At 44.6% G+C, this 72089-nt stretch overlaps 3 protein-coding genes across 4 annotated transcripts in view; 1 reads left to right on the top strand and 2 right to left on the bottom strand.

Annotated features, from left to right (window-relative positions):
• asb3 (ankyrin repeat and SOCS box containing 3) overlaps positions 1 to 10919 on the bottom strand; it is a 17925-nt gene extending 7006 nt beyond the window's left edge. Inside the window, exons 1-3 of the mRNA XM_048268724.1 lie at positions 10306 to 10919; positions 8768 to 8932; positions 8582 to 8694 (exon numbers count right to left, since the gene is read on the bottom strand). Coding sequence (XP_048124681.1) covers positions 8582 to 8694; positions 8768 to 8932; positions 10306 to 10501 — 474 coding nt within the window. The 5' untranslated portion in view covers positions 10502 to 10919. The remainder of the gene's footprint in view (positions 1 to 8581; positions 8695 to 8767; positions 8933 to 10305) is intronic.
• A 167-nt stretch (positions 10920 to 11086) lies between these two features.
• chac2 (ChaC, cation transport regulator homolog 2 (E. coli)) lies at positions 11087 to 12725 on the top strand. The gene is made up of 3 exons (XM_048268305.1): positions 11087 to 11417; positions 11499 to 11534; positions 11651 to 12725. The coding sequence occupies exons 1-3, from the start codon at positions 11283 to 11285 to the stop codon at positions 12023 to 12025; spliced, it is 546 nt and encodes a 181-aa protein (XP_048124262.1). The 5' UTR covers positions 11087 to 11282; the 3' UTR covers positions 12026 to 12725.
• A 2797-nt stretch (positions 12726 to 15522) lies between these two features.
• Positions 15523 to 48828, bottom strand: psme4b (proteasome activator subunit 4b). 2 transcript variants are annotated; one of them, XM_048267822.1, is made up of 47 exons: positions 48335 to 48828; positions 46342 to 46482; positions 46112 to 46228; positions 45528 to 45581; positions 43472 to 43516; positions 42686 to 42835; positions 42215 to 42278; positions 41983 to 42057; positions 41771 to 41893; positions 40672 to 40764; positions 39323 to 39588; positions 37650 to 37836; positions 36438 to 36527; positions 36248 to 36312; positions 34545 to 34695; positions 34285 to 34383; positions 33621 to 33690; positions 33443 to 33510; positions 32822 to 33037; positions 32413 to 32570; positions 32163 to 32258; positions 31868 to 31923; positions 31680 to 31736; positions 31255 to 31310; positions 31051 to 31149; positions 30818 to 30880; positions 30626 to 30721; positions 30305 to 30436; positions 29881 to 30090; positions 29257 to 29393; positions 29055 to 29108; positions 26946 to 27075; positions 26664 to 26745; positions 26275 to 26428; positions 26118 to 26184; positions 25827 to 25952; positions 25081 to 25233; positions 24502 to 24606; positions 23854 to 23945; positions 23605 to 23736; positions 23298 to 23506; positions 22982 to 23067; positions 22726 to 22854; positions 21171 to 21326; positions 18932 to 19094; positions 18268 to 18401; positions 15523 to 16064 (listed from the first exon to the last, which is right to left on the bottom strand). In XM_048267822.1, exons 1-47 carry the CDS (start codon positions 48529 to 48531, stop codon positions 15930 to 15932), a joined length of 5538 nt encoding a protein of 1845 aa, XP_048123779.1. In that variant the 5' UTR covers positions 48532 to 48828; the 3' UTR covers positions 15523 to 15929. The 2 variants fall into 2 exon arrangements, with proteins under 2 accessions (XP_048123779.1, XP_048123780.1); XM_048267823.1 differs by lacking the exon at positions 45528 to 45581.
• Positions 48829 to 72089: the final 23261 nt, after the last annotated feature.

A 72089-nucleotide genomic window follows, 5' to 3' on the forward strand; every position in this document is an offset into this window, starting at 1 on the left:
GAACATGATGTAAGACTGAAGAATGTTCAATGGAAGCAACAAGAAAGGTGAATTTGAAACTGAATAAAGAGAAATTCCAGCTTGGGGTAAGAGAACTGACATTCGTGGGAGATATCCTTAGCAGTGAGGGCATCAGGCCAGATCCCAGAAAAGTGTCTGCCATTGAAAATATACCAAGGCCACAATACAAGAAGGACATACAGAGATTTAATGGGATGATCAACTACATGGGGAAGTTTATACCCAACCTCTCTGAACGGATGGCACCACTGAGACAACTAACAGAAAAGAAAACAGAATGGGAGTGGAATCATGAACATGAAAAAGCATGGACGGACCTAAAGACAGAGCTTACAAGGGAACCAGTGCTGAAGTTTTATGACCCAACAAAACCCATCAAGATTTCATCTGATGCATCACAGAGTGGGCTTGGAGCTGTACTTTTACAGAAGTATGATGACTGGCAACCGATCGCATACGCATCACGCTCAATGACAGACGCGGAGACACGTTATGCTCAGATCGAAAAAGAACTGTTAAGCATAACATATGCCTGTGAACGATTTCACCAGTTTGTGTCAGGACAGGAAATTAGTGTTGAAACCGACCACAAGCCATTGATTGCATTGTTTCAAAAGCCACTAAATGACTGCCCACTGAGAATTCAGAGAATGATGATCCGACTGCAACGCTACTCCTTGACCGTGATGTATACGCCAGGTAAGCTGATATACACAGCGGACACGTTGTCAAGAGCAATTGATCCGAAGGAGCAGGCGGACACCAAAATAAATGAAGACGTGGATGCTTATGTGGACATGATCACAAGTGCGCTGCCGGTGGCGGATGTGAAGATGGAGCTCATAAAAACAGAGACAAGCAAAGATGAAACTTTGAAAAGACTGAGTAAAATCATTATAGATGGATGGCCGAACACTAAACAAGGTTGTCACCTGAAATCACAGAGTACTGGAACTGCAGGGCAGAGCTGTCGGTAGTGAATATCACATACAGTGAATATTAATATTACATACAGTAGACTAGGCTAAATCAGAGCCTAGCCTACCTTTGTTTTTATCAACCTGGGGCCAGAGATGATGGCCTTTGGCGAACAGTTTAGGCCTACTCAAAATGAGTAAAACCAAATTTGGCGAAATCTCACCAAAGCTGCTATGTGAGCCACCAGTTATAGCTTGACGAGCCGCATGTGGGGCGCGAGCCCGCAATGAGTAACACGGATCTAGCCTAACGTTAATAAAGTTAATCGATTAGCTATGTCGACGCATGCCAGGCCAAAAAAATTAATGATTTAAACATGTAACTTTCTCAATATCAATAGTTTGATACAAGTTTAATGAGTTAAATATAGTTCACAGTTGACAGAAAAGTTCCATCAACAGCATTATTCACAGAAAGGTTCCATAAACATTTAAGTGAGATCAGTGCCATTCAGACATCTGAGGGGTATTCCAAGTAGGCCTATGTGGTTTAGTGACAAACTTGGGTAAACTGACTCAGAATAAGTTGTAAACCTCCCAGTAGAAAAGCTGTATGATACAGGAAACATGGTTGTGTGTATTTTAATATTCATAGTGGGCTTAACAGTAATAGAATATTCTGATATATGATATATGGCATTTACGTTCAGTTGTGAAGACCAATACCCTATTTTCAATGACAAAACAGCTTTGGCGTGTGTAACAGCTTAGAATGGCTTACAATGCATCCAGCAACATATTTGGGGACATGAGCACTACTATGGCTCCAGGCATCCTAAAGTGCTGGGAGGAGAATGCACTGAAGTTCTTGAATTGTCAAGGACCAGTTGGGGCAGTTTCATGTCTCTGTTGCTGAGATAGTTTCGATCGTCAAAAGTTCAGAATTGCCAAGAATCTTGTAGGGGCTGTTTGGGGCATATCTCTGTTCCTGAGATAGTTTCGATCGTCAAAAGGTCAGAATTGCTAAGAATCTTGTAGGGGCTGTTTTTAAAGAGTAGAGATTGTCTGTGCTGTGGGGGTGAGACAATTTACTCATGTTTTGCATGATATTGCCGCACCCAAAGTTGTTATAAATCCATAGTAGCACATATATTATCATCTAATGTTGTGATAGACCTTTGTATGAACGTGTGTTCTATAGATATAACCTATTGAACTTCCATTTGCTATTTATGGCCTGTAGGCCTCATTGACCTGAGCTAATGCAAGTCAGAAAGGGGAATATTCTATTGGGGAAAGGTTCCAGTGGGGGCTGGCATAGAGGCAAAGAGGGGGAGTGAGGGTGTTTTAATGTACAGAAGCACACATACAGTCCATCTAATCAATAAGTATGTGTCTGGATTAAATTTTATACACTGACCATTTTCTCACCCATTCATTTCTAATGGCCGGTCATATTTGAGACCGGGAATACACATGGGTGTTAAATAAAACACTCAAATTGTCATGAAAATTATCAAAAATTCTTTTGTGTGTTCAGATGCCCTGTATTAAGTCATGGTGCCTCATGGTAGTCAGAATAAGGTAACAATATTTTTGAGAGAAAAGAATTGTCAATCGGTCACATTTGACCGCAAACACAACAGTTTCATTCCAGTTTCTTCCAGTAGCAGCAACTGGAATCCATGCATTTCCACTGAATTATTTTTGGAATCTGATCCCTTATTATACCTGTTCATTCTTACTCGTTGCTCGACTTATCGTGACTAAATTCAAGATGGCTGCAAACGCTAAACTTCATGAAGATACGGTCTGTATAAATCGTCTTGTAAGTAAACTACCAGTGCTTTTTCAAAGTTCTCAATGTCTCGTTTTAAATGTCAGGGCCCTCGGAAGTCTACCAATGAAGTGTGGAGATACATTGAGCCTCGTAAATGGGTGTAAAACAGTGATTTATTTGCATGGCTAGCCCGATGCGAAGAAGCACCACTATTGAAAAAGCTGTTGGTAGCATCGGCTAACTAGCGTCAGATTTTGGAGTGCAGGGGACAAGCCGAGATGGGCTATGAGACATACGTTCACACTCGGTATCATGTTTCAATACACTTTAGGTCAATATCACACCGGAATTCTCCTTTAAGTGCTGCTGGGAAAATGCCTGAGCTGAGAATGGTTCACAATTTGCATAAGGTCAAATGCCAAACAGCTGAAAACACTTTTAAAGAAGTTTGTAGGCAGAGCGTCAAGACAGCAGGTACTGTAGATGAACTAAGTTGCAGCACAGGTTTTTCAAGGGTTTGGCCATCGTAGCAGTAACCTCAGTACCAAGTAGTCTCACTGACAGAGGCATTCTGCAAAATTGGCGTAATGGAGAGTCTTCACCACTCAATAGAAAGCTATGAGTGAGTCTTGAATGTCCTATACGGCATCTGGTATAGACTATTTAATCGTGTCTGGGTTGAAAAGAAAAAAATAGTCTCTTCCTTACAGTAGGATGGATTTCATGTAGCTTATTGTTGGTGCATTGGTCCCATTCAGATTGCCACTTATCTGTGATGTAAGAGTTCAATATAGGTTTAAGGTCTGAGGCAGGGATTTGACATTCTGTGAGTTCTTCGTTAAGGGCTTGCTTAGCAGCACTGTCCGCTTTCTCATTTCCTCTCAGACCAACATGGCCTGGGACCCAGCAAAAAGTAAACTTTAAAGTCCACATCAGACGTGCGACCATGAAGTTCATAGTAATGGGAGAGTTAATAGTCAAGTTAGGATATATTCATGGTCAAACTGTGTAGGCAATGGTAGAACTATAACAAATTTAAGTTGAGCTGTAAATTTAATTGTTTTACTGTGAAATTTTACAGTTCATTTTTTTCCTGGGTTTAGTTGGAATGTGATCATTGCAGCCTCAGTAGACACTAGAGAAGCAGAAAGACACCAACATAACATGAGGGATAGATGTATTTCTTCACAAAAAAATATCAAATAATAATGGATTGAAAAGAGGTACTAAAAAACCAGACATGATCGAATAGAGACCAGAAAATGGATATCCACAGTCCCTTTCTATCAACACTAGTGATTGTTATAGATAAGGATTAGGCTTTAAAACAGATTGTCAACATTTATGTTGTTTGGTCTTTTTTTGGCTGCATACATGAAGGCCAAGGTGGGCAATGTGTTTTCCCTTGTTTGAGGTAGTACTGACATTTCTTCAAGGATGGCAGGTCTGAAAATATCTTCTCCATCATTAAGTTATTCAATTAGGCTAAACATGGCCTTAACTCAAAACAGCTGCTAGGCCTACTGTTAGGACTATGTCATTTTAAAATGTAAAAGTGTCAAATGCAGCCATATTTAAATTCTGCTTACTGCACGTTTATTATAATATAATATGATAATATTCAATATTCATTATTGCAGGTCTACCCATGTCCATGTAATGGAAATAGTTAAAATGTAAAAAAAAATCAAATCTTCTGCGGGAGGCGGGGGCTTTCGGAAATATGTCACCTTTTTCAGCCCTTCTGAGTTTGCAGGTATGTCAGTGGAGAGCAATTCACCTCAACACAGTTATGAGGTGTTTTTGGCGGATGGTTTTCAAAATGGAGAGCTGCATACTTCAGTTACATTCACACCAAGAACGATAACTATAACCGTAACGTTAATGATAAAAGTGTTCACACTGAACAACGATAGCCAAAGTCTCTCCTTGTGTTAATGAATGTGACGCCTAAAATTCGATGGGTTCTTCTGATTGGCTATTAGCTTTTTATTGTTCTCAAAATCGCTCTGAAAGTGATCCCCAATGTTATCGTTCTTCATGTCGTTATCGTTATAGTTTATGTGTGAACGTCGTCATTCATATTAATGAGAACGATATTTGTTTATAGTTATCGTTATCATTCTTGGTGTGAATAGGCCTTTAATTGTAGAGAGAATGCATACAGCCAAAATTTGAAAGTTTGTGAACCCCTTGGAATTATTTGGTTTTCTGCATAAATTGGTCACAAAATGTGATCTGATCTTCATTTAGTGTCACAGAAATAAATTGTGAGAATTATTTCAGATTTTCATGGTCAGTTTTTTGCATGTATAAAGGCTATTATCATAGCACACACACGCTTTGAAGTACGATAAATGAATTGAAGATATATTGCTTTTGCAATAAATGAGCAACTTTGTTTAATTTAATGTAGGGCTGAAAGCGTGGCAACATTGGCACCACCGTCTCTTCTACCCCAGAGGGTTTCCCCCTAAAGACCGTTAGGGATGTGGAAGTCATGGAAGGAAAACTGGCAAATCCAAACTTCATGTCCAAACTGGTATGTATGTTAAGTCTAGGGTGGTGCAACTCAATTTTATTGGGCAGTGAACTTGATCTGAAACTTCCTCAGTGTGCTCACATCCATGCTTCTGGCAGTTCTGTTGATGTTCATATTGGGTGGTTTACTCCAGTGAGCAATATAGATAACTTTGATTGTATTGTCTTTGTTCCCTTTCAGGTTGCAGCTGTGACTGACATAGGGGGGACAACTGTTGACGAGGCCACAAGAAGGATGATGACCTTCCTCCTAGACCATGGCCTATCCAGGCAGTACAACTTTGTGGGCCAAAACGGGAAGAGAGAGTTCAAGGCCTTACAACTGTATGAAGTAATATATGGTAGGTGTGCATGTGGATAATGTTTTAAGTTATACTGATAGATTTTCTCATCTGTTGTTCCTCGTTGGTGGAACACACTGCCAGTTCCTACAAGGGCAGGGACATTCTTTTCCACTTTCAAAAAACTCCTGAAGACCCAGCTCTTTAGAGAACATCTACTCTCATAGCAACACTTACAACAAGTCTTACTGATCCTAGCACTCACCAGCCGTTTTAAACTGACAAGTAACTGTTAAAAACAGCACTCACCGACGCACTTATTCTTACTGTACTCTAATGTTTTTTTTAAACTGTCCTAAAATTGTGAGAATTGTTCTAAAACTTACTGTTTACCATGTTGTTAGTCGCTTTGGTTAAAAAGCGTCAGCCAAATGTAATGTAATGTAATGTAATGTAATGATAGGGCTGGGAAGATAACCGCATTACTGCAACACCGCGGTCACGTGACGCCTGCAAAAGAAAAAATGTGAAACGTTTGGGGGATTCGACTTCATGTAGCCTTCTGCAGAGGTCTTAAGCTGACTGCATAACGTGATCATTTCTGAACTTCTGATACGTTTACAACCTGACGCAGCCATTAAAATGTGCGGTAGCCTACTGTTGTAACAGTTGTAAACGCCATGAATGTAACAGTTCTAAAATCGCGATAGCCTTGTTGATAAACTGCTTTCATGTCTGAAGTATTTAGTCTAGTGATCTTTGAAGTTCCTGCGGCTGTCTAAAGCTTAACTGGCTGTTTTTATTTATTTATTTTTATTATTTTTATTTTTAGTCTAGTATCAGTACATAGTGTGTCCCAGCCCTATGTACTGATACTAAAAAGATGTCACAATATCCTAATGTTATAAACAGGTCCATTTTTGTTGTCCTGGCTGGGCAGTGTGTTTGCACGTAAACGTGATCTTCAGAGGCTAGCCGGGAGGAGCTACAACAGAGGGCAGCTCATCCCGGACAGACAGGCTACAGTCTGCCTGACGTGACTCGCGGGAGATATTTTTACATAAATAAAAAAGAATTTTGTTTGCAATAAACACAGCAGAACTTTCATTCTTACTCATTAAAATGAGCATGATGACTGACGAAATAAATGTATAAATAAACGTATCGGTATCCGTTTTTAACGTGTAAGATACGGCTACATCGATATGTGAAGCCCCGTATCGGAATAAAACTGAAATGAACCGGTCGTTATATCGATTTACTTGTTACGAATCGGTTCACAATCTTTTCTGCTCGCTCAGACTCTCATTTACGTTGCAAGCATCATCCCACTTCCTGTTTTGAAACTACACGTGGCACGGATTTGTGGGTAATGCAGTTCGTTTTGGGCTACATTCATTGCCCAAAGTTGTCAAAGGACTTCATTACCCATACATCTACTGCAACTTAAGCACGTGACTCGGTCGTTTTTTTGACAGTTTTTACTCTTTTGTTTTTCAAAATCCAGCGCGAAATTAAACACTTACCAGAGGGTTAAAGCGGAGCTATCAAGGATCTTTGCACTTACTATAGCATTCCTAAACGGCAACGATAGTCTGTAGAGTAGCCTTACGTTTGATGAAGGGATTTCCTTAATGTTTGGCCCTTGCTGCTAAAACGATGCACACATTATTATTATTTTGTTCATATTCACTCAGACTTGGAACAAAATAGGCCCAGTTCATTGATATGTAGGCCTATTTTATTCTTGTAGGCTATATGAGAAAAGGCCAAGATTGTCTTAAGCACAGTTTTATTTTATTTCGGTATTGTCTTACCTCAACAATAGGCTACAGCTCCTTGAAAACAATCAGATATAACTCTATAAAAAAATTGTATTTGGCTGCTGTGTTTGACTGCAATGTAGACTATTCTTTTTTTTTCATTTCAATACAGCATACAAACCTCAGTTTAGATAATCATATTCACAAATTAGTTTTTGCCTAATTGACATGACCATGATAATTGATAATATAAAATTAATGTGCACCTTAAGCAAATGATAAAAAATCTTTCAGAATGCTTTTCATTCTTCAATCGCATCGAATCGTAATGAATCGTTTTTTATGAACATGTATCTTTTCTTGTATCGAATCGTGCCCAAGTATCTAGATGTGAATCATATCGTCTTTTACATGAGAGATTCACACCCCTAGAAAGGTGTATAACAGAAATGTCTTAAGTCACCAAAATCCTAAATAAACATTCCTAACTTTATGATGACCCATAACATATGATGCCAGTCATCTCGATAGAGCTCTGCTAACTCAATGTATCGCAATGGATGTACTGCTCAATCGGAAGTTCGGAGACAATGTGGGCAAAGCTAGCGCCCCCCATGTTTGCGTGCGGAATAAGGTGAATATGAGAGAGGGTTAAAGCGGAGCTAGTAATCAAGGATCTTTGGCTATATCTACTGACAAGTGATGTTTTACGATTCTCGCGAGATGTCTTCGGGTCAACTAAGTTGCACAGCTGGTTCTCTCGTTAGCGACTCGCTACGGCTATGCTGTATGGCTATGCTAGATGAACCCCTATTACAAGTTTGTTTACCAAATTGGCTTTGTAAAGGTTATATCAAGGTGAAAAACCTTGCATAATGGACCTTTAAGAGTTTTTGTGCTAAGTGTAACAGAAAGGAAAAAAAGAGAAACAAATCTTTGCTATTCCTTTAGTAAAATAACCCAGTGTTAAAACGATCTCAAGAGAAAAGGAGTGGTTTTCTGTGAATAATGAATATAACACAGTTGAGTTGACAGTGATCATTTCTCAAAGTTATTCTAGACACTTTTAAAGTAATGAGCCTCAGGAAAGACACTTCTCTTTTACGGCAAGAAATGATTTGAAAAGAAGTGATGTGGGCCCCAGTTTGTCTTGTCTTGTTAGACTATGGTTGACTGTTATTTCCAAATGTAAAGATCAGGGAGCTGTGGAGTGTGTATGTACGTATCTAGACGTGTATGACAGCTGCTGACACAGCTATCTGGCTGATGAAAGCTCACCCTGTATGCAGCCTGGTGTAAGCAGGACCAGCCGGACACGGAGCGCTGGCCGTTCACCTCAGCTCCATGTCGGATCAGCACCTTCACTACCTCCTGGTGACCCCCGTCCACCGCTAGAGAAATAGAAAAACACCCTTCAAAACCAAAGCAACTCATAGCATGGACGTTAAAGGTATATGGACTTACCAGCAAAGAGAGGACAGGACATGTCATGGGTTTTCAGGTTGATATCAGCAGAGACTTTAAGGAGCAGTTTGACTGAGCGAACATGACCATTTTTGGCAGCAAAATAAATGGGGGTTTCGGAGTTGTGTGTCAGCGAGTTGACATAGTCACTGGAGTCCATAGTTTCTGTTGGTGAGAAGACAAATTCAGTATGGGTCTTCTGACACAATTACATGAGTACAACAGTACATAAGAGGTGAACACAAAAGCCACATGTAAGCTATCTGCACCCTGTAGTTGGCCCCATCCCTAGAGGACATTCAGCTCAATACACTGACGAGCCAAAACAACATTCACGGAGAATGATGAAGCAGATAACCTTGATTATATTGTAATAGTGGCACTTGTCTGAGATATATTAGACAGGAACCGCCCCTTCTCATAGTCAACATGCCATATGCATGACAAACTGGTACTGATAGATGTTAAGGTTCTGAGGGATGTTGACAAGGTCCTAATTGTTATGACCACACAAGAGGATCAGAGCATCTCCAAAGCTGTAAGGCTAGCGGGGTGATCCTGGACAGCAGTGGTGAGAATCTACCAACAGTGGTCCAGGGACACAAATGAGCAGATGAGCACCCACAGCTCGTTGGTGTGCGAGAGGAGTGAATGGTATCCTGCTTGCTCCAGAGGACTGTCACAACACACAGCACTATCGTCACAACAAACACACAACAAACGTCACAACAAACACACTATCGTCACAACGCAGACACAGGCCTATTCGCATTGCTTCAAGCAATGGATGAGAAGCAAATGCCATTAAAGCAATAGGATATAGCCACCTGGTCTGCTCAGTCCCGTTTTCTTTTACATTATGTGGACAGACAGGTAAGTGTGCACTGTGTGCCGTTTACTAGAGGAGGTGATGGAACCAGGGTGCACTGTGGGAAACCCCAGGTCCAGAATTCATGTGGATGTCATGTGCCACCAAACTAAAAATCTCAACTGACCAGACAGGCACACCCCTGAATGCCAACAGTGTTCCCCAACCTGCATTGGTGTCTTTCACTAGAGTAGCCCATTCTATTCGATAGTGGAAGAGTTTGAGGCACAGCCCAGCCTCCAAATTGGCTAGATGGCCAGATCTGACAGAACCTGCAGGGTGCACTGAAGCAAAACCATGGTGGCGCTTCTGTGCAGCTTACAGGACTTAAAGGATCTGCTACTAATGTACTTGCTTACTAAAGTCTATGTGACGAAGACCACCACAGGGCACCCACCCTCAGAGGTCCGGTTCAGCTAATGCTTTAGCAGCACATATTTGTTTGGAAGCCCATATAAACAGTAAAGGGTCAAGGCTTGTTTTAACTCATCTGGGTAGGCTAGGCCTAAAGAGTGGAACCCCTCAAGCTAAGATAAAGAATTGACAGAACCCTCGAATGTTGAAAACTGTTTGCTTTATGTTGAGCACCGAACCATGGCATTTCCAATTTTCCACTGTGACATGTAATTTGAAATGGCATAGATAGTGTAGGCACTGGAAACAAACTTACTAGGTGTCGCGAGAAGACGCAGACATTCCGTTGATCCAGAGGCAGCAGCTTCGTGCAGCGCGTTCCATCCTCTGTTGTCCTTCACATCGGCGCTGTAGCCCCTCTTCAGCAACCGCTGAACCCGTCTAGCATCCCCTGCTCTAGCGGCAAGAGCTACAGCAGAGCAAGTGTCTTGATAACATTCTGTGAAGTCCATTCCAAGCTTCAGTTCAGTCAGAGGTAGAGAAACTGGACCCTTCGATTTAATGAACTTGCTGCTGCCGTAAGACCTACATTGAGTAGCTGCATGGGGCTACTAATAGGCAACTTCTGATCTAAACAATATTTGCTTTGCTCTTTAAGTGAAATAAATTATGGAGCCTGTTTCAGTCAGGACAGTTGCTAGCTGGGTAGCTAGCTAACTTTGTCAGCTGAGCACACCCTAGAATTACCCTGTAACAGGGTAAATAAGACTGGCGCTTTGCCACAATATAGAGTTGTGTTATATTTGGGTATAAACGTTTAGTCTGCCAGTTATTCTCTCAGTGGAAAATTCCTTTCTTTCATGTTAGCACAAACAGTCAGCAACGCATTGCTATCCCAACAACGAGGATGTTGATGTTCCCTTCACCCCAAGGGATGTGTTGTGATAGGTTGCTGGCGACTGCGAGTTTGGTTCTCTCATTGGTCATTTCCATGTGGCAAGCACCTAGTGATTGGATCAACGGTTCTGGATAGGCGGGACTGCGGAGGGGTATCAAATGCGTTAAAGCCAATCCACCGCGCATGTGTAGTGTGTCAGTGTACAGAATAGATGTCAGACATAACGTTAGCCGTCTTGTAACTGTCTTTTATATGCAAATATTGGTAATGTCAGGTTATTGTCATTGTATGAAATGTCAGTAATAAAATACATGTATAATTGATTCCAGCTGACGTAGGGTTAATGTACAGCTAACCAGTAGTTAAACGCGAGTAGCCTGTAAACTTACCTCGAAATGTGGGTATTCGGATACGGGTCTTTGATTTGGAAAGTTGACTTTCCCTTTGAAGAGAAACGAATTGGTTTTATCAGAGGATTTAGTCGTAGGTTTTGGCAAGGGAGCACTGACCATCGAGGTGTCCCAGGGAAGGTAAGGACTGATTGTAATCTATGAAAACATGAATGGCATCTTAGCCACCAGGCTGAAGTAACGTGTCTTGTCGCCTTTCAGCCAGGCCGGGTTGTGACACTAATAGAAGATACTGAGGTGAGTCCAGACAAACTCGACGACACACAAGAAATGCTGTGCCATTATGAACGTTGGCATTTTCCCTCAGCGTATCCTGTGCGTAATAGTGTGTCTTTCCTTTTCATATCACTCAGGGCTGTGTCTGGGGTGTTGCTTACAAACTTCCCTCAGGCCGAGAACGGGAGGTGAAGGAGTACCTAGACTACCGGGAAAAGGGTGGATATCGGGTGATCAACGTGACGTTCCATCCCAAAGAGCAAGACAAGGAGCCAATGCACGACACCCTACTGTACATCGGCTCCTGTGACAACCCAGACTACCTGGGGCCGGCCCCACTCGAAATGATCGCGAGGCAGATCATGACCTCCGTGGGACCCAGCGGTCGTAATACAGAATACCTGTTCGAGTTGGCCGACGCTCTGCGACAACTTGTACCAGAGGATCCGGACGAGCACTTGTTCTCCCTGGAGCGACGTGTTCGAGAGTTGTTGGAGGAGACCGTCAACTAACTTGCCGTGAAGTCAAGCCGTCTTATTACACGAACCCTCAGGGCACAAAAGTGACAAATGGCCACTGGCTGTGGATTCTACAGCCGCCGACGCCACTTAGGTTTTACTTAGGGATACGGTCGAATTCAGTGATTTTAAGTTATATTTCAACCATACATGTCTGGTGATATCAGGGACACCTAACCCTAAACATATCAGCAACAAACGTCACACATCTGATTGGTTCAAATGCAAATAGTGGCTTTTGATTAGGCCTTTTGCAACTGGTGGCTTTTGATTAGGTCAATTCCAAGAACACGATAGGCTACTATCTTCTATTACATTTGTGTGTAAAGAAACAACCAGATGTTTGAGGTGAATGTCAATATACTTCATGAAACTCCTAGGGGAGAATGTGGATACATCTACCAAAATGTGATAAAGTACACATTTGCTAGTAATCCTGTGAGTTTCAAAATTCTACAAGAACCCTGAATTCAAAATGGTTAATCTAAAAAAAAAAAAAGCTCAACACATTATTAACAGTAGCCCATTTGACCAATCTTCAGTTTGGAAACAAACATCCTATGATGTACCAATACTACAGTGCTGGCCAAAAGTATTGGCACCCATGCTAAAGTTGACTGAAAAGAGGAATATAAAATCATCTTTTGGAAATTGATCTTAATGCCTTAAGTGAAAAATGAGGAAATATCTAACCTTTAAGAACACCAATTTTCTTAGTGAATGAATAATGTATCATAAATAAATAAATGCTCTTCCTTAAAATACAGGGGTCATAAGTATTGGCACCCCTATGTTAAATTCCCATAGAGACAGGCAGATTTTTTATTTTTAAAGGCCAGTTATTTCATGGATCCAGAATACTGTGCATCCTGATAAAGTTACCTTGGCCTTTGGAATTAAAATAGCCCCACATCATCACATACCCTTCACCATACCTAGAGATTGGCATGGGTGTTATTTCAGTTAGCCTATTAGCTGGTTTGATTTGCATTGAGCATCAAACCAGCTAATAGGCTAATTGAAATAACACCCATGCCAATCTCTAGGTATGGTGAAGGGTATGTGATGATGTGGGGCTATTTTAATTCCAAAGGCCAAGGTAACTTTAAAGTTATTATTATGAGCATGACTTCAGAAACTAGGTTATCAGTAAAAACAGCGCTGTTTACAAGGCAATGGCTCAGCTGATAAAGCCACCTGTTACCGTCTCAGGAGGACGGTATTGATGGCAAAATAAGTTTCAAATTCTGCCCCAATGAATTAGGCTTGATGATTTCTAGGAAAATTTTATACATTCTAAAAGGTAACAAGAGTAGCCAGGTCTCAAAATATTGCCCAAGAATATCTGCAAATATAATTTTGTGCTATTGACTACTTGTCAGTTCAGAGTAAACCTAAAATGTCCAACTTCAAAGACTAAACATCAGTGTGCAATGCATCCCAATAGTTCTGTAGACATGTTTCAATGTTTCATATCATGGATATGTCCAGTGTAATTGTCTGTAATGCATATGATGTGTATTTGTGACTGTTTTACCAACCATAAACATGTAAAAGTTCTCATCTGTAGGGTGAGGCACACTTCTACTCAGGTCATTTTACCGTCTAAAAACGCTAATGTCCAGACTGAACAAAAGCCATCCCATTTTCCTCAACAATGCTGCTTTTATGCTTTTACAAAAGTTGTGCTTTTCATTGAATTGGCTCACATGCAGACTGTACCTCAATACCATGCCTCATGTGTGACTGCATTCATTGTTCCACGGTTGTATCCCCTAAAGTCCAATTTCACTTTGAAAACTGTCTCCAGTGTGCTTATTTGTCTGAACAAGATGCCCAAACATTCACTTCCAGCTTTTAGAACCCAAGTATGAAATGAAGGTATGACATGAAATATTTCTTAAAAGGAAAAGTCAAACTGTATGTTTGGTATAAACGATTCATTGACTTTATTCTCTGCAGTTTAAAACAAGCAGACAACATCTAAAAAAAAAAGACAAAAATAAATGACTGCAGTTTTGGCACTAAGCTACACAGTGGTTCTGTGAAGAGGTTCTGCAATGCAGAACATGACTATCAGCTCTTCCACTGGCTGGAACACCAGAGGCTAATCCAAAGGACAGGAAAAATGCCTATGGGACACTTCCAACGGTGTGTGTGTGTGTGTATGTATGTGTGACAGAACAGCTAGCTCAGCACAGCGTTCATTCTTGACTTGACTACATTTCAAGCATGCACACACACATATAACATCATGCACATGCACATCATCCACAAACACACACACACACACACACACTGTACACACAAACATGGCTGACTGACCAGAACAGTGCCTAGTTTGAAATCATAAAATAAATCTTGGCAACACTTTACTTACGCAAAGTATTAACAAAGCATTAAACACACTTATACATGTGTATGAAGTATTCTTAATGCATCATGACTGAAGAATGTCTATAGATATATATCTATAAATAGACATGACTGCACTCAAAAAGGCTTGAGATGTAGTATAAGTCCTACATTACTTTTACTTGTACATGTGGCTCCATCAAGAGCAAATTGTGAATAAACATTTGACATAAGGCAAAGATGTTATCAGTGCCACTATCAAGAGGTAAAAGAAGCTATATTTTGCATTCTGATACTTATACTACAACAATGTAAGACTTTGTGGATGCAGTCAATATAGTCAAAGATTTGTGTCAATTATTATGACTACTTTATAACACTTTATGAATGTATTTCAATGCTTTATGGACACCAGCTTCAAATAAAGTGTTACCAAATCTAAAAAAACTTCATGGATGTATGTAATATGTTTATGCATAGTTAAATGCATGTACGGTCCACAGTACATACATACAAATACATACACATAACACAAAACACTCACAAAACTCTAAGACATGTGAACCATCTGAGGTTCAACACCTTAAATACAATACCACTGGTGACTGTCTCTTGACATCTGCAAGCAGCCACTCATGTTCACACATACACACTTACACTTACACACATACACATGCAGCCACACACACTCTGCCAGTCCAACATTTGCCCCTGCAATAACCTGCTTATGATGGAACCTGAGCTCCAATTCTCCCACTAGTAACTGGGTGAATACCCACCCATAGCCAGCCAATCCCAAAGCTCGTGACAGCATCTGTTTGACAGGCCATGCTGAGCAGTACACTAGGGACTGGGCCTACTTCTCTGCCTGAGTGACAGATATTCGGCAAAGGAGAGGAAGAGACCCTGGAGGGAGGAGGGAGATCAAATCCAAAGGGTTTTTTTTTTTTTTTTTTCCTTTTCGCTCACAGTCACACTCTGGAAATCAAAAAAACCTAACTGTACATTAATATTACAGACTGCAGGCTGTTCACTGCCGGCACTGGTCAACCTTAAATATTAAGTATAGTAAAAAATGCCAAAACAAAAAGAAATGTGGACTATAAATATACATACATTACAGTACGTACAGGGTGTGACACCCCCCCTCCTCCTTACCCCCCACTGGCCCATCGCTGCTGGGTCTGGCTGGTGTCAGAGAGTCTGGCGTCAGAGGGTCTTCTGTAGTGTGGGCAGAGCTGAGGACTGGCCTCCCATACAGAGGAGCGTTGCCACAGGAGGATGATGGTCTCCCATCACCCCCTCCCTGCCCCGAACGTCTTCTGCATAATAGCTTTAATTACCATTTTATATAAAATAAAAATTTCATTTTGTAAATAAAAATAGAACACTACAACTTGCAGCATTAGAGAGCCTGGTATGCACTGCCCCTGGGGAAGAGAAGAGACATGAGCAGCACTGGGACAGTCTGTGTTGGACTCGCGTGGGCTTCAGCTCGGCTGTTGCTCGGCTGGGGAGCGTGTTGGCGGGTGGCTTCACCTGTCTAGGCATAATAACAGGGAGACACCAGCAGGTCAGTGAGCACCCCTAACTGGTCATCGGTGAACTGTTGTTTATGTTCCAGCCAGTTGTCATGGTGAGTGCGGCGAAAGTTGGACAGCGTCTTCTTCACGGTCATCTAGAGGGAGAATAAGAGAAAAATGGTTTTGATATTGGAATCATTTACTGGAAACATTACACTTGTGCCCCTCAACTGCTGGTGTACCAATTCACTTATGTGTACAAATACATAAATGTTTGAATTCTAGGCTCATTCCCATCAATACAGGTATTTTCAAGGGAAGCATTCAATACATAGATACTTTATTGATCCCCAAGGGGAAATTGAACATCAAAAGCATACAGAACATTATGCTAAGAACCAGAACCTTGTTGAAGCTACAAGTAAAGTGAAATATTTTCTTCCCTTGTTTCTTCCAGACATGGGATTAAAAAACATCTTCCCAGTGTGGGACAGAGCTCTCTGCCACCTCAGCGTGCTCTGTGTAGGTAATGTGCAGTCTGCCACCTCAGTGTGCTCTGTATAGGTAATAAGTATAAGTAAGTATATACTGGTATACTCTTTTGATCCCGTGAGGGAAATTTGGTCTCTGCATTTATCCCAAATCATGAATTAGTGAAACACACTCAGCACACAGCGAGGTGAAGCACACACTAATCAGATAGATAGATAGATAGATAGATAGATACTTTATTGATCCCCAGGGGAAATTCAAGAAATCCCTAAGCAATCCCTAAGCAGTGAGCTGCCTACAACAGCGGCGCTCGGGGAGCAGTGAGGGGTTAGGTGCCTTGCTCAAGGGCACTTTAGCCGTTCCTACTGGTCGGGGTTTGAACCGGCAACCCTCCGATTACAAGTCCGAAGTCCTAACCAGTAGGCCACCTCAGTGTGCTCTGTATAAGTAATGTGCAGGTTTGATTAAGGTGTGTGGGACTATTTTTGCAATTGAATTGTAACTAAGGCCTGAGGAAATCTGTAGCTCCAAAGGTTCACCATGACGATGCCAATGGAGACAATAGAATAGACCCATTAGTCCCACTCAGCCAGAAGCACATGACATCTCTGGAGAAAATTGGATTAATCTGTTTTGACGTGGGAGATTAGATTAAATTGAAATGTCTAAACAGGTCCAACATCTCTAACTGCAGTATTCCATCACACTCAAGTGCTCCATTACAAATCAACAGTTTGCATGCACACTTACAAAAGCTAAATGGACATTTTACATAAACTGGAGGGAACAGGGAGAGGTCTGGCAGAAGAGCTTTGGCTAGTTAATGTGTGAAGGCATATACAAACAACAACCACAGACGGATAGCCAATTGCTAGTGGTGCCTCAGCTTTGACAATAGCCATTAAAATGCTAATTTCCCAGACCTAGTGTTGGACAACAGATATTGGTAGTGGGGTTGGAAAGATGCAACATATACAATGAATATACAATACATTACATTACATTATATATATATATATATACAATACATTACATTACATTATATATATATATATATATATATATATATATATATACACACAATACATTACATTACATTATATATATATATATATATATATACACAATACATTACATTACATTATATATATATATATATATACACAATACATTACATTACATTACATTATATATATATATATATACATTACATTACATTACATATATATATATATATATATATATATATATATATATATATATACACACAATACATTACATTACATTATATATATATATATATATACACAATACATTATATATATATATATATATATATATACACATACAATATTATATATATATATATATACACAATACATTACATTATATATATATATATATATATATACACAATACATTACATTACATTATATATATATATATATATATATATATACACACAATACATTACATTACATTATATATATATATATATATATACACAGTACATTACATTACATTATATATATATATATACAATGGATATACAATACATTACATTACATTATATATATATATATATACAATGTGTGAAAGCATATTGCTGGTGGTGTTTAACCATAGAAATTAAAATGGTAATATTTGGGACAATGTTGGATAACTGATATAGCTGGGAAGGTGAAATACAAAATATACAGGATGTAATGATACAAAAGCACCAATATTATTAACTCAATAGTCTCCCTGTACTGAAACACACTGAATACACCATTAAGGCCTAATACATTAGTTAGTGGATATGGCCTGTTTCCTCCCCTGGATGTGTTGCGTCTACAGATCTGCATGTATATGTGTGCCGGTCACCTCAATAGGTTGTGTGTCATTGAGATGGGCACTGAGGTCCATGAGAAGCTGGGGCATCCAGGTGGGCACGTCGTAAGGGCTGGAGAGGACACAGGCGCTTAGACCCAACACCCCTGCATGGCGCCGCACCAGATCTGCAGACACACACACACACACACACACACACACACACAAAAGGGATGTGTGTAAGACAAGTGACATTCCCTGCACAATAAATTCAACTGCACACCAAACCCTATAAAGAAAAACCTAACTTAAAGCAATATTCATTAGAGATGTGTGTGCGTGTGTGCAGGATGTGTGTGTGTGTGCGTGTGTGTGCGTGTGTGCAGGATGTGTGTGTGCAGGATGTGTGTGTGTGTGTGCAGGATGTTGTGTGCAGGATGTGTGTGTGTGTGTGTGGATGTGTGTGTGCAGGATGTGTGTGTGTGCGTGTGTGCAGGATGTGTGTGTGTGTGTGTGTGTGTGTGTGTGTGTGTGCAGGATGTGTGTGTGTGTGCAGTGTGTGTGTGTGCATGGATGTGTGTGTGTGTGCAGGATGTGTGTGTGTGCAGGATGTGATGTGTGTGTGCAGGATGTGTGTGTGTGCAGGATGTGTGTGTGTGCAGGATGTGTGTGTGCAGGATGCAGGATGTGTGTGTGTGCAGGATGTGTGGCTCCGCACCGACTGAGGGGATGGTGTCCACCACAGAGCCCCGCTCCCTCTTCCTCTTCTTGGGCAGGCGCGTCTTACACAGGGCCTCAAAGTGGCTCTGCATGCTGCCGTCCATGCAGAGGAAGCCACACTGCAGGAAGCCACTCAGGGTGGTGGCGGCCATCTCTCGCACCTGACGAGGTAGAGGTGGACAACAGTGAGGTGGTGGGGGGGAGGCAGAGAGAAATGCTCATGATGATTGGCAGAAGCGCTGTTCCCATGGCAGCTAGGTGATTTTTAATATCTCGACTTTTTTAACTGCTATTTAATTATTGACTTACTGTCACTGTAATCTGTTGTTGTGGTCATTTTATATTGTTAGATTCTTTGGTTTACCCTCCCTCATGGGGCAGATGGTCCCAATTACAGCCAAAGGACAGATCAACAACAACAACAATGGACAGAGTGTCTCGTCTTGAAGGACAGGAAACAGGCGCCTACACAGAACAGGGCCTTGACCCGGGCAACTGTTTATCTGTTCACCTCTTTAATCTGGATTGGGCACCATGACCCGTTAACTAGTAAATCTGTAGCTCACTGTTTACCTTGTACATCGTTTGGTGCCAGGCTGTGGCTACAGGCATGGTCTTAATTAATGAGACCAACCATTGTTTATGGTTACACATAGTTTAGGTACAAGTGAGATATATCTGAATCTTAAATACCATGAGTCAAATGTAATCATTCTTATTTTGTCATACAACCTCTCTCAAGAGTCATACACCCCCTTTCCTAGAGTATTGGTTTCTTCCAAAAATTGCAGGACTATATGTTAGTTAGTAACAGCAAGTGGAGCAGTCTCTATGGCTGAGACAGCACGCATACATGTACAGAGAACAGTGTTGCTCACCAAGGCAGGAGGAACTAACAGTGCTGATGCGGTTAGTAGAACACCAATCCCTTTTTCAAACTTGTGAAAATGAGAGGCAAATAAACTCTTAGGCTAGTTCCAAGCTAGTTCCAATTAGCCATCCCTCAATCAGGTTGTTTAGCCTTCTGGCTATAGCTACTTATGATAGCGCTCACAGCTTTTAAATAGGATGCTGTGCTGTGTGAATCCTCCTGCACAATCCACCATTACACTGGATGTTAAAAAACTTTTAAAACGTTTTTTTTTTATTCTCCCGAGACGCTAGCTCATTACCTCAGATCAGTGAAGAACTACCAGAGAAATCGTTGGGGAGAAAACTCAAACAAGTTAATGTTAGACTTAGACTAGCTGTGTTACAGTTTCTCGTTGCAAAATTACAATCTCCATGCGCTTTTGTAGGCTACACGCAGTTCCAAAAACACGGTTTACAGCTCTTGAGTCACGTACTAGGTCATTTTTTTATAACGATAATTTAGATAGGCCTAGGCTACACTTATGGGGTGGGTGCTATTGTGTTTTCTAAAGAATCTCCCGTCTTGGTTTTGTACAGAAATTAATATTAAGTGACACATACGTAAAAGGGAGAAAAAAGGTCACCTGGACTTTAATTTAATATTGTTGTAATGGTAGGATAACTACACAGTTTACACAATAATTACACTGTGTTATAAATATTGTATATTAATACATTTATTGTCTGTCAATTACCCAAAATTGTGGCTCTGTTTCTCATTGAACAGTAGCCTATTTAATGCATTCTAATCCATTGTCAATCACTTCCGGGAACTTTTTGAAGTTTACATGAACCACGTGACCTTAACGAATTTTGAACACCCATTGTCGCAACTCTACCTTTATATGGCTCTGGTCAACATGTGTCATAGCAGCATACATAATCTATATGTATAAGTAAATGTAAAGAGGGATTCCTGATCTACTTGAGCTGATTTAGTGAACTTTCAAAATACTCCCCCTAAAGTCTTTGAATATGTCAAAGATAATTGCGTGAGTAATAGTATGTATACCCCTCAACCCCCAACCGCTTAGTGCCCACACACAATATTAGGGTAGGGTAGGATAGGGTAGGGTAAGATAGAATAGGGGAGGGGAGGGGAGGGGAGGGTAGGGTAAGATAGGATAGGGGTAGGGTAGGTTAGGGTAGGATAGGGGAGGGAGGGAGGGGTAACATAGGATAGGGTAGGGTAGGATAGGGGAGGGGAGGGTAGGGTAGGGTAAGATAGGATAGGGTAGGGTAGGAGACCCAACATGCATAAAGGGAAAGACGGTAACAAGTTTAGAGTGTGCATTTGTCTGTATGATGTGTATGCGTGTTTATACCTCCAGCTGCTCATCCTCCAGCAGCCTAATGACCAGACCTCGGACATCCCTGACGGACTCCTGGTCATCCAGCAGGGTGAAAAGGTTGTAGAAAACCATGATCTGCAGGTAGGTCAGCACCGAGAAGCGGGCGTGCCATGAGCTACTGCCTGCAATCTAAACACACACACACACACACACGTCAGAGCGGAATTGGCATGAGTTCACTACCACTCAAACAATTCAGCAATACGACTATTTCAATTCTCAATCCTGCATGACCTTCTCCAGAATGTTTTATCTTCATCTTAGCTCACCAAAGAAGCTTTGTCTGCCTTTCAAACTCGTAATTGCACGATTGTCAGATTATCTGTTTTTGATACTCCATTCTGTGATGTGTCTGTGCTGACAGTACAATAGTTTTAGTGAATGTTACGGAAGATAAGTAATGTGAAAAATGGAGAATGCTTATCAGACGCACACACAGAACAGAATCTCTGCCGTATGATTGCCTGGCGTCTTTGATAGAATAAAGGTGCTCTGGCAGAATAAATCCGAGCGTCACGTGGTAGTGATTAATTCAGGAGATGGGTACGATACAGTGTTGTCCCTGCATAGAATATGGTTAACACTTTTAGTATTGACCAGCAGGTGGCGACATTATACCATTGTATTTGTCAGAGTTTGTTTCTTCAACACACTATTTAGAGGCTTACTGTCAAACAGTTAATGTCAGCACTTTCCCCTCATTGTATAAATATTTTATTTGAAAAGATGAGTAGATACTAAGATACTAAACCAAATACGGTCAACTCTCATGTGACCACCCAGTTACCTCAGTTACCTGTGACGCTGAACAACTTCTGCTGAAGTATTCGTGGTATTTTGCGGCACATAGATAGATAGATAGATACTTTATTGATCCCCAAGGTGAAATTCAAGGTCTCAGTAGCAGACATCACACACAACATGCACTTACAGCAGAAAGGGTAAATATAAACACATAACAAAACTCCACTGTATAGAGACAGTAGAAGATAAGAAAAACTAAATACTAAATATTTAGTACTTTAAAACTAAACACTAAATATTTAATACTTCAGCTTTGTACTATTTCTCTTATGGACTGTTCAAATCCCACACCTTCAGCATTCATTAAAGCAAGCAAGGAACATGTGCCCTTCACACCGTAGAGCACTACAAAGATTATGGTCCTGAGACTATAAACAATGTTCAGATTTGTTTTTTATTTGACTTGTCTCAGTCAACAAAAGCAGACCAACACCTTCTGTCTCTTCAAACGAGTGCATTGACGTCCACACTAATTCAATTTCTCAATAAATAGCTCTCTATTTAAATGAGATTAGCACCCCTGCGACTGGCCCAGAAAGGAACATTTATAGCTGCATTAACGCCAGGAGAGATTTGGCGTCAGCTCTGAAGCAGTTCCACCAGCCAAGTACCCACAGAAGGGGAATCACCTCAGCTCTTATTCAGCAATAAAGTGCAATAGCTTCCCTTCCCCAGACTTTTCCTTCTACTCGGACTTGGGTCCATAAACTGGTGTCTAGCTCACCTCCTTCAGTGCAGACAGCACCAGGGGGATCTGCTCAGGGTAGAGCAGGCCCTGGGACATCAGGGACAGGCAGGTCTTGGCGTCCCTCTTCAGCTCATCGTAGCTGTCGTCATTCTCCACAGGAGCAATCTGACAACAGAAAACGTGGGAGAGAAGAGTCAGAACACACACCATGAAATCCATCAGCAAGTCCCACATACACACACACAGAGGAGGGATTAACAGCGAGGAGCTCCTCCACAGAGGAGAGTTGTACCTTTAAGAGTAGAGGTAGGAGCTGCAGCTGCTGAGGCACTGGAGTGGAGAAGGTGCGTCCAGCACTGGCCATCAGCCACTTCAACACTGCAAAACACAACAACACATATCAGTGTTGTTACCCAGCGCTCAGTGACCATTATGCATCTCAGAGATACCCTATGATCTCAAACACCCTATGATCTCAAATAAAAAACAGTGTCTTGGGTACGTAACATCCAGGCCAAAACCCCAGATTCCCTAAAAAAAAACAAATTACTAGGTATTCTGCATCAAGCCTACATTGTGTGTGTGTGTGTGTGTGTGTGTGTCCTGACCGGTCTTGAAGAGCTTGATGGCCTGCGTCCTCTCGTCCTGCTCGCCCACTCCGTTCTCCTCCACCACGTGGTTCTGGATCTCCTCCTCTCCCTCCAGCAGGGGCTTGAGGCGCAGCATCACGCGCTCCGTGAAGTCCTGCAGGTGCGGCGACGTGGTGCGCCGAATCGACGGCAGCGTCACGTCGATCATGAAGATGTACGTCAGCACACTGCCACACACACACACACACACACCCATTAGACACATCATCATCATCATCGTTCCTAACTCCTCGTGGTGCCATGGCTTGTGGTGTGCGTGTCTCACCTGCCGATGCGTTCCCGTACGTTCTTGTACACCTGTGTGAGCTTGGGCTCCAGGTACTCCAGCAGCCGGTGTAGAAGCTCCGGGACTCTCCACTCCTGCTGAGCGAGACCTCCCTGCAGCACGTACAGATGACTGGACAACCGAGGCAAGAGACGAGGGGGGGGTCAGCAAATCTCATTTATCAATCAGACTGACCACAACAGTATTTCACCATAGATTCCATTACAGACGAGCAGAGACACTCCTCACCAGGCATCGACGAAGGACCCTCCCTCTCCACTGAGGGGGGACTCCATCAGCATCTCAAGCAGCCAGTGGAGCTTCCGGGGGTCGCGGCTCTCCTGCACAACACACACGTCCGTATCAGATCATGCACACGCATGATAAAACACCAGGAGCAGAACCACACCCGTCCATATCATATGCTACTCCACCTCTCATATGCACACACACACAGATACACACACACACACACAGATAGGGCCTACGGGGGGTACAGACACACAGACACACACACACACACACACACACACAGATAGGGCCTACGGGGGGTACAGACACACAGATACACACACACACACACACACAGATAGGGCCTACGGGGGGTACAGACACACAGATACACACACACACACAGATAGGGCCTACGGGGGGTACACACACAGATACACACACACACACACACACAGATAGGGCCTACGGGGGGTACAGACACACAGATACACACACACACACACACAGATAGGGCCTACGGGGGGTACAGACACACAGATACACACACACACACACACACACACACAGATAGGGCCTACGGGGGGTACAGACACACAGATACACACACACACACACACACACACACACACACACACAGGGGCCTCAGGGGGGTACAGTACTCACGCAGGCAGTGGCGACGCAGGTGCCCCAGTCGGTGTAGGTTTCAACTGTGATGCGGGACAGGGCGGTGCGCATGAGTGGCATCAGGAACTGCCACAGGGCCTCCACCTGGAACACACACACACACACCCCACCCCCACGTCAGCTACGCCGCCTTCACCACACCACACACATGCAAGCCATATATATGTGTGTGTGTGTGTGTGTGTGTGTGTGTGTGTGTAGAGAATGTAAACAGCGAGTGAGCAAATGCGTCAATTTGTGTGTGTGTGTGTGTGGTGTGTGTGTAGAGAATGTAAACAGCGAGTGAGCAAATGAGTCAATTTGTGTGTGTGTGTGTGGGATGTGTGTGTGTGTGTGTGTGTGTGTGTGTGTGTGTGTGGGTGTGTGGGGGTGTGTGTGTGTGGGGTGTGTGTGTGTGTGTGTGTGTGTGTGTGTGTGTGTGTGTGTGTGTGTGTGGTGTGTGTTGTGTGTGGGGTGTGTGTGTGTGGGATGTGTGTGTGTGTGGGTGTGGGATGTGTGTGTGTGTGTGTGTGTTGTAAAGGAGGAAATGAGTGATGGGGTTGATGCGTGATGCAGTACCTTTTGGTATTTCCAGTGCTTGCTGCCCCGCACTAGGCCAGCGATGATCTCGGCCACACAGCGCTGGGTGCTCTCATGCGAGTCGCTGGCCAGCCGCTCCATATGCGGCTTCAGCACGGGCAAGAAGGCATCGCTGTAGTTACGGAACAGACCCTGCAGACCAGAGGAGGGGACAGGACAGGACAGGACAGGTGAGGTGAGGTGAGCACTGCATTAAACCAGATGACCAGAGTCTGGGCTTGAGTGGACTTGAGTGAAAATCCAAACTCATTCACAAAGTGAAAAGAGTCTGGTGACTCATGATTGGGATTCGATTCCAACACTTGCATCGCTACGGGCACTAACTTTGAAATCATTGGTCCAGCCTTATTAATCACATTGATCAGAGATTCCTAGCCCACTTCGGCTAAACTTTACAAACTGACAATAAACAGCATCAACAGCCAGGAAACAATGAATGTGGGTCTACCTTTCCTGACATTGTTCCTGTGTGAGGGAAGCGGTTATGAACTATGGTCTCCCTGAAAGAAGACCTACTGTAGGAGGGCAGGGCCAGGCTGGGACTTGAGTGGTTACAAAAGGGAAATACTGAAGGACATACAGCTATGGAGGTGTGTGTGTGTGTATGTGTATGTGTGTGTGTGTGTGTGTATATGTATGTATGTATGTGTGTGTGTGTGTGTGTGGTGGAGATTTAAATGTCTGAGTAGCTGTGCCGTAATGTGAGCACAAACACACATACGCACCTTGAAGAGGCAGAATCGGCGTGGGTTGAACTTGTCTTTGCCTTTGCGGTCCTCCAAGGAGAGAAACTGGATCAGCTGGTCCACAAACTCCGGGTCGGAGAAGTGATCATAGATGATGCGTTCTCTCTGAACACACCAACACACACACAGACATGGAGACAGAGCACAGATGTTTGGGTCAAGTGAAGTTGTAGACACTAACATTCTATGGGAGTCTGGATGTGTGCAATGTGAGGTTGGCACTGCACAGAAAATGAGAAATGACCATCAACAGGCCTGCGTGCACTCTACCTCATTCATGTCACCTAGCGTTGGGTCCTCTGGCTGTTCTGGTGCGGGGGCATAGACGATCAGTTTCCTATAAACGACAGAAAAAAGTGTTAACGCCATTCAAGAGGGCACCAGGGGTGAATGAGCGAGTGAGAGGCCCGGGCCGGGCAGCACTCACTTGGGCCAGGTGTAGTAGCCCCAGTGTGTCTTCTCCACGAAGGTGGTGGCGTTCCACTCCTCCTCGGAGCGCGGCAGCAGGCTGTGCTGGTACTGCAGCCACAGGTTCCCTGGCCTGTCTCCACCCACCAGGCCCTCTGATTCCTCCACACCACCTACACACACACGCGCACACACACACACACACACACACGCACGCGCACACACACGCACGCACACACACACACACGTGTGAATACATCTATGCATACATGGATATCCAAAGACAGCAAACTCCTCTTAGCATGATTTGTGTAGACCGTCATCTTGAATAAATGTGTTTGTTTTAAGAGGCTTCAGGTGCACAAGTCCATGTCTCTGTGTGCACTGAGATGTGCTAGGAATACTTACTGACTTTACTCGGAATGACGTCCACTTTTTTGCGTGGTCTCTTGAGTTGCTTCAGTACACCACCAAACGCAGATATTGCCACCTAGCGCAGAGAAGAGAACAGGGGAGCCTTCACTGTAATGCTGTTGTACAAAGACACCGACCGCTTTTACTCAGTGGTAGGTCAACGCTTAGTTCCCATCATTGCTTAGAGTCCAAGCAATAATGAGAACAAAGCATGAACAAATGTTCTGTTTAAACAAGGCCCTAATGCTTTTCGCGCACACGCGCACGCACACACACCTTGCGCACTACGAGGGCGTCGTGGTTGAGGCACTCAGTAAAGAACAGGACAGCGCGGGCCGGGAGGGGGTAGTCATCTCTCAGCAGCAGCGACAGGAAGCCGATAGCCATGTGCTCAAACTTCCACGGCCTGTGGACACAACCAGCCAATACCTCAGATACACAACCAACCAATATCTCACACACACAACCTACCAACACCTCACACACATAACCCACCAACAGCTCACACACACAACCCACCAACATCTCAGACACACAACCCACCAACATCTCACCATGTCATAGCACACAGACACACACACACACAACTACTCACCATCACATAGCACACAGACACACACACACACAACTACTCACCATCACATAGCACACAGACACACACACACACACAAATACTCACCATCACATAGCACACAGACACACACACACAACTACTCACCATCACATAGCACACAGACACACACACACAACTACTCACCATCACATAGCACACAGACACACACACAACTACTCACCATCACATAGCACACAGACACACACACACACACAACTACTCACCATCACATAGCACACAGACACACACACACACACAACTACTCACCATCACATAGCACACAGACACACACACACACAACTACTCACCATCACATAGCACACAGACACACACACACACACAACTACTCACCATCACATAGCACACAGACACACACACACACACAACTACTCACCATCACATAGCACACAGACACACACACACACACAAACTACTCACCATCACATAGCACACAGACACACACACACACACACAACTACTCACCATCACATAGCACACAGACACACACACACACACACACACACACACAACTACTCACCATCACATAGCACAGTGATTCTTTGTGTATTCTATTCTGTATTCAGTCTGAAATGATTATTAGGTGAAACAAAGGAAAGTAATATTGGCCTTTTCTGCCTTTTTCTTATTTACACGCAGTCAAGAGAAGAGAGAAATGTTTTCTTATTTACACGCAGTCAAGAGAAGAGAGAGAAATGTTTTCTTATTTACACGCGTCAAGAGAAGAGAGAGAAATGTTTTCTTATTTACACGCGAGTCAAGAGAAGAGATTTGTTTTATCTTTCAACGAGATCTGGTTCAGCCTATGGCTACTGGTCCGCTGATAGAAACAATGTAACTATCTGCTCCACTATGCAAACTCAACTTGTTCCCCGCTATTTGAAGTAAAACAAAACAAAAGACAAAAAAGGTAGCCTACTAGCCAAAATGGACAGGTGGCTGCTTAAAAAATGTAACAAAAGCTCGAAGTGCCATCTACCAGTCGTCTACTCCTCCGCGATCCTCAGATGGGACAAGTCTACAGGCCGGTGAGAATAAAAAAGAACAAACGGTTACGGGTTTTTATCAGAAAGAATTTCTGAAATATGCATCACTTGCCGAAGTTAAAGATGACCTCGACCACCCACAATGTGTGATCTCTTGGCATGTTCTTGCCAATGAGAGCTTAAAACCTGTCAAAATGAAACGACATCTCAAAATACAGATGTCGGCTCAGCACCGTGGAGGAAAATCTCTGTGTCGCCGATGCAGCATTCCTCCTAGAATTAACTTGCTATGTTCACGAAGCATGCCAACCCTTCCCATTAAAATTGTTAAAGATAGTAAACCAGAAAAGGAAATAAAAAATATATTGTTATTGTTATCGCCATAAATATAATTAATGTAACGTTGTAGGCCTAATGCTGCATGTGTATGTGCGTGCTTGTGTGTGTGCGCTCTTTATAAGCTCTGATCTGATATGGCGGCAGCCTACACTTGTTTAATCGTGATTGTTTGGTTTTCTCGGTTCTTGTTCATATGGAGTAAATAAAACAAATGACTTTGCTTTCTAGTTTTCGCTTGATTTAGTTGTTAACGTTTGAGGGGGGTATTTGAGTAAGGACTTAGAATGGGTTTGGGGAAAGTGGGGTCGCCAGACCTCGCCATACTTTTTTGTGGGGTCGCCAGACAAAAAGTTCAAGAACCACTGACATAGCACACAGACACACACACACTGGACAATGTTCACACAAACATAGGACAGGTGTACTCACAGGTCACGCTCATCAAGACATTCAAGCAGGTCCTTCACAAGGGCTTCATATTTCCTGCAGAAGACAGGCAAGCACTCCTTAGACTATTAAACTGAGTTTGTGTGTGTGTGTTTAGGAGGGTCATGAACCCAGTGTGTGTGTGTTGCTGTAATGTGTGTGTGTGTGTGTGTGTGTGTGTGCTGTCTGTCCCGGCTCTACTCACGCCACGGCGTCGGCGTTCCTGCTCTGCTGCATGAGCAGCCCCTGCTCCAGCTCCATGTCAGTGGGCGTGGCCAGACTGGGGGCAGGGCCCTGGGATTCTGTCAGCTTCCGACCAATCAGCACCAGGCTGTCGGGCACCTGCAGTGGGGTCAGAATTCAGCACAGAATCAGCTATGGCCCCAGTGATCCCTCATTGGGATCTCTCATAGGAACCAGAAATCAGCACAGCTATCAGCTATGGCCCCAGTGATCTCATATAGGGACCAGAAATCAGCACAGGATCAGCTAAGGCCCCAGTGATCTCATATAGGGACCAGAAATCAGCACAGGATCAGCTATGGCCCCAGTGATCTCTCATAGGGACCAGAAATCAGCACAGGATCAGCTATGGCCCCAGTGATCTCTCATTGGGATCTCTGATAGGGACATGACAGCATGCACGTTTGCATGAGTTCCAATCTAATATCAAGGATGCTAATTAAGTTTCCTGTGCTTATATAAGCGGACATGCATCATGCATACTTTCGTAAACTAGAATCGCTTTGCACGCCAGTATAAATCAACCTTTTGTGAACCAGAGCATTTAGAAAGAGGAAGTGAGTTTGAACATTAGTGAGTAACCTACACTGAAGTCGATGCCAATGGTCTCATATTGGCGCTGCACTTTGTCGGCGAGGTCATCAAAGAGGCGCACGATGGAGGGCTTCTCCAGGGACATGGCCTGGCTCAGGCCTGTGCGCACGATCGCCGGCCACGACAGCACGATGCAGTCCCAGTCATGCAGGTTGGCCAGACATACTCCATGGTGGTTCCCCAGCAGGCAGTAGAGTGCCCCCTGCACACGACACGCGCACACACACACGCACACACTATTACCAAGGTACAAAGGAGGCATCAAGCCAAGAGTGTATTTGTGCTGCTAAAGTGATGTTGCAGTAAAAGCGTTAGCACAGTTCCTGGCGGCTTCTCGTCCACACAGCCGGGGTTGTGCTGTAGTGGTGCGGCTGGAGGGCAGAGGGAGAGGGAGGGGGCGAGTGGACGGAGCTGACCTTGAACTGCTGCTGGGTGATGTCAGAGCGGTGGGGCTGCAGCAGCTCCAGCACGCGGGGGGCGATGTCTCTGCAGCAGAAGTTGTACGTGGCCAGCGACGCAAAGAACACACTCTGGGCCTTGCTCCGCACCTGCACGCACACACACACACACACACACTCTCTTTTAGGAACACTCAGACCTAGATAGTCAAGACAGAATCATAAACTGCTCATGGTTTCTCATAGCACAATATTACAATTAGATGGAATGTTTTGTTATAAGAACACCCCAGTGGAGTGTAGTGGCTCTCTCTGTGTGTGTGTGTGTGTGTGCGTTACCTGGCTGTACGTGCTTGTGGACAGACAGAGCAGGTCCATCAGAAGGTCCTTGTGGATGGTCTTGTATTCACTTCCCTCAACAAGCAGCTTCCGCATCTGAGTAGAGGACAGTTACAAACACGTAAGTAAGTACACGACAACACACACAGAGACCTAAGTGCACATGCAGACAGCTGGCTCCTGGCTGCTCACCTCATGCTGGAGCAGAACTCTGTCGATGAGCAGGGCTCGGATATGCTTCTTCCTCCCATGGAGCTGAACACCCAAACACAGCACAAGGAAATGTTGACAAGATGTCTCAGTAGTGCCTGTGCTCCCTCACTCTCTCACGCACGCACGCACGCACGCACGCACGCACGCACGCACGCACACACGCACACACGCACACACACACGCACACAAGCATGGCAGCGAACTCAACTCACTCTGTTCTCCATGGACTTCTTCACCAGAGTGAAGCTCTTCCAACGGGAGTCAAACTCGTGCTTCTGGGAGCCTTTGAAGTGCATCAAGTCACTGATGATCTGAGAGGCAAAATGAGATGTCAGTTCTGCAGCACAATGTCATCATCAGTTTACCCGTCTTAAACACACACACACACAGACACAGACACAGAGACACACACTCACCTTGATGATTGCAAAAAGAGACTTGGTGTCATCCTCAGATTGCTCCAAGATGTGACCTGTTGGCATTAATGTGTGAAGATGAAGAATGTCAGAGTGCATGTGTGACTCAGTAGAGAGTAAGTAAGTATAAGTATATATACTCTTTTGATCCCGTGAGGGAAATTTGGTCTCTGCATTTAACCCAATCTGTAAATTAGTGAAACACCGCACACAGTGACGTGAAGCACACACTAATCCCGGCGCAGTGAGCTGTCTGTAACCACAGCGGCGCTCGGGGAGAGGTGAGGGGTTAGGTGCCTTGCTCAAGGGTACTTCAGCCGTGCCTACTGGTTGGGGTTCGAACTGGCAACCCTCCGGTTACAGGTTCCGAAGTGCTAACCAGTAGGCCACGGCTGCCTCTTGTAAAGTGAGGGCAGCATACTCACGTAACAAGAGTCTCATGACTTTACAAATGGCCTCTCTGTAGTTCTCCCTGGTGGTGTCTGTTCAGAAAGAAATTTGTGGACATTTGTGTGTGTTAAAAAGTATACCGGTACATAATTAAGGTGGGGAGAAATAAGGGGTGATCTGGGGCTTGATGTGACAGTGATTGGGGACGAGGGCCAGAGCTCACCATATTCCACCCCGATGTAAAGGCCCGTCTCCTCCAGACTGACCAGACTGGGCACCCTGCAGGGAAAGGAGGATGGTTATCTGTGATGGAGGGTGTGTGTGTGTGTGTGTGTGTGTTTGCATTCATATTAGTCATAGATCAAGATCTACAGGTCTGCGAGTATAGCTGTGTACAAGTACACTTCCTCTGTGTTTGTAATTGGTACAAATGCCTAAGCTTATGGGAAGGTTACCCCAACGGGTTAAATGTGTTTCGGTGTTTGTACTCACGTGTGTACTCAAATGTGTGTACTCACGTCTGAGGAACAGGGGGGCCGTCCAGTGAAGGCAGCATGCTCCCAGCTCCCAGCAGACAGTTCTGAACAATGGAGAGACTTTGGAGGACTTCATCACTGGAGGCAAAGAGTGGGGAAAATCAATGCCTTCTTTATTTTTACATACCTGGGCAGTGCCCGGAAATATGAGTGTGGGTCTGTGAAACCAGCAGTGTGGTCTCCGCAGAATTGTGTGTGTGTGTGTGTGTGTGTGTGTTTGCTTGAGACTGACCGGCTCATGTCCAGCTCTCCCTGTGCGTATTTCTGCAGGCGCTGCAGCTCTGGCTGGAGGAAGAGGTCCAGCACGTAGAAGACGAAGGCCGTCTCCTCAGCACTGGGCACGTGCCACTGGATCTGCAGGTCCCGCAGGTCACCTGCCCGCCCCCAGTCCTGCCAACACCACAGAGGCCAGGCACAGGGTTACACACAACAGAGTATTTTACAAAAGAGAAATATAAACATCAGGTCGCATTTTGGTGTCATGACGATAAACATTCAAAAACGTGTTGAATACACATTGTTCTGCGGTGTGACAAACTAAGAACACATATTGATTCTTGGTTCACAGGACCTTTGCTAAGGTGAACCACCCATAAATGGATATGTGAAGGAGAGGCAGAGGGCTGGAGGAGGAAGCCCACCTTGATGGGCAGGTACTCGCTGAGCGGGCGATGGAAGCCGCCGGGCACGCTGCAGTAGTCGGTGGGGTAGATGAGTGCCGTGGAGCGCAGCAGGTGGTGCAGCAGGTTGCAGGCCAGGCTGTAGCCCTGTTTGCTGCGCAGGTGCAGCGCCATCTGCAGGATCCGCACCAGCTGCGGCCCATACGCCAACAGCTTCTCGCCGTCCACACGCGTCACCTGAGGGACAAGGACAAGACACACGCGTCACCTGAGGGACAAGGACAAGACACACGCGTCACCTGAGGGACAAGGACAAGGACAACACACACGCGTCACCTGAAGGACAAGGACAACACACACGCGTCACCTGAGGGACAAAGACAAGGACAAAACCAGCACACGCGTCACCTGAGGGACAAGGACAAGACCAGCTGAGGCCACTTTCATCACTAATTAAGAGAGTAGCAGCATTCCTTCCACACGAGGATGTGGCTTTGTTTATACATGGACATTGATTGGGGAGTATGTAGCACAGAAGCCAGTGTCCATCATGTGGAATGAAAACATCCAGGCTTGTGGAAGTGTGGTAGTAGGGGAGATGAGGCGTGCTGCTGACCTCTGGGACTGGGGGGGGTAACTCACCTCAGAGAGCAGTTGCAGATTCCACAGCAGCTCTTTGTCCAGCTCCTCCTCCTTCAGCACGTCCTCATCTGTGAAACAGAGGCACAGGCCGTCACACACACACACACACAGCACCACACACAGATACACACACACACTCAATTGGCGCACAATGGCATGGTGCTATTGGGGTACGTACTGGCAGTGAGGTGGGTGATTGCATTGCAGCAGTGTGGCACGAAGAGCTTGAGCGCCTCAGCAGGGTGACACTGAGAGAGAGAGAGAGAGGGAGAGAGAGAGAGAGGATGAGGACCAAAGAGAGAGAGAGAGAGAGAGGGAGTATAGCACATCAGGGTGAAGGAGGAGATGTGTTGAGCAGTACTGTGGGTGTACTGTGGGTGTGTGAGCAGTACTGTGGGTGTGTGTGTGTGTGTGTGTGTGAGCAGTACTGTGGGTGTACTGTGGGTGTGTGAGCAGTACTGTGGGTGTACTGTGGGTGTGTGTGTGCAGTACTGTGGGCGTGGGTGTGTGTGTGTGGGTGTGTTGAGCAGTACTGTGGGTGTGTGTGTGGGTGTGTGAGCAGTACTGTGGGTGTACTGTGGGTGTATGTGTGTGTGGGTATGTGTGTGTGTGGGTGTGTTGAGCAGTACTGTGGGTGTGTGTGTGTGGGTGTGTTGAGCAGTACTGTGGGTGTGTGTGTGTGGGTGGGTGTGTTGAGCAGTACTGTGGGTGTACTGTGGGTGTGTTGAGCAGTACTGTGGGTGTGTGTGTGTGTGTATGTATGTGTGTATGTATGTGTGTATGTATGTGTGTATGTATGTGTGTGTGGGTGTGTGTGTGTGTATGGGTGTGGGTGCTGGTACCTTGGAGGCGGCTCTGCACATGTCTGCCACCATCCTACCAGACACACGTGTCTCAAAGATGTTAGCGGTGGCAAAGTTAAACACCTTCTCCAGAGCCACCTATTACACACACACACACACACAGTTAGTCTAGGTAGTAGAACAGTGGAGATGGTTCACTGAACATCAACATGTATTCTATAGTATGCATATCTGAGCATCCATCATGTGTGACAGTACACTATGGGAGAGTAATGTATGTGTTAGGGTGGGGATGAGACCTTGAAGATGTCGACGGAGCACTGTGTGAGGATGGTGCTGAAGGTGGAGGAGAGGCCCAGCTCCACCAGACTCTCCAGGTGGGTCATCTTCTCCGTCTCGGTCTCCTCTCTCGTCTGCTCCAGTGTGCTGCTCTCAATTAGAGCAAAGCATCTGCACACACACACACACACACACACAGACACACACAGACACACAGTCCATCATTTAGTAATCAATTCAGGCTGCTTAGTTGAACACCACTTACAACCCATTTGTACATTGAACAATTGGGAAGCCAATAATTTAGTGCATGATCAATACAGTATATTCTATAATTCTAAAAGTAACAGAAAACATCTTCCTACAAAAGTAGCAAGTTCTTAAGTGGTACAAACCCACCCATGCTTTAAACCAATTGAGAGGATTTACACTTGGAAGAAAAATTTAATTTTTTTTTTAATTGAATGAAATTTCATTCATTTTTTACATCTGTTGTACATCTGCATCTACATCTGCTGTCCTATTTTTTTTTAAACAATTTTATTGGAATTACTTGATCAAATTGGGTAATCAAGCACGAATCAATTTTGTAAAAACTGAAAGAGAAATGCTGGACTAATTCTAGACATTTCATTCATGTATACTTATACGCGTAAAATAGAACTCCAAAGGTTCCTGATAAATGAGCCGAAGGAGGTTGAGCATGGCAAAACTAGATTGGACAACAAAGCTTACGAAGAGGAAAACACTATGCACATCCCTGTAGATGTCCTTAATGTTATTGTTGATTTGGACAAGTTCTTGGACAAGGAGTTGGAAAAATCAGAGAGAAATGAACAAGATGATGTGAAAGTGGTGCTCAACAGTCTCCTGTATAAAGTGGACTCGACTATGGGTGAGTAGAATACATCTGCTCACACTGGCTGTAAAAAGTAGCCTTGCATCACCAGAACTGACTTGAGCAATAAGTAGGCCATGCAAAAAGTGAGCTCACATTTAAAAACATCCAAATGGTTCAGCAGTTCATTTGAATGAAATGCTGCCGCAATTTGTTTAGCTTCAGAAGGGCGAACGAAAAGGAAGAGAAAGAGGGCGTGTTGAGGCCAGAGGCTGGAGACAGGAAGGAGGAGGCTGAGCAGGAGGCCAGAGGCTGGAGACAGGAAGGAGGAGGCTGAGCAGGAGGCCTGTTTCTGGAGTGCCACACAGAACCATAAAGGCTCCGTCCCCAAGAGGAGATTTTGGGTGGGAGGAAACAGCAACCCATACCCATACTCTTCACTGTTTTTCTTCGATTCCTCAAATATCGTAGGACCAGTAAGGACCAGATGGGAATGTACAATCCGTCTTTGCTTTTTATTTGTTTTAGAAAATGTACATAGATCCAAATTCAGTATGCTCTCGAGGTCCGCCTCTGGTTACGAAGCTCAATAATAACAAACTAAATATGCATCTTTTGCAACAAAGTATGAACATATAATATAGAGGGAATGCACCGACGGCACTCTGTAAAAAAAGGATCTCACTCCACCATTCACACGCTCCAGGGAGGTTTCCAGAGAAGTTAAATGTTTGCTCGTTTTTGCGTAGTAAAAAGTTATTTTTGAAAATGTGTGGTTTCTGTACAAAATGGGTAAGCTTACATGTTGGCAGGTCTGCCAATGAAGCACAAATTATTTGAAGATATAGACACATGCACAGACACCCCCCTACACCACACACATACCGGTCCATGAACTGCAGAACAAAGTCTTCGAACTCAGCAGAGGCGGAGCACAGCTCTCTCTCCATCTGCCAGAGAGAGTCAAAGGTTAAAGATGGCTATATGGAAGACTACAGGCAGACATCTCCATTCATCCATAATCCAGTCATGTAGAGGAATGTCACTGGGTAGTGTCCAGGTGTAGCAGACTCACCTCCGTCAGGTCATTTCTCTCGTGCAGGGCAGCAGAGCAGTCCACCAAAGGCACCAGGGTGGTGAAGGTAGCGATGAACTGGAATGTGATCTGCACAATTGAGAGGAGAAGGAGAGTTAGTGGTACATATTTAACTGTGACCAATTTGCATTCATACACATGATTGACAGGTCGTACAGGTAACCAATAATAGAGTACCGAAGCCATGACGTAGCGTTGTAAAGGGAGCAATTTCACTGGATCTAAACAAATTAATCTAACCATAGTAGTCACCACAGCGGTGCCTTTCTTCATCTATTTAAATAATTTTACATTTCCAAGACGTTAGTATATTTTTTTTACACTGTAGGAATCACATACTACGACATATTTATACCAACACGATAACATTTGTGAACAGAGTTTTATTTTAGCATGGGTTTCCTACATAAAAGAGGCCTACACGTAACTTCACAGCATGCGGTTAAAATCCTTAAATTCACAGACGTGTAGGCCTATTGGCTTTATTTTTAAGGCAAACAACGCCACTCTTAACAGCCGCCAGGCTTTGATAAGACGTGAAATATCCACTGGAATTTTGTTTTCTATTACCAGGGAATCCGTGTTATGTGGCCAAGCTGATGCCTAGCAGGTAAAACACGTTTAAATGGCTATAGCCTACATTTATAACAATGTATTAGCTAGAAATGATGCCACATGTCTACATTCAATGCTATTTAAGCCACTTCGAAAGTTTGTTTAGATCGAGTGACACTGCCATCATGGAAACAGAACGTCACACTTTGGTACTCTATTACAGAAATTATGTGAACTGACTCCTTCATAAACAGGCCTCTTTCCTTTATTCAGACTTAACAAGCCCACACTGTGCTTGTTTAAAAGGCTGTAAATTGGGAGGAGATGACAGAACAAGAGCTCAGGATTTGCTCCAACCAGACTGCAAAGTCAGTCAAAGAGACCGATATAAAAAGAAAGAGGGAAGTTAAAAAGTCCCTTCAACTGGACTAAAAGTCACTTCTGCACAAGAGCCTAGTAATGCCCAAGCTGGAAGTGGCCAGCTAGCTAGTTCAATTATTTTTAGTACCACACAATAAATTACTAATAGCTCATATTTCCTCCAAAGGACAGTTACAGTGTCAGATAATAAATTAACACCAAATGTTTTTTAGTTAAGTTGGTCGAAGGCGAGTGGCTAAATGCAGTGTCACCCACCATGCACTTGCTGAAGTCGTTGGGGTCTACCCCGGGCAGGGCACGCATGAGCAGGGGCAGTACATGTGCGGGGCCCTCTGGGTAGTGCCGTCCAGCACAGAAGAGGCTGCGTGCCATGCCGATCATGCAGCTGAGGGTGGCGGTCAGCTGGTGAGGCTCCGTCAGAGTTTCCATGGCCGGGTATGTCCTACAACGGGCAACACACACCCATTAACATACCCACTGGCACTGCACCACAGCAAAACACTCAGAGAAACACTGTGATTGGGATTAGGAACATGATCACAAGATGCCAATCAATTTATAGGGTCATTTAGATACAGTTGTTAACTATTATATGAAGTGGCTTATCCAACACAGCCTGGGAGTGTTAGACTGCTGATATGTGTGGCATGTCAGGCTTCCCATGGTGGAGCCAGCACTGGGGCTTTCCAAAGCACTAAACTCATGACACTGATGTTGCTGTTGTAACACCCAGCTCTGTTTACATCAGAGTTTCTGGAAGACCCCTGTAGAGATCATATACATAATTCATAATTCTCCCATCTGGCTCAAGATAATTAGTGCATGACCAGATTTATATAAAAAAAATCCCCTTCCCCTTTTCACTGGAAAACTCAACAGCTTGTGTAACATCAAAGTTCCACACACACACACACACACACACACACACGTGTTAATTTTGTCACCTTTTTTTTTTATTTAGTCCTAGTCTTGTATCAAGTGTCCTTATTAGTCTTAGTCATATTTAGTTATTCACATTCCATTTTTGGGACTTTTAGTTTAGTTTAGTTTTTGAGACTTTTAGTTGACTAAAAATCTCATCATTTTAGTCTAGTTTTAGTTAAAAGAGAACAAGGTATTTTAGTCAAGTTTTAGTCTTAGTATTTTTTAAAAACAAACTTATTTCTGAGTACTTCTGATTAAGTCTACCATTTCAGTAAAATAGTGTTTCACACATCTCAAATATTGGTTAAATGTCATAGTTACCTGACAAAACACAATATTAAATACAGTTGAAATACAGTGGAATCATGATGTCAATGCAACTTTGCTAAAAGGTTTGCTGATTTAAGACACATTCACAAGTGATGATTCCTCGGGAACAGCTTATTGTGTACAGTGGCATGCATTATAACCTTGTATTTGGTAAGGTCTGCTATTTATTGTACAGTTTGCCATGTGTTGAGTAAAGAGTTTGTGAGATATTTCAGCGAGAATAATGGGTTTGCAGAGCCATGTGGAGAATGTAAATATGATTAAATTCCATGTAAGTTCAACGTTCATTTTGTGATAAGTGATTTTTGTATGACGAGTACTCAACAAAACAACACAGAAGGAGCGGAGTGAATTTGACCGTCAGACTCATTTAAGGCAGGAGACGTGAGTTGTCTGCAGCCACCAGAACTAAAATGACTAAAACAGCAGAAAACACTGGTCTTGAATGACAAACTAGATACATTTCCAATGTCCACAGGGTAACATTTTAGTCCTGTCTCATCTTGTTAACGAAAACAAAGATATATTTCATCACATTTACGTTAACAAATATCTATTTTTAGCTCGTCAACGTCTCATCTTAGTCATGGAATAAAAGGTCGTTGACGAACATATTTCGTCTCATCTCGTCTGACAAAATGAAGACTAACACACACACACACACACACACTCACTTCTCCAGCACAGGTGGGATGACGAGCTCAGGCCTCATGAGGGCGAGGTTCTGCAGGGCCTGCGCGGCGTCCATGCTGCCCGTCTTGCTGAACATGGCCAGCAGCACGGGCTGCTTCATGCTCTGCACAAAGTCGTTGATATCCTGTTCGGTGAGTCGGTGCGTGGGCGGCACGTCGGCGATCCAGCACGGCTTCTTGTAGCGTTCGCGGTGAAGCCGCCGCACCACGCTGGCGGGCAGACGCTGCAGCAGCTTCATTAGCTTCATCTGGAAGAACGAACGCCCAGCGAGTGGACAGAGGAGGGTGGGTAAGACATACGTGACTTTTGAGAGCCAAGACACTCATTTGTCCTTCATGTTCAAACCCAAAACGCTCTTTATTTCAGTGTTTTTCAACCTTTTTTGTGCCACGGCACACTTTTAACACTTAAAATGTCCCACGGCACACTAACATCCTGTGTGAAGAAAAAATAAACATACTATAGCCTACAATTTCAAATAATACACAGATATTTATTATGTTATGTTGTTATTATGGCTTCTATGCCAGACCTGCTCAATAAAACAAGCGCCCTCTGTTTCATTTGTAGGTGACTATATCTAATTTAATTGTTGTTACGAACTGGATATGTGATGATTCTGTGAATACTGGATATGGGGCCCCCGTTGTACAATGCCTGCATACCACAAATAGTGCAATCATACAATCAATGAGATTGTGGCATGTGGTTATAAATTATTTGATGCAACAGTTGCTTTTCTGTACCAGTGAGTGACATTTGGGTCATTTTCTGCGGCACACCTGATGATCTCTCACGGCACACTAGTTGAAAAACACTGCTTTTTTTCTCTCACACACACACTTAATTTTTATAGAATTACATGCTCACCCATGTATAAATAGATCACTATCCACAAGGACTCATGTTAGGGAAAGGAAAAGACATTCTTAATCCTCGCAGATGTAAACAATGCCAGAAAACTATCACTTTTGAAAAGGTTCACAAAATAGGCCATTTCTGAGAAGTTCTAGGAGCATGGATGCTAGTGAGTGAGAGAGTGCCTGGGGGTTGGGGAGGTATGTGCTTTATGCAAGTGTTCGCTGTCACTGGGGCATCTGTTCTGTAAACACACACAGCTACTGTGGCCATTTGTAGAGAGTAAACAGGCAGCGGTGCGGGCAGCCTGCAGGAGGAGAGAGGGACGTTCACTTCAAAAGCAGCCAGTTATGGCCTGATGGCTTTTACAGTGTCCCCCTCTCCTCTTTAGCACAGGAGACCAGATGGCTGTTTTACTGTAAAAGGGGGTGGAGGTGTGTGTGGGGGGTGGAGGGGTGGGTGGAGCACCTACCAGCCAGCGGCCATTGTTGGAGGGGTGGTAGAAAGAGGCGATGCTGTTGAACAGCCCGTTGAGCTGCTTCTGAGCTGGGTTCCCAGGACCACCCTGTACACATGAAGAAGAGACTGTAGCACGATACATGCGCTCTGGAGAAGCCTGTCAGCTTGACATGCACAAATAGAGCACTCTATGGGCTCTGCACACACCAGCACAGCACTGCGCTGCACAAATAGAGCACTCTATGGGCTCTGCAAACACCAGCACAGCACTGCGCTGCACAAATAGAGCACTCTATGGGCTCTGCACACACCAGCACAGCACTGTGCTGCTTCTGTTAGCTCATTCTGCATTCCACAGATTCAACGCACGCCAGGCAGTTATTCCTAATACCCTGCCAAACACGTTCCATGGCAATTGCTGAGAAGGAAAAAAAGCCTCTGGTAGCATATAATATTGAGTCCACTAATTATCTAACCGAAACATCAAGAATATCTCATTTCAAATTAGAATCCATGTTATGCCAAATGTCAGGTAATACCAAAAAAATACCAATACCAGCAATGTTATAAACTAAAGAGAACAAATATCTAACAAACTCACAGAAACTTCAAAAGCTTAATGAGTAAAAAGTACTGCAGATAGGGTTAACAAAAGGGAAAGTTGGTTGCTACCTTTGCAATATATTCTGTATGAGTAAGCAAACAGACACTTGCAAAAACTGCAAAAACTATACATTTCTACAGCCCCAGGGGGTATTACAGGTACATGGTTTAGTGACAAACCTGGGTAAGTTAACTCAGAGTAAGTGGTAAACCTTCTAATAGAAGAGCTTCATTCTCACACAAAAATGGCATAGGGCTCTTGTTGTTACCACATACCCAGGTCTGTCACTAAACCACATACTTGGAATACCCCCCCAGATCTGCTTGATGACTTTAGTGGATGTTCTAACAGCCTACTTTGATGCTACATGTTCTAGCAAGAGCAATGTTACATAATACTGATTTTGGTGACATCATCTCCATAACTAAAGCATCTCTGCTGTCCATCACAGACCATACACAAGAGAAGCCCAGCCATGTGGCTCAAAATGAGGGAAGGTGGTGCTCACCAGCAGGGAGGAGATCCACAGCACTACATGGCCCACGTCATAGGAGTTGGCGAGGTAGCGTGGCACCACCATCTGACTGGTTCCCACGGGCAGATTGAAGCTTCGCAGGATCCGCGTGAAAATCTGCAGAGAGCAGTCAGCTCAGGTCAGAAAACACCGCTACGCTAATAACACCAAACCAACTCAATTCAGAACACAGACAGAACACTTACCTTAGGAATATATGGCTCCCAGTTGACATAGCCAATGTTATCATTAGCCAGACGGGCAAACAGATTGACCAGGTTCTGAAAGAGCAGAGGACAGTCTGAGGTTAAGGGCAATACGCTAAATGCTGAAGCCATCTTTGGAGTAAAACAAATACAGAATGCAAAGGGTCCAGATTTGAGATGGAGGAGCTCTGAATCAAAGGAGGGAAATGGACATGTCTAGGATGATACTCACCCCCTCCCAGCATGGCAGGTTCTGCACCGACACCCACAGACTCATCAGCTCATCAAACCACAACCTGGGGCACCAAAAACACATGCAAATGCCTTAGAAAAGTGAGCGTGGGTTTTTCTATTTATACTTTTAAAACAGAATACCGGTATATGAAATTTTCTGTGTACAAAACATTCAAAGTCTGTTTATTATGATAGAGGTAGTGTCTGATGTGCAGTGTTTGCACTCAGCCTGACCAGGCTTGAACAGGGCAGTTTAACCCTTAAAGGTGTAGGTTTTTGAACGTTCTAAGTTCCGCAACAATTGAAGGTTCTAAAATTCTATGTTGAATTCAATGAACCCAGATATTCTTTAGAACGTTCATTTCTCAACATTCCCGTCACACCAGTGTGACGGTACTCCTTTAAGGGTTAAGATCAAGGTGGGCGTGGGAGTCCTACTGCAGTGGGGACCAAGCAGCGGGCCGCTCACCTGAAGCCCTGGTCATGCTGCTCAGGGGCCATGATTGTGGGCAGGAAGAGCTCAAAGTAGCTGATGGCCTTCTGCTGAGAGACATCAAACGGACACAGCAATGGTCGCCATTCGTCCAGCATCTCCTGGGTGGAGGCCACAGGGAAGTACCTGCCAAAAGCAGCCAAAGAGAACCAGGCAGCCATTAGAGAGCAAAATAACATCATCATAAATCATCATGAAAATAATAACATCATAAACCAAACACACAGCCTGAATCACCCAAAGCCATCTCCATGCTATCAGTATGCTTGGACACAGAATATTAACCAGGGTCAGATGAAAAACTGTATTTGGTGTCAAGACCAGGCGTGTAAAATCTGTAATGTGTCAAGGTCATCACATACAGACATTTGGACAAATAACAAACTAACAGTTAGCTGTGAAATGCTTTTTCCATTTTCACTTGTGTCTGTCAAATGTTACCAAATCTCAATGGACTTTTGCTTTCAGCGATGATAAGCAAGAACCACCTGGAGGTGTTTTCTTTTTCCACAAGACGACCTACTTGCCTACACATCGCATCACACCACTCGTCAGCCTTTACTTTTCCACAACAAAAGACGGTCTTATAGTCAGGGCGGCCTAATCCTCTCACGGCCGAAGTCACCACGGCACTGTGGCCAACAATGGCCTGATTACGCTGCCAATCTGATTAGTCAGTGTGGGAACCACTTATTAGGGGGTCAAATATTTACAGTGCCTTAATACATGTGTGTCCGAGAGAATGAGCAAGAAAATACTTACAGCCGACAGCTCTTCACCAGGGTCTTCAGGACATTCTCCACCGAACTGGAAGAGAGAGAGACACAGAGAGAGAGGAGGGAGAGAGAGAGAAAAGGGTGAGGTAACAATGGCACTGTGTGTCTTTTCAGTGCATGTGCGTTGATGTGTGAGGTGAGAGAGATGCTGAGGTGGTGTCAGTGGAATGAGGGAGGCGAAAGATGCGATTAGCCCACGTGCAAAGACCCACCCACATGAAGCAGCCCTTTTACCTGCAACCAGCGGCAGGGTGGCATAGGGAGGGACGCAGCATGCCAACTCACCTACCCTGCACTCACCTCAGCTGACCTCTCACATAAGTCCATTCGCCCCATAACACCAACCCTTTATTGATGTCCCGCATCATCAACACTGACCCTGGTTTCAATAACAGCTTTGCTTTGCGTCCACAGCCCCTGGGATAACAATATGGCTTTGCTTCACAGGGAGCAGATTTGTGGCCAATGAAAGAGGGCAGCACACTCAGAGCGAGACCAAATAGTTTCAATGGCTTTGGGGGGGGGCGTCCGACAGCACACCCCCGACCATACCCCCCCCGCGCGCCCGAGGGCTTAGTGCTAGGCAGGGCAAGGTATTTGTGAATGAGCACTGTGGGAACTTCTGCCAGCAGACAGGGATCTGAGCTCCTGATTTGAATGAGTCAGCAAGCATGACATTTCATAAAGTAAATATCCCACCCCTTCCCCTCCTTATGCCATACCCTTTATCTCTCCCACATAGAGCAGATGGAGTTTTTACCCAACACCAACCTCACACTCACACACACACACACTCACACACATCTCACACACACACACACACACACACACACACACACACACACACACACACACACACACACACACACTCTCTCACACACACACACTCTCACACACACACACACTCACACACACACACTCTCACACACACACACTCTCACACACACACACTCTCACACACACACACTCTCACACACACACTCACACACACACACACACACACACACACACACACACACACACACACACACACACACTCTCACACACACACACTCTCACACACACACACACACACACACACACACACTCTCACACATCCTTAGACTATGTCTATGCTGCTCATACCAACACATGCTGCATCATGTAAACATAAGTGCCGGCTTGTCTGGAAAGGAAGGGGGGCGGGGAGGTCATTTTTAAATAGTCTGCCCGACACCAGACACCAGAGGAGAACATGGGCACTGACGCGTGACCTTTAGTTTGGAGAGGCAGAGGCTGACCCAGGCTGCCAACGTGACTGCGGGAGGACACCGCACAGGCTGCGACTGGACACACACCACAGCTCAGCGCTACATGCAGGACCAAGCCGCCTGGGTGCCCTGCCGTCTCCCTGACTGCCTGGCATCACACAGTGACCCCGCCATGAGAGCGCTGACCCTTTCCCAAAGCAGAGCGGAGAGAGAGACCAAGGGGAGAGGAGAGTGAGAGAGAGAAAGACAGACATTAGCAGAGTGATCATATCAGAGGCGTCAAAATCCCATTCCTGGCGGAGGTGTGTTGTATGTCAGGCAGTCAGCCCATTAACCAAGAGTTTGACACCTGCCCCTGATGCTTATTTCAGTTGTCTACCATTTCAATTCAAAATCAATGTTGCTTTGTCTACCTTTCTTTCTCCATTATACTCCAGGTACAAGGCAAGATTTGATTACTCAGTGCAGAAAAGATCTTTGATTAAGAAGAGAGTGTGAGGGAGTATACAACTGACCCACCAGGAATTGTGTTTGACAGACAGGGACAAGATGGAACTAACAGCAATTAAAAAGCACCATCTCTCCTGTGAGGGTGAGACTTGTTATTTGGCTAAGCTCTGTTGTACAAGACAGCCATGAAAAGGACTGACAAAAAAAAAAAAAAATCTGAAGTGATTCTGAAGTGATTTTTTTTTTATTTAATTTTTGACACATGCAATTAACACCAGAAATTGCCTATGAAGAGGTACAGCACAACATGTATTAAGAGAAGAAACCACTTGCTGCGCTTACCGCTTGCGAATAAAATTTAGCACTTTTTGTTTACCGGCTCCCCCACTGCGAGAACTGAATGTGGGAGAAGGAGAGACGCATAAGCCAACACTGTAACAGTCCACACACTGCCAATTTAACGCAAAACATTAGTCTAAAACTCAGAGGATTTCACATATGTGAGGATAAGACACCTCTGTTCACAAAGAGAACATACAGATCAGAAGGAAAAGGCATACGGTGAACTGGAAGACGAAGGCCTGCTGTTTGTTTCCACTAAGCATGCAATGTGGTGCTGACTTTATTCCATGACTCCCTCTTGGACTGCACCCGCTGTCCTACTTAAACTCTGCCTGGGTGGGACTTGTCATAAGGTGCCATGGCAATTAGGTTTAAACAGGCATTTATTGTTCCACTGACAAAAATGGGGTGGGGTGGGGGGATGTGGGGGGGGGGTGCTGAAGGCAGGCCTGTGATGTGTGTGTGTGTGTGACAGGGTGTGTGGGACAGGGTGTGTGGGACGGGGGGTTATCTAGGGTGACTGGTGGGAGGACAAGAGTGTCCAGGGTGGAGGAAGGTGAAGTGATTATAACAGGAAGACTTACCTGGGAAACCAGTTGAGACCAAGATGCTCTGTTTTGGAGTACAGAATCTTCTCATAAAGGTTATAGAGTGGTTGCCAAGGCAACTCCAGGTCATCTCTAGAAAGCAGCTCTTTCTTCCTGTACACAGAAACATCTCTCAGATCAGTGTTTAAACTGTGTGGGTATGTGTGTCTTCCAGTGTGAATGTGTGTGCGGGTGAGTCCAGCAGGAGATATGGCTTGTCCGCTTACTTCAGGAGGTTGATGAGAGGCCTGGCGAAGCTTAGCATCATGCTAACCTCCAGGTGTGGCAAGGTGACCAGCTCGTAAAGTAGTTGGATGAACAGCACATGGTCCTCTTTGCTGAACTTCCGACCATAGAGGCGCATGTAACTGAAGGGGTAAGAGAAGCACAGTCAAAACACAACAGAATAGGTAACCAGTCAAAGGTTGTGCAGCTGACATATGAATCAAAGAAATTACTTCCATAAGTTGTAAATGTGACTAAGCTTGTTTAAACTGAAACATGGCAAATGTGTTACAGGACGTCGTGGTTTGGTCAGTTGTCTAAAGCTTAAGGCAATAATGGAGGTACACAAAAATATAATATGTTGCTGGTACCAGACCAGTCGATTAAATAAATGAGATGTGCGACAGAGAGAGGGGGAGCAGTCAATGATCTATTCTAAGAGGAACTGCAGTTATGAAGCAGGCAGAATGAGTCAGTGATGAAGAATGGTGCATTTCTTTTTTTATAAAGGAAATGTACACACGGTAAGGGCACCGGGATATGCAAATGCGCAATTATTTGGAAATTGTTTGAGTGCACGTAACAGAAAAAGGGACACTTAAATGACGCACAACCTCTTTAGCACAAGTTGCAGACATATATGCATTCGATAGGCTTCATCACTAAAAAGAATGAGCTGAGACTTTCCATGCAACAAGTAGGCTTAGGCCACGCGTTTTCCTGGTTCAAACAAAATGGGAGTAGAATTAGCTTATCTAAGTTCACCCATGGCTATCAGTAGCCTTGCTCTGGACACGCAAAGTGTCAGAAAAAGAACAGGCAAGCGGGTTATCGCTCTTATTAGAGACACCTTACACCTTAATAGAGATGCATTGTACCAAATGTTACACATCTGTTCAGATTCTTGCACAATAGTCACTGACTGGTTAGTAAGCTGTTCAGGATAAAATGGGCCAACATACAACACGGCTATAGATAGGTCAACCTGACAGCAATCCAATGCTGACTTAACAACGACTTGGTGTGACGTGATGTCCCAATTATGTAGTATCATCACCATTCATTCACAATTCCCATAACGTTAGCCAGTTAACTGACTCAGCATGTTTCGTTTAGACGCATGACCTAGCGTTAAACTAACACTGACTAACGTCACATAACCTTAATGTACAAGAACGATAGTCATTCAACTGTCATACATCGCTTGATGCAAAAGAGCTGTTGAGATGATAATCTCAAGTTAGCTAACTTTATCAAGCAAGTATGGTATTGTATGTACCAACACTCTTGTTTATTAATTCATACCACAGTCGTTCCTAGTAGGCACCGTTATTGCTATCTAGCTAACATAAATATGATAGCATGTCCACATTAACAATGTGATAGCCAGTCAACAAAGCAATTACCACTATGATCATTTGCTAGCTAGTCCTTAAAACAAGATCCATTTAAGCAGGACAGTTTATCAAGCGGTCGGGGCCTGGTAAGATAAGTAAAATACTAACGTAAATCTGCTATTTTACAAGTTGCCTTCAGTTACAACTTTAGACAGCTAGCTCTCTAGCACTATGCTAGCTGGATAGCTAGTTCATCTATCCAGTAGGGCATGTAGCATGTTTGCTAGTTCGTTGGATGTGGCCTTTGTGAATTCATCAAACCCCACGGTAAACAATTAAAAAGTAAGTTCCTTGAACATCAGTCAGCTATCTAAGTAGTTAGTTAATCAATGCAAATTATTGGGAAATGTGTAGTCTTTACGTTACTAGGTTAGTCTGTCAATGAATGAAATATCAACCAACACACGTTAAGCTAACTTCACTGCACTCAAATAACGTTAACGTTCAGCTAAAGCAGCTAATGTTAATTGCATCGGGCCGAGAGTCTATATTAACTTCGTTTGATCGCAACCACACTAACGTTACATGCAAGAATAAAAGGTTGTCAAAGAAAAATTAGGGAAGAAGGCTATCGCCAACTCATCGCCACGATACTTACTTTGCGAGTTTTCTTGTCCAAAACAGTGCTCCAGGCCATAACTCCCTGAGCTGGACCGCTCGCCCCAAGTTAGCTTTAATTTTCGCCAAGATTTCATTGGATTCATTATCCAATTTATCAGCATAAGGCAGCAGTTTATTGTAGACAATATCCTTTTGAGGAACAAAGCCCAATGCCTCAATCTGTTCCTTTTTCATGTTATTATTGAGAAAACTAACGTTACAGTCGTTCTTCTCGTGTGTCAGCGTTAACGTTAGGCTATACTTTCCTCGAAGTTATCCACGCAAGTCTTATTTCAGTTTCCAGTAGCCACTTGGTCAACAGCTCCACAACGGCAAAGTCTGACGTAGTTCCAGGTAGATTGGCTATTTCCTTCGTGGTTCCTGATTGTCTCTTTAGAATAAAACCCGGTCTCAAACACATGCCAATTCATTCGCAAACACAGCTCCAGTTGTGACCCTCACACGTAGTCATAAGGATACATACTGTCTACTGGCTCGACAACTTCTGGGCGAGACAGTAATGCGCCCCCAGTGGAGCTTTCCTCACACAATCTCTGGTCAGACCATTCTTATCTTCACAATCATACACAATCGAACTAGTGCAAATTTCGTCAGAGCAGACTAGGTTTACATTGTTTTTGTTAAGCAAGGCATGGATACAGTAGACTATTTGTTTGTTTTTTAACTACTCTTTAAAACCATTTAGTTGTGATGCATTACAGAATAACTCCAATAATCACAATTAGAGCCATTATGTAATTTGCAATATCTAAGATGTGTTTCACCAACAAGGGGACACAATTGCCTCAAGTCTTGTTTGCATATAGGGCTGCCTTACTTTGTTTAAATGGTTTATCACTGGTGATGATACTAATACTAATGGGATAACATAAAGCTGCTTTAGTTCTTTCTCCGTGATCTGACCTAGTGCACTACTCTCTCTCTCTCTGACCCTAGTGCATCCTGGACAGAGAGAGGAAATGCCCGTTGTTGCTTCTGGAATAGTCTAGGCTTGGCAACAAAACTCATTACATTTCTTACAGCATCAACTGAACCAGGTATAGTCTACAGTTGAGGATGGTGATAAAAAAAAACACACAACCAGTCTTTGTCTTATATCTTTTCTATTTTTTTATTTTATTAGTGCATGGGTTTTTTTTACTAGAAAATGTATTAATTATCAGTTCATCCTCTGATACTCAATATATGTTCTTCCATTTGACTTTGAAGACTGAGAAGAAAAACATAGTCTCTACACTTTCTACCTCATTCTTTTTAGTAACCTTGACATTTGTATAGGTAGGCCTATAAACATATAGGTAAATCCAATTCAGTATTTGCTTTTAAATTGGCAGTATTGCGCTGTGACATACATGTGAATAAAAGCTGACACACACTCTCCCAGACTGCCCATGTCCACTGAGAGCTGTCCTCAGATCAGCCGCCCTTGAACTTAATGCTTGTTGTACGTAAGGCCTCTAAAGTTGGTTGACCTCAGCCTCAAGTAGTAGCTACAGTGCCTTGACTTTCACACTGGGTGCGTTTGTCTTCAGGTTGCTGCTTCCAATGCTGGCTGAAACAATGCATGCTGGGATTCACGCAATTCCAATTGCATTGAGTTAACTCCAGCATGCTTTGCTTTAAGCCAGCGCTAAGCAGCTACCTGAAGACGAACGCACCCAATAGGACCATTTCTCTTAAGATTGTATGATCCCCATCAGCTCTGTTTCACTAACAACAGCCTAGAGGTGGAGTCTGGCAAGCACGCACCCTGAACAGTAACTGTGTCAGCCAAGCACCATTAATTAAGCTAATCAGACAGTACAGCGCTAGGAAACACACCATCACACACCCCCACAGTTCCTGGCATGCACTCATCCGATCATCCATACATCCTGTTTGCCTTCTGGCCAACCAGATAGCCAGGTTTGTGCCTGTCAACCAATGCAAAGGTGTGACCCTGTTCCATGTCTGCCAATCAGATTCACACAATTCACAGATTCACACAAGGGGAAGGACTTGTGTTTCTAGGTAAAGGAGCTTTACAATGCTGGATAACAGGTATATTTAATAAGACTTATCAGTTCAGAGTAAAAATGGCCACCTTTCTGCAATGTTGGGCAGCAATATCAGACAGACAGTCAGACACACAAATACACACAAAGTCTTTTGTATGTCATGGGTATCTGTAATTCTGATATCTCCAATTCAGTTCCAGAGTTCCTCAGGTTTAATTGGGACTTCCACACACTCGCACAAAAGTGAACTCTCTGTTGGAGGAGTAGCCACATGTGGTATGTTTAAAAGCAAACATTTTGCTCAGTTTTACTGCGATTTCTGTTTGGAACAAACATGTTTGGTCACAACAATGTGCAACAGACTTTTGAGGTAGTTTTCTCTCATTTGGTGAGTGTGTCAGAGGTGAAACAATATCATCATAAACATATATGCAAAACCTATCTAAAAGGCACTGAGCACTGATCATTTACAGATCAAATATAAGAATGAAATTTCATCAGACTCAGAATAAATTTAGAAAAGAAAACAACTCTTAGAGCAAAAGCAACAGAAACGGCTTTGCAATGTTTTGTCTGGAACTCAGCCCAGTTCTGTAGTCTTCAGTAGTTATTTTATTATCAGTAGTCAAGTCAAGCTTATTTATATAGCTTATTTCATACACAGAGGTCATTCTATTTGCTTTACATAAACAAAAGCAAACAAGAATAGCTAATAAAAGCATAGAAGGGCAATAGTCAAAGAACAGTTTAAAAAGTAAAGAATAAAAAAGAAAACATAAAACACACAAGGTAATAAAGGCAGGGCAATAGTTTAAAAGTGTTTAAAAAGTAATAATTAAAAGACATAAAAAAAACCCAACATAGATTGATTGATCACTCTGTGATAGTGATACTAACACCCAGTGAACAGCAGCACTCTATGGAGATTCTTGAAGTCCAAAATGTGTGCAAGTGCACATATACATTTTTCTTTTCAGGGCCAAAATGCCTAACCACAGGGCTCGATAGTCCCCCTCGTGGAGTATTAACACCCAAATAGTTAGTCATTACATTTTTCTGCACACATGTTTATATCACAACTGTAGGTCTGTTACAAGTGGTTGCATGTAACTGTACTGTTTATTCAGTGCCATTTTTAGTTTGCTAATTAAAGTAATAACAATTTAATTTAAAAACTACAATTAACTTTATAGGTGCTCCTGCATGACACTAGAAAGACTCTGAGATAAGAAAAGTGTGAGGCCTAAATCCCTCTAGCAAGACAGGAAGGAGACACTGGCGCTTAAAGACCTTGAAGTCCTCAATCAAATTATAGGATACCTGTAGCCCTTTTGACTAGGTCATGTGACATGCTTATCCTTTTTGACCCTGCCCGTGTCAGTTATGGCAGTCAGGGTCAGTGTTACATTGCCATCTAGTGGATGAGTTCTCGCAAGTGCTTCTTACTAAGACTTACAATTTGACAGAAGATTACATCGGAGGTATCTAATGCTGTTGGGCAAACAATACTGAATATAAAGTGAGGCACGAATTGAACATATACCATAACACGGCCATATTCATTTTTTGTCAAGTCTAAGCTCATTCAAACACCTTTTCTATGAGTAAAGTATGTGTTTCTCAGTTCCAAGGCATATTATAGCTCGTAGAATGTTGTAGAGTCTTATCATGTTTTGTAGTAAGGTAAAATAAGGTTGGTAAGGTCCCATGGGTAACACTTTAGTTTAGGGAACACAATATTAACCATTAATAGGCTACATAAGTAATGTCTGTATTTATTGGTGTTCAATAAGATCTGTATTAGTGTCATTGCACATGTATTATGTCTTTATTCAACTATTACTTATTCACACTGAATAGGTGATTTATTCTTGGTAAATCCTTAATAAGCAATAGTCGTGATCTAAGGTTATTGATATATAGTATGGGTCAAAATAGAAACTTTACAGCCTTGTAATACAGTACATAGTCTTAAAGGAGAATTCCGGTGTGATATTGACCTAAAGTGTGTTGAAACATGATACCGAGTGTGAACGTATGTCTCATAGCCCATCTCGGCTTGTCCCCTGCACTCCAAAATCTGGCGCTAGTTAGCCGATGCTACCAACAGCTTTTTCAATGGTGGTGCTTTTGCATCGGGCTAGCCATGCAAATAAATCACTGTTTTACACCATTTACGAGGCTTAATGTATCTCCACACTTCATTGGTAGACTTCCGAGGGCCCTGACATTTAAAACAAGACATTGAGAACTTTGAAAAAGCACTGGTAGTTTACTTACAAGGCGATTAATACAGACAGTATCTTCCACGAAGTTTAGCGTTTGCAGCCATCTTGAATTTAGTCACGATAAGTCGAAGACGTAAGAATGAACAGGTATGATAAGGGATCAGATTTCAAAAATAATTCAGTGGAAATGCATGGATTCCAGTTGCTGCTACTGGAAGAAACTGGAATCCATGCATTTCCACTGAATTATTTTTGGAATCTGATCGCTTATCATACCTGTTCATTCTTACTAAATGCCGTCGAATTTATCGTGACTAAATTCAAGATGGCTGCAAACGCTAAACTTCGTGAAGATACTGTAATGATCTGAGCCTAGCTGTTGATGACTGTGCTCCCATAATGCTGTGCAGTGTATGTGTGTGTGTAATGTTAATGTTGGTTTTAGTATGAGTAATTGCGTTTACCTTGTCATGTATGTGTTAGCTGGTATAGTCTTTCTTTATGTTGTACCTCATGTGTTTACCCCGTGTATTGTATGTGACTGTGTATCGTGCTTGTTTTATTGACCTCCTTTGTTTTGCCTGTGTTGTGACGTTCGTGTGTTTTGGTGCGTAACCAATAAACCCATTCTAAGACTGTGCAGTTTGTTACATTGGTGTCAGAAGTGGGATGATGACCCCTACTGGACGGGAGGAGAAAGCTGCAACTGATGCCCTGGCGATGATGAGTTTCCTGCCAAGACGGCTCTTCGACAGCGCGCTCGCCCATGGCCACCTGCTGGGCCCAGCAGACGGAGCCAGCCTGCAGCGTGACTGTGACGAAGAGACCCGCCCCCGGCCACAGGAGGGAACGAACCGGGCTGATGGCAGCATCCCGCCACTTAAACCTGCTCCACACGGGAGCGATGGAAACCGGCCGGTGCCCGATGCGACGACGGCGGCAGAAGGGCGGCCCAGCGTAAAGTTGCCCCACTGCAATGGAGAAAGGCCGCTGGCGACATACCTGGTACAGGTCCGGCTGGCAGCCGAGCTGAATGGCTGGTCGGCGGAGAGAACGGGCGTACAGGTGGCGTTGGCTCTGGAGGGAGAAGCGCTACAAGTATTAGAAGACCTGCCACCGGCAGAGCAAGTAAGCTGGACCGCAATTGAAGCAGCTCTGCAACGACGATTCGGCCAGAGAATCTTCATCAGCGATGCCAGAGAACAACTCGCTTCCAGATGGCGGCACAAGGACGAGAGACTGGGCAAGTTTGCGGCTGACCTGCAGCTGTATGCCCGGCGGGGCTACCCAACATACAGCCAGGGTCTACATGAAGAGATGGCACTGGAAGCGTTCGTGCGAGGCATCCACCCAGAGTGGCTAAAAGAACACCTTCGCCTGAGTGCCCCCAGCTCGCTGTCCGCGGCCCTCGCGGATGCCGAACGGGTGGAAAACATCTTCCGCACAACAGAGTCGAGGCATTGCGTCGCCAGACACGATGGAGGAAGACGGGAGGAACTGGAGGTGACGCGGCAGACCACGGCACAGCCACCACAACGCCCGGCGAAAGTGGAAGAGGCCGACCAGCGAGGCGGATGCCACCGGTGTGGTAGCCGACACATCGCATGGTACTGCCCAGCCCGGCACCCTCGCACGCGCCCCCAGTTACTAAAAGAAGGTGGCACGGGGGAGGGGCTATGGATTGCATACGGCTGGGCGGCTCGCCAAACCAGAGGACTGTATGTGGACTGCATACTAGATGGGACTCGGTGTCGGCGCTTGATCGATACTGGCTCCACCATCTCAAGCATGCGCCCGGTCTCTTACCCGCACGCTGGTAGCCAGACCCAGAGGCTGGGAAAAACAAAAAAGCGTGCATCACAACAGTTACCGGAGAGCGAAGCGGAACTGTATGGACAAAAAAATGGTGTGCATGTGCATCAACGGTGAGACGGCCGAGCCGGGCTTTGGTTGGCTAGCATTCAGGATGATTGCATTCTCGGCCTGGACGTGCTAGAAAATGGGGGGGGTGGTGGATATTTCCGTTCACACTACACTTGGGGACGAGCAGCGTAGTGTTGCACACGGGCGGGGAAAACAGAGCATGAAGTCTGCGCGGAGAACTGGCGCGAAAAGAACTCTCCAACTCGCTCCACACAAGTCCGCAGGGAACTTAACCAAAAGAGTTACTTCGTCATACCAGACTCCTCCCCCCCACAAAGCCCGCCAAACTCAAGCCCCGCGAAAACAACAGGTCTCATCCGGTCCGGCCGCTGAGGCCGCCACTGCTCAGCTCACGCCACCAGGGAGGAGCCAAGAGCGGGTTGAGCAAACACCACTCACCACTCCCTCTTTAGAGACAAGGCAAGCCGTAAATGAACTCTGCATTAAGTAGCTGTGAGGGGCTGAGTGAAGCACAGGGTAGCCAGGTGCGAGAGACTACTAGCAGCGCATAACCGACATCTTCGCTGCAAGAGATGAGGACTGCACCCGAACGAGCCTGGTCCAACACGATATCGACACCGGAAATGCTCGGCCCATCCGATTTCAGCCTCACGACAAGCAAACGACAAGCAGCTGAAGAAAAGATCAAGGAAATGGCCGCAGCAGGAGTGATAGAGCCAAGCAGTAGTCCCTGGGCTGCGCTGGCTGTACCCGTCCGAAGAAGGGCGGACGCGTGGCGGTTCTGTGTTGACTACAGGCGCCTCAACCAGGTAACCCGGAAAGACTCCTACCCGCTCCCCCGCATTGACGATGCGCTGGACAGCATTGCCGGCTCCTGCTGGTTTAGCTCGCTGGACTTACGCAGTGGCTACTGGCAGATTGAGCTAGCCCCGAAGCTTCGGCCCGAGACAGCGTTTACCATCGGGCAAGGGCTGTGGCAGTTCCGGGTACTTCCATTCGGCCTATGCAACGGGCCAGCGAACTTTGAGCGGCTGATGGAGCGTGTCCTGGCGGGCATTCCACGAACATGCTGCGTGGTTTACCTGGACGACATCCTGTGTCATGCAACAGACTTCACCGGTGCCATAGGACATCTGGAAAAGGTGTTGACGCCATCACGGGTGCTGGGCTCAAACTGCACCGGTGTGCCACCTGTTCCGAGGCAAACCGGTTCCTAGGCCATGTCGTGGGGGGCCGCCCGGAGTGGCCACCGACCCAGCTAAGGTGGAGACGGTGAGACGTTGGCCTGTTCCACGCGACGGTGCTGAGCTGCGGAGCTTCCTGGGCCTGGCGTCATATTACCGGCGCTTCATTCGGGACTTTGCTACACTCGCCAGCCCGCTGCATCGATTGACACACAAAGGCCAGCTCTTGAAAGTGGACACGAGAGTGCGACGCGGCATTCAAGCGCTGCTTGAGGGCGCTATCACGAGGCCCGGTGCTCGCCTTCCTTGACCCTCGACTGCCGTTTATCCTGGACACTGGCGCCAGCGGCGGGGCGCCGGCGCCGCCCTCTCACAAGCAGGCGAGCAGGGCGAGCAAGTTCGCTACTTCAGCCGCCACTGGACCGGCGGAGAATTACTGCGTGACACGAGAAACTGTTAGCTGTGGTGGTGGCAGTCGCCATTTCGAACCTACCTCTACGGCAAACGGTTCCTGCTGAGAACGGACCACACGTCGCTCACCTGGCTGCTGAACTTCAAAGAACCAGAGGGCCAGCTGGCTCGCTGGTTGAGGCTCCCAGGACTACGACATGGAGATTCGACACCGGGCGGTCGCCTTCACAGCAACGCCTGTGACGCCCTGTCCAGGCCCGTACCAGACCAGTTCCAACACTGCCACCGGAGGGAGGGAGAGGAGCCTGGCCGCTGCTCAACGAGCCCGCCCGCCGGGTTAACAGGCTGCATCACCGCTGGCAGAGAGAGAGAGTCACTGTTTTCAACGCTAGCCAGCGTTGCGCCAACGAGAGGGTCAACGCTCGCCAACAGCACGCCATTGAGGGAGCCAACGCTCGTCAGCAGCACGCCAGCGAGACTCAACGCCGCCAGCGCCATCAAGAGAGCCACCGCCACCAGCTTCACGCCAGCGAGAGTCAACGCCGCCAACAGCACTTCGCAGGTCGTTCGCCACCTTCCGCTACCAGCTACAGTGATCGAGACCGAGACAACGCACCGCAGCCCAACGCCACAATGCAGCACTGCAGAGCGGCAGCTGGGGCCAATGGACGCCATTCGCCGTGGACGGATGTCGAGGGGAGGAGATCCGAAGGCACAATGGAAGATGCCACGCCGGCGAAAGTGTGGTCATGGATCGGCCGGTCAGCGACCGCCATGGACTGACGATCAGCACTTGATCCAGAGACCAAAGCGATTTATTCACAGTGGCCGGGAATAGTAGCACGTCAAGGACTGTTGTATAGACACTGGCGAGCTCCCGATAGGGCAATCTGACATTTTCCAGTTGCTGGTTCCTGCTGGATTACGAGCCTGTGTACTGGAACATGTGCATGGGGCAGTGGGGCGGCTCATTTCGCATTGCAAAGACTCTTCGTCGGGGTGAGAGGCCACTTCTATTGGCGGGATGCAGGCTGGACGTTGAACTGCATGGTCACTGCTGTGACGCCTGCACAGCGAAGAAGGCCCCACGCGACGCTTAACGCTCCGCTGCAGCAATACGCGGTCGGGCTCCCATGGAGCCGGTAGCTGTCGATGTCATGGGCCCACTGCCAGTCACAGAGCGGGGAAATCGCCACGGCTCGTGGCCATGGACTATTTCACTAAGTGGCGGAGGCGATGCGGTGCCAGATCAGAGCCCACACGACAGCGACAGACTGGTCACTGAGATGTTCTGCGGTTCGGGCACCGGAAGAGCTCCACAGCGACCAAGGGGCGAATTTCGAGGCAGAGGTGTTTGCTGAGGTTTGCCAGCGCATGGGCATCCGAAAAACGAGAACGACACCTCTGCATCCACAAAAGCGACGGGCTGGTGGAACGGTTTAATCGGACTCTAGCAGTGCAGCTGGCCATATTGGCCGACTGCCGACAAAAGGACTGGGACTTACACTTGCCCCTGGTGCTCTGGGCATATCGCGACAGCGGTGCAAGAGTCAACGAAAATGCACACCGCAGCTCTGATGTTCGGGCGAGAGCTACGCATGCCAGTGGACTGTTCGGGTTCGCCTCGAAGCGAGATGGAGGTAAGCCAGGGCTGGAATACTACACCAGCTACGAGAGACTGAAAGGAGTACACGAGTTGGCCCAGGCAGGCTATGAGTGAAGCTGGAATACGCCAAAAGCGAAGCTTCACGATGGCGCTGTCGCTGCCAGGAGTTCCAGCCCGGGCGATAAAGTTTGGGTGTACTGCCCGGAGAGAAAGAAAGGCATTTCAAACTCACTAGTCAGTGGGTAGGGACCGTCGCGATGTCTTAGAGAAGCTGTCTGATGTGGTCTATCGTGTGAGACTGATTGCGTCGGAGAGTTGTGGCTCTCCACCGTGGATCGACTGGCCCGTGATCGCCCCTGGCCTCAGCTGAGGGTCGTGGAGACTTTGACACTGACTGTGGAACTTGGTGACAATGGAGCTGTGGCTCTAACACCCTGTCACCGTGCAGCCTTCACCGGAAGTCACCGCCAGCGACAGCTGGCGCCTACAACGCCAGTCAGCGTCCCAGCCAGGCTCATGGACTGGCGTAGGGTAAGACTGAGTCAAGGGGACATGGACTAAGTCCGGGGCTGTGTAATGATCTAAGCCTAGCTGTTGATGACTGTGCTCCCATAATGCTGTGCAGTGTATGTGTGTGTGTAATGTTAATGTTGGTTTTAGAATGAGTAATTGCGTTTACCTTGTCATGTATGTGTTAGCTGGTATAGTCTTTCTTTATGTTGTACCTCATGTGTTTACCCCGTGTATTGTATGTGACTACCCTGTTTGTGTATCGTGCTTGTTTCATTGACCTCCTTTGTTTTGCTTGTGTAGTGACGTTCGTGTGTTTTGGTGCGTAACCAATAAACCCATTCTAAGACAAACTGTGCAGTTTGTTAAAATACTGTCTGTATAAATCGTCTTGTAAGTAAACTACCAGTGTTTTTTCAAAGTTCTCAATGTCTCGTTTTAAATGTCAGGGCCCTCGGAAGTCTACCAATGAAGTGTGGAGATACATTGAGCCTCATAAATGGTGTAAAACAGTGATTTATTTGCATGGCTAGCCCGATGCCGAAGCACCACTATTGAAAAAGCTGTTGGTAGCATCGGCTAACTAGCGCCAGATTTTGGAGTGCAGGGGACAAGCCGAGATGGGCTATGAGACATACGTTCACACTCGGTATCATGTTTCAACACACTTAATGTCAATATCACACCGGAATTCTCCTTTAATGTTATTATTCTGTCAATAACATTCAGACAGTGTTTTTAGGAGTCCATAGGCCTAATATATACCAGTAACCTTCATCAACACCAATTAGTGAAGAATTAATGACCTAATGATTAAGATTAAGAAATTGTTCAATAAAGACCTAATACATGTATAATGATCATTAATATACAGACCTTGTTGAGTGCTAATACGTACCATATTAGATATGTGTATATGATTAATGTGTTTCCTAAACTAAAGTGTTACCGTTCCATGTTAAGGTACAATAAAGTAATAGGCTATTGTATGAACTGAATACGCAGTATTACACGCAAAATTCACGATCCACTTCATTTCAGAGACTCAGACCTGTTTACTCCATTTCCATTAGGAATGTGCTCTGTCATCTCCTCCTGAAGCATGAAGAGAAAGGCCTCCAGTACCCCACCAAATCTCCTGAAGGCCTTCAATGATGCACAAGAGGACAAAGACCGTTTAACATGAGTAAAGAGCTGGGAGCGAGAACCATGTACCCACAAGTTTGTTGTGGTTTTCTTGGTTTCTAGGTTGTTTCAGCATGGCGTGTGAATGGAATGCAGACATCTGACCTGCTGGGAATGAGATAACCACCCCACGTTAGTGGAATATGCACAGAGAGTATGAATGGAATACATACCGGTATATTCGGCTGCGATGCACATAGGATTTCTGTGTAAGCCATAATCAAAGGCTGGTCTTCCCTCTTGTCTACACAAGGTGGCAGTGTGAGTATAGATACTGCATATGCTTTTAGTTGGATTGGAGATGAGTAAGTTGCTTTCTTTGGTTGTCCTGTGTCATCAGTGTGTGTGTGTGTGGGGGGAGTGTGTGTCCTCTGTGTGTGTGTGTGTGTGTGTGTAGATACATGAATGTGTGTTTCTTCCTTCTGAATTATAATCTCCAGTCATAACAGACTAACAGGGTTCCCACGGGTCATGGAATTTCTAGAATATCATGGAATTTTGATAAAGTCTGTTCCAGGCGTGAGGGAATTGTATCATATTTGGGCAACGTCATGGAATATCAGGGAATTTTGTTGCAGTTTAAAATATACTTGCCAAAATATATTAGTGCAAATATATTTCCACGTAGAATTGGTGTGTATCAGGTTATTAGCTTTACTGTTTGTTTGAGTGGTGATGGTTAGCCCAACTTTGTTTATTCAGTGCCCATTTATTCATCTTCCTTTTCTAAAAAACTCAAAGATTCTTGAATGCTATATGGCTGCTCTGAAATCTAATCTCATCATATTTTTGTCAGGGAAAAGTCATGAAATTTTACTTTTGTAAATGTAAAAAACCCTGGACTAAAAGCTAAATGACAGTAGTTGTGAAGTGGATGGTGTATGCTCTTTCATTGTGCTGTGGAATGAGGCACCTATACTCACATTAAAGAGATTTTTCACATAGATGTCTCTCAAGGTTACGGAGGACTGTCAGTATATAAAAAAAACAATCTGTTCTACCAGGTTCTACCTAGCTACAGCACCCATGCCCCCAGAGTGTAGCACTGTACCTGCCTGGCAGCACTAGCTGATAAGTGCAGCAACTGAAGCTAGGTAGAACTGATTGTTTTCGTTATTTTTCGTAACGACAGTACTCGGTGACCACAAGAAATAGAGATATGTGAAACATCACCGGAATTCTCCTTTAAGTGCCTCTAAGTTGCTGTCTGGCAGGTTTTAGACCTCAAATTTGTTTGTGGTAACTGGTTTGCTTGCAGTAGGGATTAAGACAGAGTACACATTTCTCACCCTTAGAGCTCTTGCAAAAGTAATTTCCTTGCCTGTCTCTGTGAAGGTCAGGGCACACCAGCCGTCTTAAACTGACACGTAACTGTTAAAAACAGCAGTCACTGATGCACTTATTTTTACTGTACTCTATAATGTTTTTTAAATTGTCCTAAAATTGTTGAGAATTGCTCTAAAACTTAAACTGTTTACCATGTTGTTAGTCGCTTTGGCTAAAAAAGTGTCAGCCAAATGTAATGTAATGTAACATATGTGCTTATATGATCTTATGCCATGCTCAGTGATTATTGTACACAAACAAAAGAGCATATCAGGAATGCAAACGTGATGATATCTATGTGCATTGCCTCTGAAGATACACATACTGCTTAAACTCATAATGCTATGGTAATGTGAATAACAGCATGCTTGCTGCACATTGGGAAGATTTATTGCAAATTGTTGATAACAGCTGTTTTGGTCATTGTCTATCCTCTACGTTCATGTGGATCTATGTGTAAATTATGTTCTAATCTAGAATAAGCAGATCGTTTGACAGAGACCTATTCATTCAAATTTGTGAGTCCAAATTGGTGTCTGGTTGGCTCTCTTTCCTTTCCCATAAATGGACACTCTATTCATTGTGGGATTTGGTTAGGCTGACGTAGACTGATGATTGGCTCAGCTCATGCTGAACTTGCCAAATTTGTATGCTTAAGATGAATAACCAGAATATTACATTCCCTGAAGAAAAGCTTACCCTGAAATATGAATAGATGAGACATCCTTGTAAAACACAGAAGATTTAGATTCTTATAGATTTGGTTCACTTACCACGGTTGAAGATTAGTTTGGGATTATGGGACTCATCGGGACTCAATACTTCCCTAAGGCTTGTTCACTGAACTGTTGGGTCAGTGGACTCTCACCTGAGGATCTTGACCTTCCTGATGGTAATTATATGCATACATATTTTTCTCACTTTTACCTACTGTTTTATACATGTGTGAGGGTTGGTGAGTGAAAGAGAGGGAGAGAGAGGGAGGGAGAAATAGAGAGAGGGAGGGAGAAATAGAGAGAGAGAGAGAGAGAGAGCCCTCACACTGACAAGGTGATTTGAGCGAGGCGTGATGGTCAGTGCTTTCCTGCAGCCAGTTCTGCCCGATGACATCTGAAAGAGTGCCACATGGCTTTTGAGAGCGGTGGCAGAGCTTGTGAGATGTGTTGCTCTTGAGTTTTGCCTTTCATTACTCTCCCTTTCCACTCTGGAAAAAAAGCGTGCATTCCTGAGTCCGCCGAGCCACAGAGCAAACTGTCAAAAATTAGGCTTGGATGGAAAAAACAAGGTTGACTCTCCACTTGCTTTCCTTCCCTCATCTCCTCTAAAAATACTCCTGCATGCAAGGCCTATGGGAATTAGGTCATCGGACTGTTTCCAATCGGGGCACCACTTTTGAACTGCTGAGAGGGTTATGCAGACCAGCTTCTCCATCACCATTCAAACGGTTCCCATCACCTCAGCTTCACACAACACTTTCATGTCCACCTCCTGACCATAATGTGATTCTGACATATAATTCTATGAGCAACAAGCCGTTAAAAATAACCCATTTGCCACTCCACTAAACTCCATCCCGAGCCTGTCCGGTGCCACAGAGCTGTGGCCAGCAAGCCGTCAGAAGGCCACGAGACGCAGAGCACGCAGCACAGGGCGGGCTGACATAAGTGTTAGAAATCAGAGAGAAAATCGGAGGGAGAAGGACACGGCTTCCCAGCAGCAGGCCCTTGTCTCCACCAAGGTTTTTTATTTTGTACTGGCTCTGCTGCAGCTGGACCAGGGCATTTATAATGGCTGTTAATCATGCAAACACATTAAAAGGAACTCAGTGCGTTAGCCGGCCGCATCCTGGTGCCATGCCATGACATTTAAGGCTAATGTTGATGACTTGTCTGTTTTCCCTCAAACTTCACCATGAGTGTGGCCAGAGGCCAGCCAGCCTTCAGCTCTGCAGTCGGAGGACTGAATTAGACTAAATTAAAAGCACTGAGGATAGGTGTGGAATGAAGAAAATGGACGCCCTCTCAGATGATCAAAGACTAGAGGTGTTTTCAACTGGGCCTTTTGAAATGCTTTTACTGGAGCATCCCAGCAGAATTTTCTAAAAACCTGATACTGATATAATACTTGGGTTTGTCATCACCATCTCCAAATCAGCGACCTGATGGGGTCATTTCTGAGAAATTAACACACAAATAAGTAACTGGCAGTCTCTCTCTGAGGCATTCCACTTGGCTTGATCTTAAGAAAGTTCCAACAAGAAATTGGTCTCCAATAAATCAGCCGTAGCCAAGGGAGATGGTTTATAGTGGTGCTTGGTGAGGTGTTCTCTCTGGCCTCGGCTGTAACTGCGGTGGAAAACGCATATCAAGTTCAGCTCAGTTTTTCCGTGACCGTCGCAATGTTCGGGGGTCCACGTAGAAATGTTACGCAACAGTGGGCAGCTCGCCACAGAGCCCTAAATCCAGTGGACGACAAACCACTCCTGGAGTGATGACTGCAATGGTTTTGCCAAAGAAATATTAGAGGGTGCTGGTTGGTGTGATGTATGGGGCCCTGAAAATCATTCAACCCGCAGCTGTCTGTGGTGGAATGTGTATGATAGGAATATTGCAGTGGCCATTGATGAACTTTGCGAAGACAGCCCTGTCTTGTCTCACTGCTCTGTCTATCAGCTAGTTAGGAAGACATAAACCTCATTGTTGTGTGCTTTTCATGGCTTAGGACTTTTGGGTCGTAAAAGACACTTAATGAAAACCCTGGATATATGTTATAGCTTTTGGTGACATGTATACTCTCAGTATTATATATGAATAGCACATGACATAAAAATTCATCTTGAGTTTTTGTGTGTGTGTGTGTGTGCTCTTGAAACGGCGCATGAAAAATACTTAACTCGTATAAATTTAACAAAAACATATTTTATTAAAGCAATGAATTTGTCAGTTATTAAAGCCATGGGCCTTTGGTGTGACAGCAGTTATGATAACCTCGGAGCAGCTAGACTCATTCTAGAGGCTTTTCTAGTTCATCTAGTTCAGTGTTGCACCTGTAACCAAAGCAATCTGTTCAGTTTAAACACATTGATTCTTTGGTCTTCGTAGTAAAACATTTTATGACATTATGACTGGAAAGTGTTTAATCTCGGGTGAGCAGTATTGTTCCTCTGCAAAATTTCATACCACCTTTTTTATACTCTGTCGATAAAAGTAAATTATTACGCATGCGAGTGAAGGATTATACCAAAGGACATACAGCCTTCTTTTTTCCTTTTGACACAAACGTTCAAGGGCAACTTATCTTTGGTAGGGTTTCCACTGCACAGCTGGAGAAATCATTTGCTGCTTGGAGCAAAATCACTCAAGGTGGAAAAACAACTGTATTCCAAACTCATTGTCAACCATTTTGCTTTGGTCAAATGGCCTCAGGAAAAGTAAAGGTAAGGCAGATCTATTTAAAACAACAGAAGGTACCATTTTGCTTTGGTCAAATGGCCTCAGGAAAAGTAAAGGTAAGAAGGCAGATCTATTTAAAACAACAGAAGGTACTTGAAATGCAAACGCAGACAGAACTGAACTTGAGATGACTTGTTATTTCACAGAGACCGAGAGAGAGAGAGAGAAAGAGAGAGAGAGAGACAGAGAGAGAGAGAGAGAGAGAGAGAGAGAGAGAGAGACCAGTGTCATAAATGATAAATGATTTGGGGGAAAATGCCTAGCTTTAGTCAAATCCCTCCTGCCCAGCCATGTTGCTACAACACCAACCATCCCCAATTCCATCACAGCCGCACGGCCTGGATGGCTGCCGCACATGGACATACCACGGCAGCCGTGTCCTCAGCTGAACCGGGCAGCCTGGGGCTACTGCTCACCTGGTACTGCTGTGGGGAACACACTGTGGGCTACTTTATTATGACAGACCCTTCCTCTCGGTCATCTCTCCTCGCTCTCTCTCTCTTCTTCTCCTTCTTCTTCGCCTTTTGCTTCTCTCGCTTATTCTCTGTTACTTGCTGTATCTCTCTGTCTCCCATTTGAATTTTTATGTGATTCCACTTAGTCCTCTTCCTTCCTGGTCTCTCATAGCTGCGGCCGGTTCCTCTCCAGCGCGTGACTCCCAACAGGTTTGTTTCCTGCTCTTTTCCCGGCTCCTTCTCCAGTTTCCACTAGCGCAGCTCCTCACACGCCACCCCCACACACACACACACACACACACATCACCACCAAGCTTTTCCTCTCCTCTACTTAGTCTTTTCATCTCCTCCGAGCGCTGGGAACGGTGTGAGATCAGTGAGGCAGGTTTCGCGACCCTGATCGATGGAGCCGGCGCTTTACCCAGAGGGCGCTGTTGGCGTCGCCCGGCTCATGGAAACACAGATGATGTACTCCTGGCCCAAACGGGCTCCTTGGCAGCGCGGATGAAAAGTATTTTATTACAGATAATAAAAGTTATTCTGCTTTTCCCCCTTTCGCTGGGTCGGCTGATGACTACCTCTGCGGTGGTGCTGTGGTCAGCGCCCCCAGCATCAGCCTGCCATTACGCCCAGCCTGCCAGCGTTAAGGAGCTGCCGCGCTGGTGGAGGCCTGTGAGTCAGGCCTCCCCGGCTTCTGCTCGCCGCTATAGGAGAGGCTCACTTGAACCTATATTTAGCCCTGACATAAACACAGAGGAGAGAGTGCTGGCAGATCCCTAATAACCCAACACAATGTGGCACTATCCTCCAGGACTGGTTGAGGACAGTGCTGCTGTTCCAACTGGCTCTGCCTTTCAGCCACCTCAGATCTTCATCTTGAATCCTTGCTTTTTGTCTGGCCCTAAAACATATTTCCTGCTCTCTTTTACTGATGATTATATATCCTGGAAAAAGCCAATGAGTTGTTGTTTGTATGAGAGTATTTGAGTATTTGTTTGTATGAGAAATATGTTTCAACAACACAACACTTAGCTTTGTAAGGGATAAGATGTAGCGTGCTGGATGTCCAAGGGGAGGTGGAGCATTGAATGAGATCATCATTGTGGTTAAACACTGCATGTGACCCCTAAAGGCGGATGTTTGGCAAGAGATGTGAGGCAAAGATGTTTTCATCTTCTTGAATGTTTATTATCTTGGTGAAAAGCTGGGCCTGTTAGCTGTCTTACATGTGGACACAGCAGAACACAGAAAATCCAAAACATATCATCGCCCTTTGCACCAAACACATCAGACTTTACTGGACGGACATGTTGTGAAACGAAAGTGACAGCTCTTCGTGAAATATTATTCTTACAGGGAGAAGTTTTGAAAAATGGGAATTCACTCGATGACTCGTCTGCAGCGACTCTGTGCACATGTCCCGGGGCCGGCTCCAGTGGTTGGGGTTTGGATGCGGATGCAGATGCTCCTGCGCTCCCTCCAAGACCTCCAGAGACGCTCACCAGCACTCCATGCTCTAGTTCTACGCTGAGATTCTCTCCGTTGGCCGCATGGCAGTAACTAGTCTCTTGTTTCTGAATTACCTATTTTAACTAGTTTCCATAAAGTTCCACTAGTCTGGGCATCTGCCCCCCATAGCAAACAACCTCAACATCTACAGCAGTTTTAAAGTTTGCACTGCACCAAGATGTTCCTCAGGCTGAAAAACAAACAGGACACAAGCCCTAGGAAGAAGAGTAGAATTCCAAAACCAAGAATAAAAAAGATGTGATGTAACTAATCACTGGATGTCCAGTACATGGCATCTTTGTCTTGAGAGAGGGATACACCTCTCTTCTGCACAAGCGCCACCATTCTTGGAGTCAGTCAACACATATTCCTGTTAATAATATCTATTCCAACCTGAATTGCACAAACACCCCTGAGACAGACAAACAGACAGATCCTAATGCACATGCTCACAAGTACATACATACACAACTCACATCCATCCACACACACACACACACACACACACACACACACACACACACACACACACACACACACACACACACACACACACACACACACACACAACAACAACACAACAAATGCACGCAAATGTAGAAACATATACAAAGAGCTTCTGGTCCCATGTAATGTTAAGGATTATAAGTTGTTATTCTTTACGAGTCTCTTATTCTCTTGCATCCGATGATTTCCAGATAAGTCACAAGCTCTTGGACCAGTTTTGTCTGTACTCACTCCAAAGATACAAAGAAGACAGACATGGAACAAATAAATAAAGGAAATGAGAAACAGTCAACATGGCGAGTCTAAAAATGACAGTCTCCTGGAAGACCACAGAGAAGAGAACAAAAAATGGAAGAACAGCTGCTTCACTATCAAATGTGCATTAGCATCTCACATTCAGAGTGTTGTGCACCAGAGAGGGATAGAAGTCAAGTCTCTGTTTACTTCATTAAAGACAGGGGGACATAGTGTCCTGAACTGAGGGCTGACCTTGGCTCCTTGCTGACAATAATTGTACTCCAGAGCACATATGTAGATCTTCAAAAAGAAGCCTTCACAGACATAACAAAATACCAAAGGGAACTGTATTGTCCTTGCCATGTTTTAGGGAGTTGAGCAAAATATTTGTGGACATATAAAATTACATTTTTGGTGGAAAGCATTATCAATAACATGCTGTGATGTTGGAGTCAGAGGTATCACTTGTCATTAGATCTGATACCTGATCCCCTGTGAGCAGAGACATATCCTTGTAACCTGTTTCACATTTGTGTTTGTGCTTACAGTTCTTCATATTTCTGTTGATTAGAGAGAGAAAGAGAAAAGGACAGAGTGAAGAGAGACAGAAGGAGATACAGTAGTTTGTCAATCCAGGGATGCCTCACTGAAAGCACATGCAAATCCAGGAGGAGCCTTTCATTTGTTTGTGGACATGATGTGTCATAACCCCGTGCCAAAGGAAATAGCTGCCTGTCAAGAATCAGGTCACCGTCGATTCCCTTGGTTGTAAATAAGCCAGAGAAAACCGCTCAACTCTACAGGGGTTTGTGAAGAGTATGTCCACCACACCTGCATGTCTGGTCGTCTCCTTCCAGACCAGGAGAGACACCGGGATAATGGTGTGTTGTCTTTATCTGACATTTCCCCACAGAGAAAACCACAGGCATCCTTAAACAAAAAGAGACAAACTACTTAAATGCATAAGCGTTGCAGGTAGCCTATGAGGTAAATGTTGTGGAAAGAAACTTATCTTAATGTTTTTGGCAGATCTTTTTGGTATTTTTGATGAAACACTAGGTAAAAAAACATCACCAACAGGGCAACCTACATAAGGATTTTACCACCTTAAGCACCTTTAATCGAGCTAGACCCACAGCACCTTTAGAAGGCTCAACAAAGATGTCTGTCAACACATTACAAACAGAGACATCAATAAGTACCACTCCAGAAACACAGCAACACAATTTTACATGTCAATTCAGGTCACAGCATGAGCCCAAGTAGTCTGTGAGTGCCTCAGCCATAACCTTTGGCTTGCCTTTTCAGCAGCCTCAAACAGCTCCTTTACAGAACTGTTGTGGTTGACCTTTTCTCAAAGCCTCTAAAATCACCTCCATTAGTCTTGTGTGAGCTTGCCAGTCTTGCTCCCTTGCTTCTGCTATCAGTTCTCCAAATGTAAGGTTCTTCCTTTTAAAGGGGTCCTCCATTGGGGCAGCCGTGGCCTAATGGTTAGCGCTTCTGACCTGTAACCGGAGGGTTGCCGGTTTGAACCCCGACCTGTAGGCACGGCTGAAGTGCCCTTGAGCAAGGCACCTAACCCCTCACTGCTCCCCGAGCGCCACTGTTGTAGCAGGCAGCTCACTGCGCCGGGATTAGTGTGTGCTTCACCTCACTGTGTGTTCACTGTGTGCTGAGTGTGTTTCACTAATTCACGGATTGGGATAAATGCAGAGACCAAATTTCCCTCACGGGATCAAACGAGTATATATACGTATACTTACTTATACTTATATATTTATATATTCTCAAGAAAACACATCAGTGATTTTAAAATCTGATTATGTCTCCAGGTAGTGACCTTGGGTCAAACTTGTTTTACAACCGGACAGAATATGCTTTAAAGAGCCATGGCCCATGCATAACTTGCCGATTCAGTCTTCATCAACCCATTGGATCCTTAGACAGTAAAAGAGTCATCTCCACACTGGTCTTAGTACATTGGCTCCTTAGACAGTAAAAGAGTCATCTCCACACTGGTCTTAGTACATTGGCTCCTTAGACAGTGAAAGAGTCATCTCCACACTGGTCTTAGCACATTTGAACTCCTTCACCATCGTGGTCTTTGGTAACTCAAAAGCTCCCTTTCTTTCTCTCAGAGAGAGAGAGAGAGAGAGCGAGAGAGCGAGCAAGCAGACCACAGAGCGCTGTAGAATGACAGATGACAAGCAGATGTGACAAGCCGGTGGGGCAGATGAGGACACAGAGTTGGGCTTAGTGCAGCGCAGCGCAGGTTGTTTATTTCTGAAACATAACGAGAAAAGCCAACAAAAGAGAGGATGAAGTGGAATAGGATAACTCAAACAGAAAGAGATAAAGACAGAGAGAGAGAGAGAGAGAGAGAGTGGAATAATAATAATATATATATTTTTTATCTTTCATCATCAATTTCGTCGTCATGGACAGCAACTACTACAGCACCAGTCTAACCAAGACGTGGATGTCTCTGATTAAAACTGGCTGACCAGACTGAGACCTCTCTCTTTACCCCTCTATCTCTCTTTACCCCTCTATCTCTTTCTCTTCATCCCTCTCTTTCTCTCTCTCCCTCCCTCCCTCCTTCCCGCCATTTCCATCAATCTCTCCCTGTCTGAAAATCAACAACAACAACAACAACAAAAATGCTACTGGACTTAAATGACGTGGCACCCCAAGTCATTCCTCAACTGCATGATTAACAATTCTTCCAAATTTTTCCACCTCTGAAACAGCAATTGTATACAAAGACAAAGGCCATATGATTTGTGGCTCAAACTTTAAACACTACAATTTAAGCGTATGCTAACAAATGCATTCTTAAGCTGAGACCTGTCTCCAGTTACTCAATGTGGAATTGTGCCTCCTGCCTAAACTCTTCACAGGTTGTTTTTCCAAAATAGATCACCTCACCAGGAAAATAAAAATGTTCTTCCCCCAGGTAATGGTATAAGGTTTTGCTTACTGAGTAGTGCTTTTAAAATCAAACAGCTGTCAAAACACCAGTACTTCCTTGTTTTATTTCTGATCTCTGTTTTTCTTAATCTTGTTGTTTACTTCTTTTTGAGGAGTCCATGTATTGACATGATTGGTAGAAATTAGCTGCAATTTGAAAAATAAAAACATATGTTCAGTAAACCTATTTTGTGCGGCCACAGATCATTCCACAGATGTGTTCTGAGTGAGATTTGTCACTGATGGAAGCCATGGCACATTTTTCATCAGATAATGGCTAAAGCACTGAGGTGAACAGCAGGATGTTTGTGATTTCACAAAATGATGTACATCTGTTTAAACTCAAAATAGGCTCGCCACAGCAGGGGGACTGATATAATTAGGGGTCCCCATTCCCATTGTGGCTTCCTATTGGAAAACACTTAAAATAAAATGCTATAAAAGTTGTGTGTTATATCAGAGAAATTGCTATGTATGTAATCTAAACATGTGTTGGCCAGAGGAAAAGGGTTGGCTGTGTGTTGGAACACAGTGGTGGGTCCAGGCAGGAGTCCTCCTGAATTAACATCAGCAATTACGGGAGATCCACCTCCTGAATGACCTGAATTCAACACACACCACCAGCACTTCACAAGCCGAAGTGAACGCTGCAGGATTGCCCAAACAGTCTTCTGATGCCAGACCCCATACAGCTATTCCCTGACATAATTTTTCCCACATTGGCCTGGACCGCCCCTGAAATGTTCGGAACAATGACAACCAGAGCAATGGAGCGGCAAAACAACAAACACTTCATAGGAGAATAGATGATTTCTGTGCATTTCATTAGGAGAGACTTCCCTTGACCACAGACCTTTCATTCCCTCTCATTCCCAATAATAAAAAGAGAAAGCAGAAAACAAATAATCAGAGGACAATATACTTTTGTGAAGCAAAGTAATGAGTAACAGGATTATACTGTTTTTTCGGGGTTCACAAATCCCCTGTGTACTTGCTTTGATAATGGCAGCAGCCACATAAAGGCATTCAGTGCTCAGTGGTTTTTGACCTTATTTACTGGCGCTGTGCTAGTTGTCAGTTGTCATGTGTGGCCGCGGCACTGCAGCCTGCGAGTGGTGAGCATGCTGTTCTGCTGTTTGGCATCCAGAGGAGACAGGGATGGAAAACACCTGCAGCGATGATGATCCTCTCTGGACATCTGGTTTCATCCCAGTGTAGCGCAGATGGTAGATCGCTCTCACAGCCTTCGCTGTCTCCCTTCCTTTCTCACCCCTTTTCTTTTTCTTCTACCTCTTCTTCTTCTTCATCATCTTTTTCTCTCTCTGACTTTTTTTCTCCCAAATTCTTCCAATCTCATATGGAAAATTCCTTGTGCTGTGTGCCGGAGCGAGAGATGAGCCGTGCTGCTTGTCTGGACCATCTCTCCGCCGCGGTGATTGATAGAGATGCAGCCGTACTCATCCACAAGATCTTGGACAAAACAAATAGCCATAAATCTCCCCCACTACGACGCGAGCTCTATGGGCAGATGGGCCCGCATGGCTTCGCTCCAGGAACATCTCATAGCTGCCGTTGCGTCAATGCCACCTTCGGTTGCACTGAGGAGCCAGTGGAAGCCAAGTGTGAGGTGCTGACACAAGCAGAAGGCTTACTGTGATGGGCAGATCACTCCACCAAAGGATGCCTTTAAGACCGCAGTTCAGACATCCCTCCCTCCCACGAGCTAAACACGAGCGGGTTGTTTAATTCCATGATGCCATACGAACCCTCCTGTAATATCATATATAATATAATAATACACAATTATGCTGAGGTGTTATGGTCCAACTGCAAACTTCACTTCCATTTTAAGAACATTTTTGTCGTTCAGCATTCTTGTGCTTACAGTGTAATCTGAAGCTTCCATTTCAGGCTCATGTTCAGCATGGTGCCAAGGGTACCAATGGTGCCCCATGCGAGAAGAAATGAAACCACACGACACCCAATCCAATCCAGAGTAAACTAAACTTTCTCACACATGGACACACACACACACACACACACACACACACACACACTGACAAATGGAGGGATCATGTATGTATGCATGCCAGATTTTGTACTGAAACTGAGGTGACTTGTCTAGTGAGAGAACCTCATGCCCTTTGCTTATTATTGCTCTTGTTTAGTGGTTAGGAGCTTTTTAAAGACATGTATGAAAAGGTCTTGGAGGAGTCATAACCATGTCTGGATTTCAGGACACTCAGGTTTGTGTGGAATGGCTCAATAGTG

Source organism: Alosa alosa, chromosome 17 (genome assembly GCF_017589495.1).
Source record: "Alosa alosa isolate M-15738 ecotype Scorff River chromosome 17, AALO_Geno_1.1, whole genome shotgun sequence".
In the NCBI taxonomy this organism is placed as follows: Eukaryota; Metazoa; Chordata; class Actinopteri; order Clupeiformes; family Clupeidae; genus Alosa; species Alosa alosa.

Excerpts from the sequence above, each read along its gene's own strand:
- chac2 (XM_048268305.1), top strand. The coding sequence starts at position 11,283 with ATGTGGGTATTCGGATACGGGTCTTTGATTTGGAAAGTTGACTTTCCC. Across the intron at positions 11,418-11,498 it reads ATCGAGGTGTCCCAGGGAAG|CCAGGCCGGGTTGTGACACT; the intron begins GTAAGGACTGAT and ends GTCGCCTTTCAG. Across the intron at positions 11,535-11,650 it reads CACTAATAGAAGATACTGAG|GGCTGTGTCTGGGGTGTTGC; the intron begins GTGAGTCCAGAC and ends CATATCACTCAG.
- psme4b (XM_048267822.1), bottom strand. The coding sequence starts at position 48,531 with ATGAAAAAGGAACAGATTGAGGCATTGGGCTTTGTTCCTCAAAAGGAT. Across the intron at positions 26,429-26,663 it reads CGTCATTCCGAGTAAAGTCA|GTGGTGTGGAGGAATCAGAG; the intron begins GTAAGTATTCCT and ends GTGTGTGTGTAG. Across the intron at positions 21,327-22,725 it reads TGCTGTCTGCACTGAAGGAG|ATTGCAGGCAGTAGCTCATG; the intron begins GTGAGCTAGACA and ends GTGTGTGTTTAG.